We start from the raw sequence: 60948 nt of genomic DNA on the forward strand, positions 1-60948 counted from the left end.
ACCTCCCTCAGCTCAGGAGAACCAAAGAATTAAGAGATTTCACAAATTGGTCTTGAAGTAGTTTATTTCATAGCAATGGAAAACTGAAATGGGGGCAAGGGTGGAAGCAGGACACCAGTGAGCCAGCTGTTGGGGTCATTTAGGTCCGAGATAACAGAGGCCTTGACCAGACTGGTAGAAGTGAGGATAGTAAGTAGTCAGATTCAGGGTACACTTTATCAATGTAACTTTTAGCCAGGACTGAGGGAAACGTCAGTAGAAAATAAGCAGCTCCTTGCCTGACTCTCCTAACTCCAGACCACTCCTTAGAAACAACTGTTTAAAACTCTAAGTTCTCTCTTTGATAGTGACTGCCATTTTGCACCAATTGCTTGTACTGGTTTGGTGGTGGTGGTGAGGATTAAGAAACAAAACAAAGGGGTGCCTGGGTGGCTCAGTTGGTTAAGCATCTGACTCTTAGTTTTGGCTCAGGTCATGGTCTCATGGGTTGTGGGATTGAACCCTGCATTGGGACTCTGTGCTCAGTGGGGAGTCTGCTCAAAGATTCTCCCTCTGCCCCTCCCCTATTCTCTCTTTCTCTCTCTCTCTAAAATAAATAAATAAATCTTAAAAAAATAAAAGAAGGGGCAGCTGGGTGGCTCAGTCGGTTAAGCAGCAGACTCTTGATTTCAGCTTAGGTATGGTCTCGGGGTCCTGGGATCAAGTCCTGTGTCAGGCTCTATGCTTAGTGGGGAGTCTGCTTGAGGATTCTCTCCCTCTCCCTCTGCCTCTCCCCACCCCACCCCTGTCAAATAAATAAATAAATCTTTTTTAAAAATCTCAAAGACAGGCCACCTGGGTGGCTCAGTCAGTTAAACGTCTGCCTTTGGCTCAGGTCATGATCCCAGGGTCTTGGGATCGAGCCCTGCATCGGGGCTGAGTGGGGACTCAGCGAGGAGCCTGCTTCTCCATCTCCCCCTGTCTGCTGCTCTCCCTACTTGTGCTCTCTTTCTGTCAAATAAATAAAGTTTAAAAAAAAAATCTCAAAGACATAAAGACAAAGGAAATGATTAATAGATGTGACCATAAAAAAAAAAACTATATCCTGAAAGACACCATAACCAAAAGATAAGGCATAATGAAGAGAAAACATTTGTAAAATATTAAAATCTCATACCCTAAACATATAGTAACATATAAACAATTATAAAAATACAAAATAAATATATAAAATAAATAATAAACAATTATAAAGAAAATGACAATCTAATAGGTGACACAATTAAGCCACTCTAAGAATTTCACATTACATTGCTTTGTCTTGATACCTCACTTTTAGGTATCTTCTCATGTGGCCTCATCCTCCAGTAGATGTGCCCCACCTTCACAACATGCTGTGAGTTCCATAGTGGTCTCTGATCCAGAAGGTCAAGGGAGATACTTCAAGGCTTCTTAAAAGCCTTGGCGGTGGAACTCACACAGTATCACTTCTGCCATGTTCTGTTGGTTAGAACAAGTCACGCGGCCAGCCCAGACTGAAGGGGATGAAGAAATAGACTCCTGTCACTGGGAGGAACAGCGAAGTCACATCACAAAGGGGAATGGTAGAAGGGAGTTGTGATTCACTGGGGACCATTACTTTAATACTCTACCACGTGATATCCAAAAATGTCTTTCATCTACCCTCACAATTGAGTGATAGTTTAGTTGAGAATATGATTGTAGATTTCTAGTTATTTTCCCTAAGAATGAAGGCATTGCTGCATTGTCTTCTAGTTTCCAGTGTTGTTGAGAAGGGTGACGCCATTTTGATTTATTTCTTTATATGCGATTGCTTTTATTCCTCTGAAATCTTCCAGAATCTTCTGCTTATCTGTGGTATGATGAAATTTCATAATACGGCCTTGTGTGGGTCTTCTTTTTTTTTCTTTTCTTTATCTTCTGCTGTTTTGCACTTACTATCTTGGGCATTTAGAAGGTCACTTTAATCTGGAAATATGTTCTTTAGTTTGAAAGTTTTTCATGTATTATTTTTTTGATAGCTAAATTTTCTACAAATACGTTTTCTCACAAAACATATTAAAAGAGTGGCATTAGGGTGCCTGAGTGACTCAGTTAAGTGTCCAACTCTTGATTTCAGCTCAGGTCATGATCTCAGGGTTGTGAGATTGAGTCCTATGTCGGGCTCCGCGCTGAGCGTGGAGCCTACTTAAGATTCTCTCTCCCCTTCTGCCCCCTCCACCATGCTCACACTCTTCTCTCTCTCTCTGAAAAAATAAAAAAGAGTGTCATTATTTTACATTTTTTTGCAAATCTCTTTAATGCCTGGCTTAATAGAAGACAGCTGAATTCTCACATCTACTTCTGTATTCCATCTGTTGCAATATGTTGTTTTGGTTGCAGTATATGAAGAAATTCTGACTAGGCACATTTTAAAAGGAGCTTGTGTCTGAACAGATAGATAATACAGAAACCAATATAACTAGAAACCTGGCAACCATCTATTTACCTTAGGACTTTGTTAAATGGGAAATATTCATTCGTCTTTTTAAAAAGAATATATCCAAACTTGCACTGGTAGAAAACAAAACTGGCTTTGTTTTTCTGTATAAAAACCACTTAGCACTTCATTTTTGAGTCTGAGTGCAGAATTTTGTGAGGACAGCAGTCAGAGAAATCACGTATCCACTTTGTACATGTAACTAGACAGGAGAGAATCTACAAGGTCAGGTCACCCTGTAGCTAGTGTGTCACTTGCCATCACAAAGTGAATCAGCCACCCAGAGTACCAAATTTCTTCTACTGTGGATATGAGTGCATGGGTTGGACAGAAAACAGAACCTGAGGATGTGGATAAGAGTGTTTGGTGAGGTATGCAATTCATCACAAGCCACCAGGAATTCAACATGGAGGGATGGCGTTAGTTACGCGTCACTGCGATCTGATAGTTATGCTTGCATAAAATGAAAAGCATGTCCATACTCCTGTTACTGATGCAGAGGACACAGCAATATAAGACCAAAGCTGCAAACCCCTAAAACTCCCTGCTAAGAGAATGACTGCTTTTGAATACTTTGGTCTGAACCTGTGGTTAGTAAGTATATTGACAGAGCAGATCAATGCAGGTAAATCCAGAAGAAACCTTCTTTTTATTCTGAAATTGTATCCTACCCATGCCTTGAAGTAAGTACTAAGTGAGGCATCAAGGTTTTTCTCCCTTGGATCACAGAGAAGGAGCTCTGAGAGCAGAACGTGGCTGTGGCAGGAGTTACTGTGGTCCATTGGCTCTTGGAACTTGCCAGGTAAGAGCAGAGAATGGCGACAGTCCAAACAGAAGCATACACAAAAATATAATGGAATCCTACTTAGCAGTGAAAAAGAATGAACTGCTGATACATTGTTGATACAGATGAATCCCACAGATACACTGAACAAAAGAAGGCAGACTTCTATCAAAAAGTACGTTCTGGGGGCCCCTGGGTGGCTCAATCAGTTAAGCATCTGCCTTCGGCTCCGGTCATAGTCCCAGGGTCCTGGGATTGAGCCCCACATTGGGCTCCCTACTCAGAGGGAAGCCCGCTTCTCCCTCTCCTCTCCGCTTGTACTCTCTTGCTATGTCGCTCGCTCTCAAATAAATAAATAAAATATCTTAAAAAGATAATATATTCTATGTGATTTTATCTGAAACTCTAGAAAAGGCAAGTCTAATCCATGGTGGCATAGGTCAGCACTGGTCTGAGGCCTGGGATGGGGGAGGGGAATTGCTTGGGAAGGGGCACAAGGGAAACTTTTGGGGAGATGGGAATGTTCTATATTTTGACTGTGGTTACATGGGTATATACCTTTGTTGAAACTCATGGAAATGTACACTTTAAGTGGATATGTTTTATTGCATGTAAATTATACCTCAAAAAGTTGACTTTAAAAAAAATACATGGGGCTTCCACTTCCAGACAAGATGAATAAGTGGATTCCACCCTATTCCTTCCACTTACTACAACTAAAAACTTGACAAAAATATCTAAAGCAACTATCAGACTCCTGATGGTGGAAAAAAGGTGAACTGGCTAGACAACCTGGGTCTCAAGGGATGACATAGCTGGGAGTCTTCATAGGCTTTACTACTTACTAGATCCCAGCCTGGGCACCAGAGAAGGCCAAACCCAAAACTATCACCAAAGCACAAAGTCCCAATGAAAGCCCACCTTCTGGGGTCAAAGGGCTGGGAGGGACAGCAATGAAAGATAGACCTTTTGACAATGCTTGCTCTTCTCCGGGCAAACACCATGAAATAAGCCACAGCCGTCCCTCTGCAGAAGACTTTGGGGAGACTGTGGTGGGGAGCTTGTCCACCATCCCTGCTATGCACTACCGTGTGGGTAATCCTCTCTCTCCTTACCAGTGACAACTGTGATGTTGAGCTCTGTCAGCCCCACTCTGCACAAATGATCAGTGAGAATCCTCCTCCCTCTCCCAACCTCATGGGAGTGTTGTGACAGCAGGGTGGAGCCCTGCTGCTCTCCTTGCACTGTGCTAAGCAAAGGTAACAAAAGAGACAGCACCCACCCTCTCACAGCTGGAATGTGTGGGGAGAGTTACAGAGAAGAGGGAGCTGCAAAAAGAGATTGTTTCAATTTGTGTATGAAGTCCAGGGCACCCCCACCCCCAAGTGACCTATGTGTGAAACCCACCGGAATTAACAGAGTGAAAGCTTTGAGAAATGAACCATGATGTGGACTACTGTACTGTTTCAGATTGGCCTCTGGGCAGCGCACAGCAGGACAGACCAAAATAGTACTGGCGTAAAAACTAAGCTGACATTCAAGCTCACAGACCCCAAAAGTGAGCCATGATGTTCATTCTGAACTTGAACAGGTTGAATACATACTAACATAGTTTTTAAAAGGAACCAGTGACTCGTAATATAATACCCCAAAAGTCCAGGATAAAATCAAATCTTATGTGTCATACTAAAAGCCAGAAGAAGGCTGAACTGGAATGAGAAAGGGCAATCAACAGATGGCTAACATCTGGTGCCCGGCTGGCTCAGTCAGGACAGTGAGTGACTCTTGATCTTAGGGCCATGAATTCGAGCCCCACATTGGGCATAGAGCTTACCTTAATTTAAAAAAACAAAAAAACCGATGCTAACATCAAGATGGGACAGATGTTGGGATTATCTGACAAGGATTTTAAAGTAGCTATCCCCAAAAAAGGAGAAGAAAGAAAGGAAGAAAGAGAAAAGCTTCAGTGGGCAACCATGAATAGTCCTGAAACAGAAAAAGAGAAGATTTCAGCAAAGAAAATATAAAGAAAAGCCAGATGGAAATTCTAAATCTGAAAAATACAGTAACAACAAACTTAACTGGGTGGTCACTATGGCCCATCGGAGATGACAGAAGAAAGCAGTGACCTTGAAGATAGACCACTAAAAATTCTACAACTTGAACAAAGAAACAACAAAAGAACAAAATGAACAGAACTTCAGGGGACTATGGGAAAGTACCAAAATACATGTATGTCACTGGAATACCACAAGAAGCAGAGAAGGAGTGCAGTGCAGAAAATATACTTAAATAATAGCTGAAAGCTTCCCAAATTTGGCAAAAGACATAAACCTACAGATTAAAGAAGCTGCGAGAACCCCAAACCAAGAAATCATAAAAATCCTAAGACAGTATACACTAACAGCCAAATTCATAGAGACAGAGAGTAGAATAGTGGTTTCCAAGAGTGAGGGATGAAAGAAACCTGGAGGTATTTGGTCAAATGTTAATAAACTTTCAGTTAGAAGTTGAATAAGTTTTGGGGATCTAACATACAGCAAGGTGACTATAGTTAACAATACTGTATTATGTACCTGGAAGTTGCTAAGAGAGTAGATCTTAAATGTTCTCACCAGAAAAAAAAAAAAGAAGAAATAGTAATCATGCAAAATGATGGAGGTGTTAACTAACCCTATTGTGGTCATCACTTTGCAATATATAAGTATGTCAGATCATCACATTGTACACCCTAAGGTTACACAGTGTTATATGTTATATCTCAATAAAGCTGGAAAAAATAAAAAGTGAAAAAATAATGAAAAAAACCTAGAACAATGTCTAGGAACTGTGGGCATGGGCTGCTGGGGTTGGTGAAGGATCTCAAGATGGGTGGGAGAAACTTGCTCTAAAAGCCATTGACTGGGTAGCTTTTGGGGAGATCATACCCCCAAACCAGATGGCCATTGCTAACTTCTGAAATTCTGGAATGAGACCCTTACCTCCAGGTTGGCTACTGTCCCTGAGAAGCAACCTGCTACTGACTGGGCTTACTACAAGGCCAATGTGGCAAAGGCTGTCTTGGTAGATAACTTTGAGAAGAAGTTTAATGCCCTGAAGTTTTCTGCCAGAGGATAAATATACTGTTCAGGTGGATGGTGAAGGAAAGGAAGATGTGAAAAGTTGTGCTGAGTTTTTGTCTCTCTCAAAGGCCAGGATTGAGGAAAATGAAAAAGAGCTAGAGAAGATGAAGAATGTAATTCCATGTGATCAGATGACCATTGAGGACCTGATGCAGTCTTCCCAGAAACCAAGTTAGACAAGAAGAAGTATCCCTATTGGCCTCACAAGCCAACCGAATATTTATAAACTTGAGTTGGGGAGAAAGTTCTGGCCCTCCTATCGTAAACGCTAGAAGTTAAAAATAATTATATAGGGACGCCTGGGTGGCTCAGTCAGTTAAGTGACTGCCTTCGGCTCTGGTATGATCCCGGGGTCCTGAGATTGAGCCCCCACGTCAGGCTCCCTACTCAGCGGGGAGCTCACTTCTCCTTCTCCCTCTGCCACTCTCTCTGCTTGTGCTCCCTTTCTCTCAAATAAATAAAATCTTTATAAAGATAATATATAGTAAAAAAAAAAGTGTAAAGTACACAAAACAGAAAAACTAGAAGGAGAAGACAGAGAAAGCAGAAGTAGTGGTAATGGCAGTTTTCTAAAATCAATGATCGACACCAGACCACAAATTCAGGAAGCTCAGAAAATACCAAGCAGAGTAAATACCAAAAATCTACACCTAAGCGTATCATATTCAAATTATAGGAAAACCAGTGTCTGGTTGGCTCAGAAGAGCATGCAACTCTCGATCTCAGTGTTGCCAGTTGGAGCTCCATGTTGCGTGTAGAGATTACTTAAAAAAGTAAATAAACTTAAAAAAAAAGAAAGAAAAGTCAAATTGCAGGAAAACAAAGGGAAAATCTTGAAAGAAGCCAAAGGGGAACAAAATGCACCTTACCTATTGAGGAACAAGGATGAGAACTACATGAGACTTCTCCTTAGAAACCATGCAAGCAAGAACAGAGTGAAATATTTCAAGTGTTGAAAGAAAAACACCAGCTGAGAACTCTGTATCCAGCAAAATTATCATTCAAAAGTGTAGGAGTAATAGTCTTAGACGAACAAAACTGAAGGAATTTGTGGCCAGTAAACCTGGCTTGCAAGAGATATTAAAAGTTCTTCAGGGGCGCCTGGGTGGCTCAGTCGTTACGCATCTGCCTTCGGATCAGGGCGTGATCCCGGGTTCCTGGGATCGAGCCCCACGTCAGGCTCCTCCGCTGGGAGCCTGCTTCTTCCTCTCCCACTCCCCTACTTGTGTTCCCTCTCTCACTGGCTCCCTGTCAAATAAATAAAATCTTCAAAAAAAATTTATAAAAAAAAAAAAGTTCTTCAGAGAGAAGTAAAATGATAATAGGTTGGAAACTCAGATCTATATAAATGAAGGTAAAATAAAATTGTTGTTTGGGGGTGCCTGGCTGGCTCAGTCAATAGAGCATGCGACTCTTGATCTCCAGGTCCTGAGTTTAAGCCGCATGTTGGGCATGGAGCCTAATTTAAAAAAAAAAAAAAATCTTTGGTATTTGTATACTTACCTAATCTTATAGATAACTCTTTGTTCAAAGTAATGATAGCAACAACGAACTGGGTGATTATAGCATATGGGTAAGTGAAGGGAGTGGCAGCAATGTTTTAAGGGATGTGGGGGGGAGGAATTGGAGCTACTCTGTTATAAGACACCTGCACTACCCAGGAAGTGGTGTAGTGTTATTTGAAGTGTACTTACATGCAGATAATCAAATCATTATGTTACATACCTGAAACTAATATGTCAATTATACATCCAATTTTTAAAAAGTGGACTTATATTAGTTGTAAACATACATCGCACACTTTAGGGAAACCACTAACGATTTTCTTAAAGAAGTAATTGATATGCTAAAAGGAGAGAAACTGGAAACATATAAAATGAAAACTTGAGAAGTCAGAGGGCAAGTTTTAAAAAATCAAAGAACAAAGAAAAAGTGGAATGAATACAAAACAGTTACAGACATAGAAATTAAATTAATCCAAATATATCAATAATTACTTCAAATGTGAATGGTCTAAATACAGCAATTAAAGGATCAATTGAAATCCCTCGTCACGGTGGATAAAAACAAGACTCAATGACATGTCCACAAGAAGCCCACTTTAACTGTAAAGACACAGATACAAAGTGAAGGGCTGGAGAAGGATATTCCATCGCTAACGTTAATCAGAGTAAAGCTGGGGTAGCTATATTGATTTCAGACAAAGCCGACTTCAGATCGAGGAAAATTATCAGGGGTAAAGAGGGGCATTACATAATAATGAAGGATGAAAATGAAAAATCCTTCATTTGTATGCACTTAACAGCAGACTGACAAAATATGCAAGGCAAAGACTGCTAGAACTGCAAGGAGAAATAGATGAATTAACTGTTACCAACACCCCTCAATCAGTGATTCACACATCCAGCAGGCAGAAAATCAGTAAGGATCTGTAGTTGAACTGAATAGCACCAAAGATCCTTAGATCTAATGGACATTTATGGAATACTTGACAGCAGCAGAATAGACATTCTTAGAAAGCTCATGTGGAACATTCATCAAAATAGACCATATTCTGGGCCATAAAACCCACCAGAACAAATTTGAAAGAATAGAAATCAAACAAGGTTTGCTGTTAGACCACAGTGGAAATCAGTAACAGAAAGATAGCTGGAAAATCTCAACATATTTGGAGATTAAGTAACTTCTAAATAATGCATGGATCAAAGGAGTCTCAAGAAATGTAGAAATATCCAGAGTTAAATGAAAATACAACTTATCAGGGGCGCCTGGGTAGCGCAGTCGTTAAAGCGTCTGCCTTCGGCTCAGGGCGTGATCCCGGCATTCCGGGATCGAGTCCCACATCGGGCTCCTTCGCTATGAGCCTGCTTCTTCCTCTCCCACTCCCCCTGCTGTGTTCCCTCTCTCGCTGGCTGTCTCTCTATCACATAAATAAATAAAATCTTAAAAAAAAAAAAAAGAAAATACAACTTATCAAAATGTATGAAAAGCCATGGTTAGAGGGAAATTTATTGCATTAAATATATATATCAGAAAAGAAGATATGAAATCAGTTATCTAAGCTTCCACCTTAAGAAACTAGAAGTGTCCATTGATGACTAAAGAAGATGTGGTGTATATATACAATAGACTATTACCCAGTGATCAAAAAGAATGAAATCTTGCCATTTGCAACAACATGGGTGGAACTAGAACGTATTATGCTAAGCAAAATAAGAATGAGTCAGAGAAAGACAAATATCATATGATTTCACTCATAAGTGGAGCTTAAGAAACAAAACAGATGAACATAAGGGAAGTGAAGGAAAAATAAAATAGGATAAAAACAGAGGGGGAGGCAAACCAAAAGAGGCTCTTAACTTTAGAGAACAAACTGAGAGTTGCTGGAGAGGAGGTGGGCGGGGGATGGTCTACATGGGGGTTGGGTGTTAGGAGGGCATTTGTTGTGATGAACACTGGGTGTTATATGTAAGTGATGAATCACTAAATTCTACTCCTGAAACCAGTACTATACTATATGTTAACTAACTTGAATTTAAATAAAAAATAACATAGAGAAGGAAGAGCAATTTAAGCAGAAGAAAAAAAGTAATAAAAAATTAAATCAGAAATCAGTGAAATTGAAAAGAGATCAATAAAGATCAACAAAACTGAAACTAGTTCCTTAGAGGGGAAAACCATTAAAATTCATAAGCCTCCCAAGCTAACCAAAAAAAAAAAAAAAAAGAAAGAAACACAAATTACAAATATCGAACATGAAGGAGGGGTCACTGAAAGGATAATAAAGGAATATTATGAACAGCTTTATGCCCATAAATTTGTTAACTTAGATGAAGTGAGCCAATTCCTTGAAAGACACAAACCACTAAAACTCACAAAAGGAGAAATAGATAATTTGAATAGGCTGATATTTATTAGAGAAATAGAAACCAGGTGAAGACATTCATAAGAAAGGAATATTACAGACCAATATCTTTCATGAATGTAGATGCAAAAATACTCAAAAAATATTAGCAAATCAAATCCAACAATGTTTAAAAAGACTTATACACCATGACCAAATGAGACTTATTCTAGGTATGGAAATCTGATTCAGCATTCAAAAGCCAATTAATGTAATCCATCACATTAACAGGCTGAAGGAGAAAAATCATGATCATATCAGTAGACGCAGAAAAAGCACTTGACAAAATCCAACACCCATTCATGATAATAACTCTGAACAACTTAGGAATAATAGGCAACATTCTCAAACTTATTGATAAAGGGTGTTTACCATAATATGGTTAGCATCATACTTAATGGAGAGACACTGGATAATTTCCCCCTTAAATTAGAAACATGCGAAGATATCCCCTCTCACCACTCCTATTCAACGTTGGACTGGAAGTCCTAGCTAATGCGATAAGAAAAGGAAAGATATATATATGGTAGGGAGAGAGATAAATTAAGCTGTCTTTGTGCATAGAGGACGTGGCTGTCTATGGATAAGATCCCAAAGACTTGACCAAAAAAGCTCTTGGAACTAATAAGTGATTATAGGAAGCTCACGGGATACAAAGTTGGTATGTAAAAATCAATTGCTTCCCACTGCTAGCAATGAATAGTTGGAAACCCAATACCATTTACATTAGCAGCAAGAAATAATGAAATATGGAGGCATAATAGGCACAGGCTTTATATGAAGAAAATTATAAAACTCCAATGAAGGGAATCAAAGAAGATATAAATAAATGGAGAGAGAGTTCATGTGTGTGGATAGGAAGACTAAATATTTTTAAGATGTCAATTCTCCCTAATTCCATCTATAAATTCAACATAATCCCAATCAAACCCCAGCAAATTTTTTAAATATTAACCAGCTGACTTTATATACGAAAAGGCAAAGGGACCAGAATGGCCAACACAATACTGAAGAAGAGTGAAGTCTGAGGATTCACACTACCTGACTTTAAGACTTACCATAGACCTACAGTAATTGAGACAGTGTGACGTTGGTGAAAAGAATACACAGGTTGATCAGTGGAACAGAACAAAGAGCCCACAAATAGGCCCACACAAATGTAGTCAACTGATCTTTGACAGAAGAGCAAAGGCAGTTCAATGGAGAAAGCATAATCTTTTCAACAAATGGTGCTAGAACAATTGGGCATCCCTGTACAAAGCAGTGAAGCTAGATTCAGCCCTTACACGTGTTACAAAAGTGAACTCAAAGTGGATCTTAGACTTAAATGTAAAACGTAAAACCGTAAAACTTGTAGAAGCTAACATAAGAGCAAATCTGAGTGACCTTGGTTTTGGCAATGAATTTTTTAATTTAACACTAAGAGCACAACCCATAGAAGAAAAAGGATCCCATTGGACTTTATTAAAAGTAAAAACTTCAGCTTTGTGAAAAAATGCTACATTGAAAATTTAAGCCACTTCTCCAGACTGAGGATATTTGCAAAACATATCAGGTAAAGGACTGGTACCACCAAATATACAGAGTATTTAAAAATCAACAATAAGGAAACAAACAACCTAATTCGAAAGTGAGCAAAAGATCTGAACAGACACCTCACCAAAAAAAACCCCAAACCGGTTGCAAATAAGCATATCAAAGATGCTCAACATCATATGTCATTAGGGGATGACAAATTAAAATGAGATGTCACTTCATACTTTTTGAATGGCTAATATCCACAAAACTGATAATACCAAACGTGGCGAAGATAAAAAGCAACAGAAATTCTCATTCATTGCTGATGGGAATGCAAAATAGTACAGCCACCTTGGAGGACAATTTTCTTACAAAAGTAAACATTCTTACCACACAATCCAGCAATTGTGCTCCCACCTACCCAATTACATTGAAAAGTTATGTCTAGGGGCGCCTGGGTGGCTCGGGTGGTTAAGCGTCCATCTTTTGGTTTTGGCTCAGGTCATGATCTCAGGGTCGTGAGATCGAGTCCCATGTCAGGCTCTGCGCTCAGTGCACAATCTGCTTGGGAATCCCTCTCTCCCTCTCCCTCTGCTCCTCCCTCCACGCACTTGCACGTGCTCTCTCTCAAATAATAAATAATAAATAAAATCTTAAAAAAAGAAAAGTTGCATCTATTTGAAAGTTTATAGTAGCTTTATTCATAATCTCCAACACCTGGAAACAACCAAAATGTTCTTCAATCGGTGAGTGGGTAAACAAACTTCGTTATATCCGGACAATGGAGTATTATTCAGCCATGAAAAGAAATAAGCTGAGCCACAGAAAGACGTGGAGGATCCCTCAATGCCAGGTGAGCTTGGGGACACAGTTATGTAGGTCACCGGAGGGCTGAAAATGGAGGTACTGAAGCCTCAGAAACCAGGGAATTCGAGCTTGGTAAACATTCCTTTTGAGGACCTGCTTACATGGTTATGAATGTTCTCCCGGACTGTGATGAAACCCGAGTATAAAAGGCTTGGTGGCATCGTAAGAACCCAGCCTCTTTCTCTGCTCTGGAAGGAGCTACCTACTCAGAGAAAGTAGCAACACTACAGAGAAGCCGAAGGACAGGGAGAAGCTGGGCCACCACCTGCCGCGTCTGCTCTTGCCGTGGCCACCTTGCTGCCATGAGATCGACCCTTGGCCACATCGATGTGGAATCAGGGTGTACGTTTGAGTGTGCACTCTTCCAGGCAGTCTGGTGTTCCCACGGCCCTGCAGCAGGTCAGGGAGCCATCAGATGAAAAGTGGGAAGGGAGCAGAGGTTCCAGGTAGGGAATGAGGCTGCTTTCTAACCAAGCCCTGCTGTAGCACAGCCCACCAGAAAGGAGACGGCTGAGCGACAGGATTGAGAGATGGCACTTAGGGCCCCAGCCTGGGGCGGTGGGGGCTCTGCCGCAGCTGGACACAGGGGAGGCATTTCTTACAGGCTGGAAACGGGGTGGCCACGGTGGGAACCATAAGGTAACTCCAATGACAGAGGTCACTGGGAGTTGGGGGCTGGCAGAACACTGGAGCTCAGCCCCCTTCACGTGAGGGGCCGCTCCGGTGCAGTCCTGGCCTGAGGGTAGCGGGTAGGGAGGCAGCTGGGGCAGGAGAGCTAACAGTGGGGGAGGGGGACCTGGCCCAGCACTAGCTTAGGTCTGACTCCTAAAGAGGTGCCCAGGGTTAGAGCCAGGCGTGCATTTGTCCCATACTTCCGTCCCTGGGCCTGACATCTCGATCGTCCGGGCTGAGGGAAGCTGGGGGAGGATGTCCCATACCATCCGAAGCCCAGAGAGGGGGTGACTTCCCTAAGACACACAGCAGGTTATAACTGAGTTAGGCCTAGGACTCAGAAGCCATGGCTCCCTGTTCCGGGCTGCCTCCCTCCCTCCCTCCCTCCTTCACCCCTTCCTGGGGATGCCCAGTGGTTAAATCGTGTTATGATCACAAAACAACACTTACCACGAGAGAAGCACAATGGAGGCCTGAGGGGGGAGCAGAGGGAGGTCTGCCCTGTGCAAGCAGCGAGAGCAGCATCGTCTGCACCGAGTTTAAAAGCAATAATGAAACCTCTACAAGTCGGTCTCCTTTTTATTATCACTCTGCACTGGCAGTTCTTACCAAAGCTGGTGAGAAAATGACTCCTCCCCATCAAAATCTTTCATTAGTCCACGTTCTAAACAATCACTGTGGTTACCGTTAGGTTTAATATGAGACTAGCCCAGTGGAAGACGATGTTCACTATGGTAAACACTGGGTTCCGCATGGAAGTTAGTCCAGAAAAACCTCATTGTATGCTTGGCTCCCAGCACGGCCAGACCCCACTACAGGCATTGGCTTCACGTTTGGTAACTGTTCAGAATGGTTAAACTCAACTTCGGCCACCGGTGCTCCATCCAGTGCTCCCCAGGCCCTGCATTTAACAGCAGGTGCGGGACAGGCAGCTCCCGCTATGTGACCGCGAGAGCCAGAAGCCGGGCTCAAGGAGCCTCACACTGGCCTGTGCACATCACACACTCTGAGCCTCCTGGGTCCACTCTCTGCAAGTGTGTCTTAATGTGCTCTTTTCCTTTTAATAATAATAATAATAATAATAATAATAATAATGTGACTTAAAAGTATTAATTCATTACTGTTTTCCTATTTTCAAAAGTATAATTTTGTATTATTTGTTTAGTTAATTAGCTTTCACTGCCACAAATATATGTGTGTGTGTGTGTGTGTGTGTGTAGTTCAATAAAACTTGCACTATCGGCTTTTCTTTTCCTGTCCATTATCCTTATTATTTATTTTATTTCGATTATTAACGTTAGTAGTTATGCTGCATAGAGGAGGGGAGGGAGGGAAAGGCTGCTGCATGCGGGCTCCGTGCCGGTTTGTGCTCAGCCCCGACCTCCCCTGAAACTTGATGCTGACCGCATGAGATAGGCTTTTGTAGCCCATTTTACAGGTGAGGACACTAAGCCTCAGCGACAGGGAAAATGAACCCAGGATTACACAGTTAATAAGTGGCAGAAGGAGGATTCAAATCCAAGATCAGTCTGACTCCAAAGCGCATGTTTGAAATGCCAGTGAAAATGTTAAGACCCTGCAAGGAGCAAGACACGGGGACGTGGGCTGTGGCGGTCAGGGAGAGCTTCTTGGAGGAGGGGGTGCTGGGATAGATGCCTACAGGGGAGGGTATTGAAGCATGAGGATATGTGAGGAGTCAGGGAATGGGGAGTTCCAGCCTGAGCTCTGTCACTCCCTGGCTGTATGGCCTTGGACAAGTCCCATCTCTCCCGAGGCCTTGGTGTTTTCTCTCTCTGGAGTTTTCTTTTTTTTTTTTTTTAAAGATTTTATTTATTTATTTGACAGAGATAGAGACAGCCAGCGAGAGAGGGAACACAAGCAGGGGGAGTGGGAGAGGAAGAAGCAGGCTCATAGCAGAGGAGCCTGATGTGGGGCTCGATCCCAGAACGCCAGGATCACGCCCTGAGCCGAAGGCAGGCGCCCCTCTCTGGAGTTTTCAAAGACCCAGGGTTCCACATATCAGATGAAGACAGTGAGCTCGGCTGGTGAGTGAGTCTGACTTTTCTCTGCTCCGTGTCTAAGAACTGGACTGCTCCAGCCTGCACCCTTGGAGGTCCACGTGGCATTATGGTTAAGAACATAAGACCTGGGTACTGGACACGCCTGGCTTTGAGTCCCAGATCCACCATCTCCTTCCCCGATGAGTGACCTGGAACACGTCCCTTCTTGTCTCTGATCTCAGGATCCTAAACCACAAAGTAGGATCATCCCATTGACCTCCAAGGGGGGTTGTGAGAATTAAAACAGCAATAACGGATACGTATTGGGCAATCCTTATATGCCAACGCTGTTCTAAGAGTATTACACACTAATTTTTTCATGAAATCTTCCCAACGCCCCTGTGAAGCTCTTATTTTCATTTACAGGCGGGGCAACACAGAAACAGAGTGGTGATGTTCCTTGCCCAAGGTCGTAACCCCGTTCTGCGTGGGTTGGTGCCTGTCCCGCAGGAAATGGTAACACCATCAGAACTAGTTCTGACGCACGGGCCCCACGCTGGCATCTTAACATTTCTGGAATGAGGGTGTGCCCCACGGTCGACGTCCAAGAAACATGCCAGTCAGCGGGCGGAGGGTGATTACGTGTCTTCATGTCTGCCCTCTGGTTGCTCAGGTGGCTGCAGTCGAGCCTGGTGGAATTCTACCTGACCGGATCCCTAATTATCACTTCGCAAGACTTCTAAAATGACGCCACATGGAAACGTAAGTGTCCAGAAGGCTGTCGCCAGCCAGGCAATGCAATTAGAAGTAAAAATTGCCAAATCCATCCAAAGAAAATTTAGACTCTAAATGTGAAGAATTTTGATCAAATAACCGAAGGGGACAATTTTAGAAATAAAAACATACTATTCTCAGTCTTTTAACGGCATACCTGATATGCTGCTTTTTTCATCAAAAAAGCTGTTATTTAAATGGATATAATATTTTCCTTTAAAAGATTATCTTACTGTTGATGGTGCCGTAGAATCAAGTAAATCCAACAAACCAGTCCCGATTCTTCTGGTTGTAAGCAACGGGGAGCCCGCTTCAAACTGGCTGTAAGGGACAAAGGCGTGTGTTGGCTCCGGGACCTGAAAATCCCAGGGCGGCTGGCTTCAGGCACAGCTGGACTGGATGGACTGAGCCGGACCTCTCCACCTCCACCCCCCCTTCTCTGCCACAGCTCCACTCCCAACGGAGGCAGGATGGCTGCCGGCAATTCCAGCCACCAGCCCAAGTTCTACGCTTCCAGACTTCTCAGCATTTGGGACAGATCCTGAGCCTGACTGCCGTCGACTGGAATCGGGTCGCATGACTACGCCGGACAGCTCAGGGACCAGAACGCAGGCATTTCCCTGTCTGGTCACCCTCCTCCCCATGGCCTCAGGGATGGAGTCCGTTCCGCTCACCGCCCTGGCTGAGGTGGAGCAGGGAGGCTTCCCCCAAGGAAACAGGGGAAGTGGATGCCGGGTGACCCCCAAGTAGCAGCTGTACTTGGAAGACTCTAATTGCTGGCAATAGGAAGCTTCAGAGAGCTGACTTCCACCGGGTCACCCCCCTGACAGCTCAGGGGATCTCAGAAGGAAAAGCACCTCTGATGGACCACCTGTCAGGCAGAAGAGTCCTTGGAGGGCCCTGGTGTGGCAGGACTGGGAAGCTAGAGGCCCAGAGAGGGGGAGTGACTGGGTCAAGGCTATAAAACAGCCCGCAGGTGGGAATGAAACCAGAACACCAATCTCCCAAACCTGGGTTCTCCATCCAGAGCTCCAGCCGGCCTGTGAGGGCCAAAGCGGGCCCTGGAAGGGGGCCTCTAGCTGGTTTGTTACTCTCAAATGAGAAGTCTCTCTGCTTCTCCTGGACTTTCTCCCAGCAGCCTTAGTGTAGTGGCTTGGACAAGTCTCCCCACACCCGCTCTCTCGCCCCCACGGCCCTGCGGTCTCCCAGTCTCTCAGGTGGAAGGGAGACAGGTGAGAAGTGCCCTCGAGTCCCACGGGCATTTCCAGTCATCTATGGCCTCCATCTAAGGCCTTGATCTTACATAAAACGCAGTAAGCGCACCCCCAGGTTTGTCCCTCTACCAGCTCCTGCTGCCCCCCATCCTTTCTGAAGATTTTGGATCCACCAACCGCCCAGCCATGCTGGGCCTTTCCGGGTTTTCCGTGGCCCTGGGCTCCAGATCTTCATTGGACCCGATTCTAAGAAGTGTCTCCGCATCTCAGCATCTCGTGTTCAAAGCAGGAAATCTGCAGAGCAGGAACCTGGCAGCCAGGCTGTCCCAGATCTTCTCTGTGGGAGGGGCTTGGGTGCCGCAATCTGATTGGATGCAGGAGGGGGCCTGTCTTTCAGCTTTGAGGGCATAATCACATTTTATCTACAAGGTGCGATTTGGTGGGGAGAAGGGCCTCTGATCAAGATGAGGAGGGGTTTAAGCACCCGTCGTCCACCCCACTGTCATCATCAATTTAAATTAGAGGAAGCCTACCTTAACTCAATGACAGGGCGGCCGTGGTGGGAATGCAGGCCCCTTAGCTGGTGGGGAAGACGGGGTGGGGCGGGGGGCACGGACAAGGTCTTCCCAGCATGGCAGGACTTGACAACCGTGGGATGTATTCATGACTTAGAAAGCTGCCAATGATATAAGTGAAAAGGAAAAAATATGAGAAAGTATATACAGCACGAGTGTGTGTGTGTGGGGGGGGGCTAACTACGGTCGTTAAGAGCTTAGGATCTGGAGCCAGACTGCCTAGGATCAAATCTCGCTTTCACGTCTTCCTTACCTTGTGCGTATTACTTAAACTCTAGGCCTCCATTGCTTCATCTGTAAAATAGGACTAAATAATAGGGTGAGGCGAAGATCCCAGGAGATAAGCCACGGAAGGCGGTGAGGCAGGCCCCGGCAGACAGTAAGGGTCCAAACGGTGGCAGCCGTTAATCTCGTTGGTCCCCCGCGCAGGGGCCTCCTTCCCACGGTGGCGGTGGAGGGGCAGGCTGCGACCTGCCTCCGGAACCGGGCTCCCCGCCGCTGTCGGCTGCCCATTGTTGCGCCTTCCTGCTCTGGCCCGCCTGGGAATCCGCCGGGGCAGCGCCGGCCCGGGCGGGGAGGGCATCCAGGCCGCAGGCGCCCTCCCCCACCGTTCTGGGAGCCCCGCCAGGCCCCTCCCGCCGCGAGGGCCCGCCAGGGGACGCGAGCACTGGACTGCGAGTCCTGGGACCTCGGTCTTACTCGGCGCAGTGTCCTCTCTGGCAACAGGAGAGCCCGCGGAGAAGCCCACCCCCTGGGGCCGCGTACGGGTTAAGTGAGATCACGGGCGCATCAGGCCGAGCTCCCCACCTTGAGCACGTCTGTCCTCAGTTCCTGTCTTGCGCCGGTGGGCTTTCAGAATGCTGCTCGCCGCCGCCGGGGTCCAAGGGGGACCGATGCATCCGCTAGCGTCTGGGCCTGGGTGAATGTCTCAGATCATGCCGCCTCTGCTACCCGACTCAACCTTTCCCCAGTACAAGGCAAAAAGTGGGTGAAAGGGCTGGGCAGCTTTCCCAGGCTGGAAGCAGCCAGAGCCAGGATCTAGAGTGCTTGCCTCCTGGCTCTGCTGCTGAATTGCCGTGTGACCTCGAGCCAGGCCTTCCTCCTCCAAGCCCCAGCCTCCCTCCTCTAATGGCCGGGAAGGCAGGTGCAGCCCCTCGCCCTGGCTGCGCCGCTGACTGGCTGGGGTACCATGGAAGGTGTTCGATCCCCTGGGCTCAGTTTATCTTGTCTGCAAAACTGTTATGCCCACATAGATTCAGCAGATAACACCTGGTCTCAGGAGGCCTCTTTCTTGTCTTTCTGCCACCCTCTGCCCCATTTCTCTGCTCAGAAGGGGAAGCATGCCACCGGGGCTGGCTATTTGAGTCTTCCAAGGAGGAAATTCAGCCTCAGCGTTGTCCCTCTGCGCTGGGCAGGACCGGCTTTTGATATGGGTTATTCCCACCTCCACCCTGGGAAGGAGAGGGGCCTCTGAGGCCGCAGCTACACTTTGAGTGCCCCTGGTGCAGGAGTGAGACTCCTGTCAACAGAGGGAGTTTACTCAAGATTTAAGGAGTGGAAAGGAATTGGGGCTTACAAAACCTAGCCCTATTCTTACAGTACCTTCTCGCGGCCTTCCCGTTCCCAGGGCTTCCTCTGGTGGTACTCCACCTGGTAACCTCTGTCCCACTGCCTTCCTTGCCCTGTGCCCCTCTCTTTTTGTCGCCGGTCTTGTGGACTGCCACAGGAAACCCCAAATCTTCTCTGTTGCACAGAATAATTGATCTGTTCCCAGTTTTGGTGGGGCCGGGGGGACTTGGATACCCCCATAATCTCCATCAACTGCTTCCAAGCCATCTCAAATAAAGTCAGTCCCAAAGAAATCTTAGCAATATATTGTGCTTTTGTAAGCACCCCCCCACACACAGCTGCCTCCCCCAAGCCTCTCTCAGGCAAGCTCCTGCACTCAAATTTGCCCACTCAAATTCATCGAGGGGCTTAGTACGTCAAGCGGTCTTCCACCAAAAAGTACTGCCTTCCAGGGAAAGCTGCCGGGAGTATAAAGGCATGTTTCCCTGCATAATCGTCACCAAAATTCTGCTGGCTGGGAAATGCTCTTCCCATTTCACAGAAGTGGAATGCAAGCCTCCTGGCTGGGATTGGAAGGTACGAGTGTCTGGCCTCACAGCCCCCGGCTCTGGGATGTCCCGTCTTGCCTTCTCTCCAGCTCCTCTCGCCCTAGGTAGGGCTGGGCTGAGGACAGCACCCCAGGGTGCCGCTGCTCCCCCCGCCCGTGCTCAGGGGATCACAGCTGCCTGGCAGCCTCCCCGAACATAGGCCTGGGGTCCTTGTTTGTGTCAGTCTCTGTATTCTGTCCCACCCTCTGCCCTCCAGACATGCGTGTGGCGGGAGGACACTTCTCTGTCCCTTTGAGATTGGGTGGGGTCATGTGACCAGCCACGGCCATGGATGTGTGCAAAGTGACATCAGTCACCTCATGCTGGAGCACTATTACCAGGTGGAGACCCTCTCCCCCTGCTGTGAGGTGGTGGCTGCTCCGTGGCCCTGGGTCCTGGAGCGAGAAGTGGTGGGGAGCCCCCCAGCCCTGCATGGACGCGCCACCTGCATGAGAAATAACGAAGTTATGTCAGAGCCACCAGCATTGGGGGTCGCTTGTTATCGCAGCATGACCCACCCTCCCTTGACTAGCAAAGCCGGGGTGCAAGTGAGAGATGGCGTGGACGTTCTGTCTCTGAGGACCCGTTTCGTGTTCTTTCATGAGACGGTCAGTCCAGTGCAGCCACAGAAGAGCTTTGGTTTAAGGAATCTCTACACCCAGGGTGGGGCTCGAAGTCACCACCCCGAGATCAAAGAGTCGCATGGTCTACTGATTGAGCCGGCCAGGTGCCCAGAGGAGAGTTTCTTATACTCAAGGGTCTTAGAGACCCTCTCCTCGTGGAAAAACACTGGGGTAGTCGGGAGATAGAAGATGGGGGGTGGGTGATTGGGCCCCATGGCCTTCATTGGGGTTTCCGTGGGAAAGGCGAGACAGGGCAAGGTGAGCAGTTCAGGATTGGCTAGTTTGAATGACTTCAGTGGGCTCTGGGCTCTGCGGGTGGTCTCTAGTTGCCTGATAGCTGGCCCTGGGATGATTAAGGAGAGGACTATTGCTTCCTGGGGCTCATGGGGCCTGATAGAGGAAGTCTGGCCCCGGATCTAGAATACCAAATGCCCAAACCAGCTATATGTGGAGCCTCGGGGATGCTGGGTTGGCCCTTTGTTGGATCTTAGCACATTTGACCTGAGTGGCCGAGACTGCTGGTTGCCCACCCCATATCCACGTTCCCCTGGTTCCATCCTAACAGAACTCCAATATTACCTGGCAGTGTGCCCAGCCAACAGACTGCATTTCCCAGATCCCCATGCAGCTGTGTGGCTATGCAATTAAATCCTCGCCACCTAAGTAGATGGGCTTCTTGTAGGAGGCCGACTCAGCTGGAGGTATGGTTTTTGTTCCCCTCCCTCCTTCCTGTAGCTGTCATGTCCGCTGACAGCCATCTCGGGGGGGCGTAGGGAGTACACAGTGAGTGTGAAAACTGTGAAGAGTGGGAAGATGTCACATACAATGAATGCCTCATAAACTATCCTGTAATAAGTGGACTCTCCACAAGGATGCGCCATGGGTCTCATGTGGTTTTGTGCCCAGCCAGAGAAGCCCTGCAGTATCAGCTAAGTTGCAGGGACCCTGAAAGAGGGTGTCTCTGGGTAGGTTGAGGGGACCGGGATGTTTTCTCCAGCCACGAAGGAGAGCAACTAGACAAGTGGGGAAACGGGGCTCTGAACATACATTCTAGAGCTTTCTTCACCTTCATTCTGCCCCAGTCCCACCGGAACCCATATACCCCCACCCTACAGCCTTCCCCAGGGCTACCTCTCTGCCAGGCAAATGTAATTCGAGGGAGGGGTTTTCTCACCTGGCTTTCCATGCAGCCAGGATGCGGGGCAGAGAATGAGAGAAGCCCAGTGGGGAGAGACCCCTGACTGCACTGTGAGCCAGACAGGCACCCCAACCACACTCAGTTTTCCCATCTATAAAATGGGGCAATAATACTGGCCCTACTCCCCTCTCGGGGTGCAGAGGGACTATCCTCGTCTGAGCTAGGAGGCATGCAGGAGGCAGGGAAGAGGTGAGCTTGCAGTCGGCTTTGTGGGCTAGTCTCCGTCCCCGGAAGCACAAAGCAATAATGTAGGTCGTGGCGATCAGGAGCCCTGGCTCACGTGTCTGGTGGACCTGGACTCAATAGTGCAGCCCCCACTCACATGAGCCTGAGATTTCTCATCTGTAAACTGTAGATAGGGACTGAAGCTGAAGGATGTGAACCACTTAATGCTGTGCCCTCAAGAACCACTGGGTCTTCCCTGCCCCCTGGTCTGTGTGGACCTCTGCCATTTTTTTTGGCTTCCCTGTGTTCAAACCCCTTTCCCACGTCAGGTGAACACCCCCACCTAATGATGCTTCCAATAGAGGAGCCCCAGTGTACCAGCATGCTTTGCAGTGCAGTGAGGCTCTCCCAGTCACAGCCCCCTGCACAGACCTTTGAAGGAATCCATCACCCAAGGAGGCGGGGCCCCCCAGACCCATTCTGGTGGTGCCTACATCCAGTTTCAGGAGTCATCTGGGACAGAGGTCTACAGGGACTGACCAAGTCTGGGTGTCAGCGGGACAGGCTGCCATGTCAGTGTCCCACGCAGGGGCTGAAGCCAGGAGAACTCCCAGCTGGGTTCTCTGACTCGTAAAGCCCGTTGGCTCCCCAGGGGTGTTCAGTAAGTTCCTTTCCTGCTTACGTAACCCACAGCCGGTTTGTGTTGACTGCAACCACAAACCCCAGATGATTCCCCTCCCCAGTGGGAATGCTGACTCTCCCTTTAAGGCTGTCCTCTGAACTGCTGACCTTCCCCTACCCCAAGTTGCTTGTGTATTTAGTTGCTTTTTCTGTGCCTTTGGCTGAGAAGCCTGGCTGCAGTGACCAGCTTTTGCCAGGAAATTATAGAATTAGACCCAGGCCCAGATGCAGGGTGGTGCATTTATGGGAGTACACACTTGCGAGGGGAAAGCAAGCAGGTTCTGGGTTCAAATCCCTGTCCTAGGACTTACCGCATGTGCGACCTCGGGCCCACAGCATCCCTCTGGGCCTCAGTTTCCTTTTCTATTACAACACTCCAGCAGTTCTTTTTTGATCTATTTGGGGGTTTAAAGGAGATCAGGGATGGGAAGCCCCATGCCGTGTATCCCATACCCAGCATATTTTTGGCATGAGATTGAGAAGAAACTGGGTCAGGAAGAAGGAACAAAGCAGCAGTGCTCACGTGGTTTGTCAGAAATCGCCTGAAACGTACGTGAAATGCAGACCCCAGGCCCCACTCCCAGAGTTGGATGAGGGGGCCCCTGGGATCTGTATTTTTTTAATATTTTATTTTTAAAGTAATCTTTATGCCCAACGTGGGGCTCAAACTCACGACCCCAAGATTAAGAGTTGCCCCCTCACCAACTGAGTCAGCCGAGTGACCCTCTGATCTGTATTTTTAACACGCATCCCCACTAGAGGTCTGTGCTGCGATGGCTGGGGCCACTGCTCTCGGAACAATGTAGGATCCAATGGGGGGCAGAGTAGAGATGGTGAGGGCCCAGATGGCTGGGCCGACACAGTAGTGGGGTATGGGGTCCCTGACATTAGCTTCACGCTTACTAGAAGCTTCTACAGTAACAGTCCAACATGGATTTATGTTCCGGAAAGGATGCAGCTAATTTCTGTAAGTTTGGTCTTTGATCACATTTACAAAGATAATGGATACATTTTTTCTCACTTGGATAAAGCAGTAATCCAATAACGTGGATATTGTAAGTCCAAATTTCGTTAGCACTTCCCATGAGCCAGGCATTATGCAAGTACTTTTGTCTGTGCTAATTAATACAACGGGAAATTATTCTCCCCATCTCTCAGGTGGGACACTGAGGCCCAGGGAGGTAAAGTCACTTGCACGAGGCCACATGGCCCAAGGAGGGATTTGAAGGCAGGCAGGCTGGGATTCCACAGCCCATACGAAAAGCTGTGCCCCTTCAACATCTCACGTTGGGGTATCATGAGGGGGTTAGGGGGTGGGGCCTCAGGCAGGTGTTCGGCTTCCAGGAACAGGGCTGAAGTGTTGGGCGGGACTAAGTGGGGAGTGGGGGATGTCAGGCCCCTGGACCTCTGACTCACAAGGGCCGCTGTACCACCTGGAATATCTCTGACTCAGCTGCTCAGGGATGGGAATGACTCTGAGCCCAGGCAGCTTTGTTCAGCTCACGGCCAAGGCCTGGCCTTACCACTCAGGCTGGGTGGCCTTGGGCAAGGTTCTTTGCTCTCTAAACCTGGGGGCCGCTGGGAAGAATATGAAATCCGGTCATGCCCTGCGCCCAGCAGTCCTCATACAGTGAGTGGTATGGATGCAGCCGCGGCACCTCTCCCGGCGGGCGCTGCAGCCCCCGAGTCCATGCCGAGTACGAGCACACAGCTGGTGCTTCTCTCTGCCTGGCACCCACTCCCAGAAAGAGCACTTGTGTTTTCACTGGAACCAGATGACTTGTGTTTCTGCAACTTGCGGCCAGACTGACTCCATGAGGACGTCAGACACTGGCATTTGCTGCGTGTGAGCTGTGCCCGCGGCTCTGCCCATGCTCCATTCGCCCTCACTCGCATCGAAGCAGGTACCGCTACTCCCATCTGGAGACGGGCAGACCGAAGCTCAGAGAGGAGTACAACGCGTGCTACGTCACAGCCCTGGGCCTTGGACCTGATGCCCCAGAACAGCCCATCTTTTACTTCTTTTTTAAAGATTTTATTTATTTGACAGAGCACACGGAAACAAGAGGAGGGGGGAGGCAGAAGCAGGTTCGCCGCTAGCAGGGAGCCCCACACAGGGCTTGAACCTAGGACCTTGGGATCATGACCCTGGCCGAAGGCAGATGCTTAACTGCCTGAGCCCAGGCGCCCCGGGCAGCCCATCTTTTTTTTTTTTAATTGATTTTTTATTATATTATGTTAGTCACCATACAGTACATCCCCGGTTTCCGATTAAAGTTCGATGACTCATTAGTTGCGTATAACACCCAGTGCACCATGCAGTACGTGCCCTCCTTACTACCCATCACCGGCCTATCCCATTCCCCCACCCCCTCCCCTCTGAGGCCCTCAGTTTGTTTCTCATAGTCCATAGTCTCTCGTGTTTCATTCCCCCTTCTGATTACCCCCCTTCTTTATCCCTTTCTTCCCCTACTGATCATTCTAGTTCTTATGTTCCATAGATGAGAGAAATCATATGATAATTGTCTTTCTCTGCTTGACTTATTTCACTTAGCATTATCTCCTCCAGTGCCGTCCATGTTGCAGCAAATGTTGAGAATTCGTTCTTTCTGATAGCTGAGTAATATTCCATTGTATATATGGACCACAGCTTCTTAATCCAGTCATCTGTTGAAGGGCATCTCGGTTCCTTCCACGATTTAGCTATTGTGAACAATCGAGCAGCCCATCTTTTAAGTAAGAGTAAGCCACTGTGTTTGTAACTGGACCACTTTGCCAGAGGGGGCATTCATTCATTCATTCATTCATTCATTTAGCAAACACTTACGAGAGCCTACTCTGGGCCAAGCACGGTGCTAGGCCCTAGGGACAAGGACCCCGCAGCCAATTCTCTGCCCTCAGGGACTGCCCATTCCAGATGGCACAGAGATGTCCCCCCCACGGGCCAAATCCAGGTGGCAGCAGCTGTCGGCAACATTATTGTGAGAGGATCCCGAGCCATCTGTGGGCTCAGCACGAAGGTGGTAGTGGCTGGTGACTCAGGGCCACCGGGGCGCTCCTAGGGAGTTTCTCAGCGTGCGTACACTGCCTAGTGGATACCTGTCTTAGACTTCTGGGGATTGTTCAAAGGAACATGGAACGCAGCAGAAATATAACCCGGTCATAGCACAAGTTCCAATTTCTATTTTGAAAACAGCCGCTCTTGTTCTAATAACTGGGCCCTGTCCTCACGGAGCTCTGGGTCTAACTGGCAGCCTGACCTACACAGGACAGTCCGATCCGGAGGTCAGAGGCTGGGGAAGCCAGATGGGTGGGGATGACCAGGGGCCTTCCTGGAAGAGGAACTCAGGGGTCTGGTGGGGTAAGGGAGGCATTCCTGAAATAGCAGGCAGGCACGGAGATGGAAGTGTGACGTGGGTGGGAGGTGAGGGTAGAGACTCCGCCTGGAAGGGCAGTAATGGGGGAGGCCCCGGAAGCCCCGTGTCAGGCCTGGGAGCTTAGTCCTGACCCTTCCATAGGAAGCCACTGAACACTCTTGAGTGGGGGCACACCCACAAAAGACCCTCCTGGGTGGCGGGGATGTGGGAGGAAAAGTGAGAGAGGGGAGGTGCTAGACACCACGGAATGGAAAGACGCCCCTGCACGTGGGTGTCTGCTGACGTGCCCTGTGACCACAGGCAAGTCCCTCACCCTTCTGGCCCGTTTCCTTCTCCACCTCCCCTCAAAGGCCCTTTCAGACCATGAGTGAGTGAACTAAGGTGTGTGTGATTGTGTATGTGTGTGTGGGGGGGGATCACGTGGTTCTGTTAGCATCACTATTTTCTACTTGTCTTAGGCCTTGAAGGGGCCATTGAGATGAGGCCCTTAAAGCCCAATCAGTGGCCACAGCCTTCCTTGCTGCTGTTCCCGTCAGGGTCCGTGGGTAGGACTCCCGGCTGTGAGCTCCTCGGAGGCTGGCAGTGTCTCCTCTGGGGGGCTGCACACCGGCCGGGCCCCGGGGCAGGACGGGATGCCCAAGGCTAGCGCAACTCTGTCCGGGCTCGTCATGGGGACTGTGACGTGGACCTGCCCGGCCGGTGAGCAGTCCCGATACTCACCCCGCCCTGGGTGGGGGCCCCGCGTCACTGCTCATGGGGCTGCCCGGCACACAGGTCCCCAGTCCCTCCCCAGGCATGGAGTGTGACAGGCACCTCTGTCCAACCAAACCCACCAGGACCTAAACTAAATCCCCCCTTTTTCTGTTTACTTTTATTTGATTATTTTGGGGGATAGGTAATACATTCAAATTCTCCAAAATTGAAGAGGTACCAAAAAGTGTACTATAACCAAATCCCCTCCCGGCCTGGTACGCAGCCCCTTCGTTCCTCTTCCTGGAGACAACCCATCTAAACTCCTTTTTAAAAATTTGCTCCCCCCCTTAGAAAAACTGTAAGCACTCAAAGCAAAAACTTCAAACCCAACCCAACCCCCACCACCTTGGAACACACATCCAGACTTTCAACATTTTATTTATTTATTTTTTGAGAGGGGGAGCGGCCGAGGGAGAGAGAATCTTAAGGAGGCTCCACACCCAGTGCGGAGCCCAACGCGGGGCTTGATCTCATGACCCTGAGATGACAACCTGAGCCGAAATCAAGTCGGACACTTAGCCGACTGAGCCACCCAGGCGCCCCCAGACTTCCAGCACTTTAATCTGTGTCCTCCCAGGCCGTTTGCAACACACATCCACTTTTCGAAAAATGAAAACCAAACAGATCAGAATCACAATACTGATTTTTCAATATCTTGCCAATGTCTCGGGAACCTTTCCTTGTGGTTTTTCCTTAAATGACATCAATAGCTTTGTGATCGTCCACGAACATGGATTTGTTTAACCAGACCCCAGCGATGGGCATTTGGGATTTCTAGATTTCCCTATTATGGGCAACGTGGTGATGGGCTCTGGGACCTCAATGACTACTTGTGTACTGTAATAAATTACTAGAAGGGAAATGCTGGGTTCACAAGTTCTGGCCATTTTTTAAGGGCCTGGATGGCCCTCAAACTGTCTTCACATTCAGCAGGACTGGATGGCCAATCCAAATTTGATTTCCTCAAAGTCAAGAAGTCTTGGTTCCTACTTCTCTCGCCAGCTGCCGCTGTGTACCCCTAACCCCACTTCCACCTCTTGACTAAGGCCCGAAACCTCTTCTGGACCCGGTGACTTGCTTTGTTTATACTCACAGGGCATTTACCTACGTCCATTGGGGTGAGTCAGCTGACTGGGGGGCGGGCACCACCCTTCCCAGAGCAGGAACCTGGCTGGGACAAGGGCCACCTGCTTCCAGGGAGGGGAACAGACTCTCGGCAGTGGCTGGCAAAGCGCGCTCGGCAGCACCTGGCCTGCAGGTAAGAGCTGGGGCCCGTGTGGATCGGGACTGAGGTCAGTGAGGCTTGCTCTCACCCTGTCTGTTGGGTCCTGACCTTCTGGAACCTACCGGGCAGTTTTCTTTCAAGGTGCCTCCCTCTGGAGGCATAGTGTGAACGGGGGTCTTCTTCTCGGACCCCTGCCCTGGGTCAGGTTTGAGGGCTGAGTGATCTTGACCCAGACGACGTGAGGGCTGCAGGCTCCTTGTGACCTCCTGTGACGGGGCTCAGGAGATGCGGCCCCCACCCTGCTCCTGGAAGAGGGCCTTTGGAAGGCCGGGCAGAGTGGATTTCCACAGGGAACAGAGAGTATATGCCTCAGTTTCTGTTACTTATGTCTCCGCCTGAAGCTGTTTCTACCAACTACCCGAAGCAGGCGAGGAAAAATCTGCTGGGGAACAGGGCCAATGGCTCGACCTCTCCCATAACTGGTTTCCTCATGTGGACACTGGAAACATCCCCACACAGTCGGGAGCACTGAACAAGCTAATGGGACTAAGGGGGACAGTCTGTGCCCCGCACACAGCAGAGCCTTGGAAAATAGAGCTTCGGACGAGGCTGCTGTGCGCTGGGAAGACGCCGCACTGGCTCGTTACATAGGGCGGCCCAAACTAACCAGAACAATCGTTTTTGTTTTTAAATAGTTTTTTGTTGTTTTGCATTTTCGAATTCCAAACTAATAACAATTCTCACACCACCATCACTGCTCCCCAGGGCTCCCTGTATCCACCCTTGCCCCTCTGGTCTGTTCTCCCAAAGTCAGCCAAAGGGGGGCACGTGAAAATGTGAGTTGGACCATGTCCACTCTGCTGCTCCACGTTCTCCAGTGGCTCCCACCTCCGCAGAGTAAATGCCAGATCCTGGCCACGGCCCCTGGGGACCTGCCCGCTCACATCCCCTCCTAGCTCCTCACCACTGCTCCCCCAGTCTCACCGGCCAGATGGTCTCTAAACAAGAGGCACCCCCACCTCGGGGCCGCTGCAATGGCCATGCCCTCAGCCTTGATGCTCTTCCCTACCCCTGTAGGCTTTTACACAAGTCACCCGTCACTCCAGTCCCACAGTGAGGCCCTTATGGACCTCTCGACACTCTACCCTCCATCCTGCTTTATCTCTCTCCCCATGACTGCCTACCACCTAACACACTTCTCTATCCAGCTAGAAACACTCAAGGACAGATATTCCTCTTGCTCACTGCCTCAGTACCTAGAACAGCACAGGGACTTAGGGGCTCAGTAAACGTCCTGAGTGAACAGCTAGCGACGACTGCATGCCCTGTATGTGCTAGGTACTGTGCTGAGCGTGTTCCATACATATCTTCTCTTTTTAAGGATCTTTAAGTCTTCCCCATAATTCTGTGATGCAAGTAGTCACCCCTATCACAAAGGAAGAAATGGCACTCAAAAGGCACTTGTCATGCTTGCTCTCACAGATCAGAGGCAACAGTCTGAACCCAGTCCTGCCTCCCTCCCAGGTCTCGCTCCTGCTTTGCCTCTCAGGGGCCTGCACTTGGGAGCACCTGCACTCCCCGAAGACGTTCAGAGCTTTTCTCCAGCGGGCAGGACGGCCCTGATAGGAGGAGGGGGTACATGCTGGTGGCCTAGCAACAGCCTCTTCCTTTCTAACTCACCACATTCCTGGGCTAATCTGGCCTTCCAGGAGCTATTCCTCTGACACTCTAACCCACGCTTCCCTCCCGCACACACTGTCTTCTGCAGGATGCAGATGAGCTGTCCACAGGAACAAGTAGGAGTCCCATAGTTGCAGCTCTTTGGAACAAGGTGTTCCAAAGGAGTGTTCTCATTCCAAAAGCCAAAGATGGGAGCTGACGACCCCTTTCAGCCCTGATCTCCAAGGACCTGATTGCTGGATTGTTGTGGGTGGTATTACTGCTTATATCAGAAAGTACAGAAGTTCAGGGATGGAAATTCTGTAAAGTGCAGGGGAAAGGAAAATTCCTTTGAGAGATGGGTTATTTTCCTTTCACAGGAGCCAATTAATTGCAGGAAGCCAGCACTGAGCTGAGGCAACTCTTCCATTGTCAGACTGTAGGAAGCAGCCTTTTAATCTACTTCATTAGGGCAATGGTTTTTGTTGTTGTGGTTTTTCCCCTTTCTAGGCCCAGAGGTTCTCCTCAAAGGACTTTTTTAGGGCTTTCTCTTCCCTGTGTCTTGATTTCCCATTCCTTTAAGAAAGAGTAACTGGACGCCTGCCTTGCGCCGGGCACTGGGCTCAGCACTGGGGAGGGAGACGGGCAAACAAAAACCACACAGAGGAAATCCAATCCTAGGGAATGTAGACGACCTTGCTCACAAGAGGTGCTTAATAAACATTAGCGGAATGAATGATGAATGGGTGAATATGAGGTTCTGGGTCTAGAGAAGGGAGGGCTGCCTAATTCTGTGAGTGTGTGTGGGTGTGGGATTTGGGGGAAAGCTTAGAACTGAAAAAACAGGAGCTCACCAGATGGACAAGGGGGAGGGAGAAGGCCTGAATGGCATTCAAGACAGAAGGACAGGCACCTGAAAAGGCAGGGAGGCATGAACTAGGAGTGTGAGTTCTAGTGTCAGGAGGCAGTCTGAAATGAATGAAATGCAGGGTGAGTGTGGAACAGTGAGGAGGTGGGATTGCAGATGGTACCAGGAGTCAGGTCATGGAGATCTGAATGCCAAGTTGAAGTTTAGAGATTTATTCTGAGGGCAAGTGCTGCCCAGGGCTTCAAGAGAAGGAGCTGAGGTTGACTCCCAATTTCTGGCTCAGACCAGGGGGTGGACTTGGTAGGGTAGCGATAGAGGGGCAGCAATGTTAGGAAAAAAGGGGCTCAGTTTGAATAACCTGCAGGAGGTAGTAAAGATCTGGAAGGCAGCTGGACTCTTGGGTCTGGGCCTCCCTATCCCTGGAGCAGCACACTCCACACCCGCTCTCTTGAACCCTCCTTCCTTTCTACAGAAGGCTTTCCTGGTTGCCCTAGCCTTTTGTCCTGTACCCCGTAAGCCAAACTGCCTGAATCCTTATTTCAAGGAGCAGTGGGTCCGATTCTGCTGTGGGAAGTGAATGCGCGGCCAAGCACAAAACCCCTACTCTGAGTAGTGGGCCTCAATCACTCAGCTCTCTCCGGTGGGATCCCAGGGTGAATCTGGGTAGAGTGGGGGCGGGGCACTTGCAGCTAAGCACCGGGTCAGAAGTCCAGGCCAGACAAAAAAACCTGGTGGGAGGTCAGTGATGTCACAACGGGTAGGAAATACTCGGGAACTGAAAGCGCTTCGGAAGCCTTAGCGGGCGAGGGGGCTTCTATTCCAGCAAAAGCAGCGAGGAGCGCAGGCGCGTCTATACGCTCCTTCCCTCCCACAGCTGCCTTAGAAACAAAATCTTAGCCAGCAGGGAGCGGATGACCGGCACCTACCCTCCTCTGGAATCCGTAAATGGTTCTCTGGGATCAGCGGCGGGGGGGGGAACATTCGCCCCTTTAAAGCTCGATTTGCTCCGCGCGGCCTCCAGTCCGGTAAAGAAGGGACAAGGGGCCCGATCGAGTCTTCCCGTCCCTTACGCTGCTGCTTTACCTGATTTTTTTTTGTGTGTGTGTGTGTGTGGGTGCCGGCGCCAGCCATGGGCACCTGGAGAAAGCGAGACGCCGGGTGGATTCTAGTGACCCAGCCAGCTACCTACCCGCCCGGCGAGGAGGCCGCCATTTTTCACCCTACTACCGCGGCGCAACCTGGGAGCCATCCTTAGCTGCGCGCAGGCCTGGGTGGGTGGGACGCCTGCGTTCTAAACGCCACAGCGCGCCCTAGCGGCCTGGCGGGGACTCTGCGCAGGTGCGGTAGCCCAGAGCAACCGGGAGACGTCGCTTCCGGCCGGGTTCGCAGCGGAGGGTGCGTCAGAGTGGGAGTAGTTTAGAGACCTTTGAGCGGTGCGACGAATGGGGAAACTGAGACCTGGGATGAAGAACAGGCCCTTAACGACCCGTGGGGCTTTCTCCCGCCCCCCATGCGTGGACTTTGTGCCTGGTTGCGCAAAGCGAGGAAATTGAGACTGATGGAGGAGGCGGGCTCGTCCCGAACGGTGGTTCCCGGCAGGTGAACCAGCATGATGCCCTGTCGTTATCGTAAAGGCGAAACACGGGCAATGAAAGTAATTTATAGTAGAAGAATATGCCCTTCACTTTGCAAAAGCTGAAACTGGATTGCAGCAGATCGTGTCTGTCCCTAACTCGAAATGAGTAAGTTTGGATTTAGGAGAAGACAGTTCTCAACTGAATTTTGCCGCAGTTTGTATTTGACGTCTCGAATCAAAGGCTGGGTATTTGTGTACAGGTGTGGGATTAGTATGACAGTCGCAGTGCTGTCAGACACATGGGCGTGTTCTGGTGACTCACCTGTGATGAGAAGGATTGGCCCTGATTTTCCAAAATGGTGAACAAAACAAAGTATAACCAACCTTGATTAACCTGGTATATGCATGTCTGGATAACATATTGCATATTAAAACCAGGAAGTACTGTATTTGTATATAAAGCAGGTTACAAGCAGGCTTTATGCCCACGTGAAGGTTTGGGAGGACAGTTTGGTGAACGTTCTACGCGTTCCAAGAGGTCCAGATCTCTGTTGGCTGCTTCGTAAATGTTAGTAATGTCCCCTCAGTCTTGTGACACCCAAAAATGCCCACAGAAATTTCCAGTCTGCTTGTAAACTACTGTTCTATTCAAATGACAATTTTTGTCACTGTGCGTGTTTGCCCTTGTTGTGGTAGGGAGGCGTAGCGTGTGGTGAACGGGACACAGCCCCTGCCCTTGTGAGGTGGGGTCCAGTACGAATAAATACCCAGATGTCAATCATGAAATACGATAAAGAGCTTGACAGTAGAGAGCACAAGTCAGGGTTAGGAACACAAGAAGACCCAACTAACTAGCAGGGGGTCCCACGGCCTGAAAAAGGCAACGCAAGAAATAGCATTTGAGGGGCGCCTGGGTAGCGCAGTCGTTAAGCGTCTGCCTTCGGCTCAGGGCGTGATCCCGGCGTTATGGGATCGAGTCCCACATCGGGCTCCTCCGCTGGGAGCCTGCTTCTTCCTCTCCCACTCCCCCTGCTGTGTTCCCTCTCTCGCTGGCTCTCTCTGTCACATAAATAAATAAAATCTTTAAAAAAAAAATAGCATTTGAGCAAAACCTTCAAAGAGCACCACACAGGGAAGGGTGGTGTGCCAGAAGCAGACGGCCCAGGATGACTAAAACAGGCCCATGGTCCCTGGTGCACAGTGGATACTCACATGCTGTGAGTGGATAGACGGATGATTGAACGAGGCACAGCATATTTGCTGGCTGGGAGCCATTCCCCACTAGATCAGAAATGTTAAAAGGCAGGGGAATACCAGCTTCCTAATTCTTCGCAGAGCCTGAAACTGAGTGGGGACTCACAGAAGGTGGAGGTGCTGAAGGTCCCAGATACAGAGAAAGTGTTGTGGGGTCCTGGCCTGGGAGTGATTTCTTGGAAGGGATCTCTGGTGCTACTCTCCCAGAGGGCAGCCACTAAAAATAGAAGTGCTGTGATGCTTCGTTGTTAGAAAAAGCAGGGCAGGGGTGCCCTCTCACCTTCACATATGCGCTTCATGCATGATCCTGGTAACAGGCCTGTTCTTGGTGGATGGTACCTGCTTGAGGACTGTCCCAAGAGAACAGTCTCCCGGAGTGTGTGCACACTGGGGGAGGCCGCAGGCAAAGGGTCTCTTCCCCCAGCTGGTCTAAAGGAGGTCAGAGCCGGTCTCCCTCTCCCCCTGGCACAATCTCTGTCCTCTTGAGGTGATCATTTCTGCCACCAAGACCAGACTAGGGCAAAGATCTGGAGCTGCCTGCTTCCAGGAGCCAAGCAGGGGATGTAAATTGCTGGCCGGGTACTTTGGGAACCGAGAAAGCACAGGCAGCCCATCTGAGAGGCTGGCTGCAACTCAGCCTGGTCTGGGTGTTGCTGCACATGATTCCTGCTCTTGCATTGCTCAATAGTTTGACTTTTTTTCAATACAAATTAGAAGTGAGGAATTTTTGTTTTCCCACACTTTAAAATGTTGGCACTAATTCAAATTTGAAAAAACAAAACAAAACAAAAACACAAGCCTGAGAGGTGAATGAAATACATTCGGGACCTCTGGTCCTCGTTTCCGTCCTAGGAAGGTGGAAGGACATCAGCACAGGTATACATAATAAAGGGGTGCCTGGGGTGGTCACAGGGAACTGAGCGGGGTATGCCAGGGGTGATGGGACTCCAGCCCTGCCTGGGTCCAGATCCTCTGGGCATCTCCCCTGAGTGACCCACAGGGGCTAAGGTCATCCTCATCCAGCATTGTTCCTTCTCCTTCCTCTGCATCTGCTGCCTTCACCCCCCCCCCCATTCCTTCTAACCTGCCATCAAATTCCTTCTCTCTCACATCCCACCCCTAGTCCCCATGCTGTGTGCAGACCTCCATCATCTTCCCGCCCCTCCCCACGCACTACAACATTCTCCAATGGGTCTTGCCTCCTCTCTTGTTCTCCAGATGGCAGCCAATAGGCCCTTTAGCTTGGGATGTCTTACCCCTGCTTAAAGCCCCCTGCTGGCTCCCGCTGGTCTCAGTATCTACCCACACTCACTACAGTGGCCCACACAAACTTCTCATTCCTCCAGAGACTGGAACTCATGGCTCACAGGCCAGATGCCAACAGATTTTAGTTGACCTTGCAGAGTACTTCATATATTCAAATTTGTGGCCTAAATGCGAAACCCAAGACACTGCATTTAATAAGATCAGAGCTTTCCTTTACAAGGAGAAGAGTGGAAGCCTAGGCTAAGATCAAGGCTGGAAATGGGTGGTATACAGTAGGAGCTCAAATACCCAGAGGTGAAAGGGGTGTGGGAGGGATTCTAAATGCCCCAAGGCCTTTCTCTTATAATTAAGACCCCACCTACTTAACACTGGACTGAGTTCTGTGTAGTTGGGGGAGGACACTGTAGCCACCCCCCCCCAACAAAGGCCAGGTATGCAGCAGGTACTCACTATGAACCTGCTGGATTGAGCTGGGGTCTTGAGTGACCAGATCTTATAAGCCTGTCTGACCTTTGAAACATGGCAGGGAGGGACTTGATCCCTAGTCCTGCTCTTCCTGGCCAGCGTGTCCTGGGTGGTCCCCTGGGTCCAGGGCTTAAAGCCCAGAGTCAGTTGAACAGGTGGGATGGGATTTTGTAAGCATGGAGACGTGGGGGTGATACCTTCCTGCTCTCTTTCTCATCCTGAAAGTCCTGAGTGGCACACATGGGCTGGAGGTAGACATCCATGCTTCCTCTCACCCCTCACCCCTCCCTACCCTCTGTGCCCTGTAGGGCGTTCCACGGAGCAGCCATGTCCACCCTGTACCCGTCTCTGGAGGACCTGAAGATGGACCAAGCCATTCAGGTAAGCCGCTAGGCATGTGTTGGCCTAGGCCCCCTCACGGGGCCTTTGGGATTGCCCCGGGTAGATGAGGGAAGCTTGTCTTGGAAGGTGCTGGCTCTTGGGTCCCTGGGCATGCAGGCCACCACTGCAGGGCCTGCTGGTGGACAGGTGTCCAGAGGCTAAGGCTGCGGAGTTACAGCAGCAATGGAAAAGACCAAACAGCTGCAGACAGGCCTCTTCTGTGCGTCCAGGTGCTTCCTCCATCCCAGTTCAGGTAGCCTCCGCTGTAGACAGGCTTCCAGAGTCACGCCATGGGCACGGCCTTTGGGCTGCTCATCCCCAGAAGCCCCGTCTTCCTTCCATCCACCTGTGGTTGAAGTGGGTTTTGAGAATTCCGGACTTCTCGACTGAGAAGTTCATTAGGAGGAGGGCCTCAGTTCTGGCTCATTCTGGCTGGCTCGGGTGGTAAGCAGTTCATGGCGTTTGGTGGGTTGCAGGCTACGGGGAGAGCCTTCCCCAGAAACATGGACATCTGAAGAGAACACATTTGCACACCCCCAAGGTTCATGGACGCCCCACCTTAGGCCCGCCAGCATAACTAATGCCCTGACCCTCAGCCTCAGGGAGCCCCAGGCTCCAAGGGTTCTGGGGGTCCTGGCCACAGCTGACCAGTGCTCCCCACCTCTCCCCAGGCCCAAGCCAGAGCTGCACCCCGGATGCCCGCCCTGCCAGTCTCCCAGCGTCCAGGTGAGTGAGCCGGCCAGGGTGGGGGTGCCCCTGACTGACAGTGACCTCTTGTGGCCACTTCCAGGCACTGCCTCTTGCCTGCCCCTGTGCTGTGGGCTTCCAGAACATTTTATCCCCACCAGAACCTTTTGAACCCCGAGAAAACTCTGGCTTAGTGAGAGCACTAACTCCCCTGATTTGGGGCTACCTTCTGTGGCTGAGTGAGGAGACCAAGGTGTCTGTGTTGGCCCTTCGAGTTGTTGGTGGCAGTCTGGATTCGGGTCCTGTGACAGCTAACTGGACCTCAGGGCCGTTCTTTCCCTCCTTGCTGGGCAGTTTCCTGGGAACTGCCCTGGGGTCAGACGCTTGCCTCCTGCAGCCCCTGCAGCCCCCCAGCCTGTGCATTTCCCAGGAACCAGGGCCTCGTGACCAGCAGCAGGCCTGTGTTTGGTGTCAGGTGTCTGGCTGGCTGGTGCCAAACGAAGTCGGTTGAGTTGAACACCCAAGCAGTCCATGAGGGACTCTGTGTCCCAGCCTGCTCCTGGGGAGACCCTGCCCCTCAGCCCTTCTGAGGGGAGAACCCACATCACCAGCGAGTGTTCCCTTGCGTTCTCGGGAGTAACATCCCCAGGCCCTGTTTCCTAATACAAATGAGTGACCACATAGGAGCCAGGCAGGTGTGGCCAACCTCACCCCCCTGAGTAACACCTCTCCTCTTCCTTCCGTTCCCTTCCCGTCAGTTTTGTACCCAAGTCTGGCAGAACTGGAAAATTATATGGGTCTTTCCCTCTCCAGCCAAGAAGTCCAGCAGAACCTGCTTCAGATTCCAGAAGGTGCTAGTGTAGGTATTTGTCTCTTGCGTGCTATGGGCACAGCATGTGCCAACTCTCCCTCCCTCTTGGTCTTGCCATTCGAACAGACTGGAAGCTCCTCATGCCCAGCATGCCTGGGCTCTGTTTCTTGAAGGCACTTTTCATTTTGAGCCATCGTTAAAAGTGCTGTGGGGTTTCCTGCAGACTTGGGGGTTGGAGGGCCACCACCTGCCCTTTGACCTTTGGCTTCAGGCTGCTGGATGAGAAGGGAAGGCAGTAAACCCAGTCTGAGCCTGGAGGCTTCTAATGAAGGAGCTGCCTGTGCCTTGAGAGCTGTTGCTTGGACAGCAGAGCCGAGACAGGGAGCAGCTTGTCACCCAGCTCTGGTCCCCAGATGAAGGGACAATGCTTGCTTGATTCCTGCTCTCCAAGGTTTGGGGGAGCAAGAGAAATTGTGACATAGAAATGTTCCCTCCTGAAAATACGTTCATTTAGAGACCCAGTCCCCACTCAGACCCCCTGCCAGTGGGTTCCAGCATCCCCGCAGGCCACTGGTCAGTGGGCTGGTCTGCTATCCTGTCCCCGCGTGGGTGAAAACTGGTGGCAGAGCCCAGCTGCTGGTCTTGCCGAGGCTGCAGGGGGGTGAGTCTGACAGGAGAAAGTCGGCCAGGATGGGGGCGCGTGGGGCCCTGGGGTGTTGCTCCACGGTGACCCCCCCCCATAGTCATGCCGTGAAATACAGACGGGAAGCCGAGAAACTCGTGTGGTATATACCTCGCTTGTGAGCCTTTGACTGACTTCCTCTTTGTTCCAGTAATGAGGACATGAGTGCATTTCACCTAAATATTGATAAAAATATGACAGATGAATTCATTTTTATAAGTAAAAAAATTTAATGTTTAACGTTTTATTTTTAAATAATCACAGATTCATGGGTCACTAAGATAGTACAGAGAAGCGTACGGAAGATTGTACCCTCCACCCGGTTTTCGCAGTTGTTTTGTGGGAAGGGGCTGCATAACCGTAGGGTAAGGAAAGCAGGCATTTTACGTCGGTCCAGTGAGTGTCTAGTTCTGGGTCACTTTGTCACCTGCATAGATAGACCCACGGAGGTACCAGTGCAACCAAGGCACAGACGGTTTCGTCACCACAAAGGTCTCCCTCGGGCTGGCCCTTCGTGATCATGCCCGACTTCTCCCCCTGCCCTTCCCCAACCCCCTGGCCACCACTAGTCTGTTTTCTGCCTCGATGATTTTGTTTCAGAATGGTACCTAGATGGAATCATATAGTGTTTACGGATTGGCTTTTTCCACTCAGCATAATGCCCTTGAAATTTTTCCAGGTTGTTCACTGTATTAATTGCTCATCCATTTTATTTATTTATTTGTTAATTTTTATTTCAGTTTACTTTAATTCCAGTATAGTTACCTACGGTGTTCTGTTAGTTGCAGGTGTACAACATAGTGACTCGGCACTTCCATACATCACCTGGTGCTCATTGCAACAGGTGTATGTTTAATCCCCATCACTGGTTACCCCCACCTCACACCCCATCCCCTGGTTCATCCCGTTGTGTTGCTGAGTAGTATTCCATGCTATGAACGTACAGTACCGAGGTTTGTTTAACCCATTGGGGGTCGTTTTCGTCGTTTCCAGTTTGGGGCTATTACAAACTAAGTTATTATGGCTATTTGTGTACAGTTTTTTTTTATACCAACGTAAGTTTTCATTTCTCTGGAATAAATGTCCAGGAGTGCAGTTGCTAGGTTGTATGATAAATGCATGTTCAAATTTTTAAAAGAAACTGCCAAACTATTTTAAGAGTGGCTCTACCATTTTACTCTCCTCGCGGTAACATGTGCCGCTCCAGTTTCTCCACCCTCACTAACGTTAGCCGTTCTGTTAGGTGTGTAGTGATGTCTCTTCACGGTCTCCGTTTGCATTTCCCTATTGCCATGGCTAGTGCTGTCCAACGTCTTGTCACGTGCTGTTTACCAGCTGTAAATTCTTTTCAGTAAAATGCTCTTCAGATGTTTTGTTCATTTTCTCAGTGGATAGTTTGTTTTTTTAAGCCAAGTTTTGAGAGTTCTTTATTCTAGAGTCTTTTGTCAGATAGGTTGTAAAAACTTTCTTCCAAGTGTGGCTTCTCTTTTCACCTTTCTAAAAGGACCTTTGGTAGAGTACAAGTTTTTAATTTTGATGAGGTTCAATTTATGGATCTTTTTCTTTTGCGGATCAGGCTTTGCTGGCCTGTCTGAAGACATTTACACCAAGCCCTAGATCCTGAAGATTTTCTCCTTTAGTTTCATCTATAAATACATTATAGTTCTATGTTTTACATATTTAAAAAAGATTTTAATTATTTATTTGAGAGAGAGAGAGAGAAAACAAACAGGGGATGGATCAGAGGGGAGGGAGATAATTTCCAGCCGTGAGCACAGAGCCCATCATGGGGCTCGATCCCAGGACCCTGACATCATGACCTGAGCCAAAACCAAGAGTCAAATGCCTAACTTACGGAGCCACGCAGGCTCCCCATGTTTTACATTTAAATTTATGAGGAAATTTGAGTTAATTTTTGTATAAGGTATGAAGCTTAGGTCAAGGTTCATATCTTTGTCTGTGGATGCTCAACTGCTCCCAGGCCCTTTGTTGAAAAGACTATTTCTGGTCCCTCGAACTGCTCTGGCACCTCTGTTAAAAAGCACTTGGCCCTACTTGTGTGAGGCTATTTTTGGAGTCTTTGTCCTGTGTCGTTGATCCATGTGTCTGTCTCTCCACAGTTATCAAACTGTAGCTGAATAATAAGTCTGGGAATTTGGTGGAGTGATTCCTCCTGCTTTACTCTTTTTGTCAAAATAGCTTTAGCTATTCACTTCCTTTGTCTTTTCACGTAAAGTTTAGATTAACCTTGCCTGCGTCTACAGAACGCCTTGTAAAGGTTTCGATAGAAACTGCATTAAATCTTCACATCAATTTGGGGACAATTGACAGCTTTACTACGTTCTTCTAATCCATGAATGGAAAATACCTTTCCATTTATTTAGATCTTCTGTGATATATTTTATCAGTCATTTTTTTGTTTTGTTTTCAGTATATAATTTCTACATATGGTTCGTTAGATCTCCTGCTTTTTTTGACTGATTATAGTTGGTAGTATACTTTTAATTTCATGTTCCATGTGCATTCTGTTAGTGTATAAAAAATACAGTTGATTTTTGTGTGTTGATCTTGTATCCTGTGACCTTGCTGAACTCACTTATTAGTTTTAGGAGTTTATTTGTAGATTCCTGGGAATTTCCTAGTAGATCGTCATATCATTTGCAAATATTTCTTTTCTAATCTGTATGCCTTTTATTTCCTTTTCTTGCCTTATCGCTCTGGCTAGTTTTTCCAGTATCATATTTAATAGTAGTGGTGAGAGTGGCATCCTGACTTGTTCTGGGCTTTAGGGGGAAAGCATTCACTTTTATACTTTTTGCTTACATTTTTTTCAAGACAAAAATCAAATTGAGTCCTTTTTTCCCCTAGTTGCTCCCTTATTGCTGTGAATTCTTTTTATTTTTAGTTGGACTTCAAAGGGGTCTTCTCCTGATACCAGCGTGCCTTGCAAAATGAGGGTCCCTTTTCTGTATACCCATCCTCTGTCTCTCCTCATTTTCCTGGCTGTTTTTCAGGGGCGTAGACTTTGATGCCCCCTAGTGGCTTCATGGAGCCACGTCCCCTAGCAGCCCCCGCAGAGAAGAGCGTGGTCTGGGGATGGGATAGGGCCCAGGGACCACTGCATCTTTCTTTTCTCATCCTTATGAGGCCCCAGAGACCAGCTGACCCCACCCTGGTGTCTGCAGGTGGCGGGCTCTGGCTCCTTGCCGCGCCAGTTGGTGGCACCACTGTCTGGGAACAGCCTTGGCGCGCGGCGTGCGGAGATTAAGCCCGGGGTGCACGAGATCCACCTGTGCAAGGATGAGTATGGCAAGACGGGGCTGCGGCTAAAGGCCATTGACCAGGTAGGGCTGGGGGCTGTGCAGGAGAGTAGGGGGCATCCCCCACACGCATCGCCCACCACCTGGGAGGGGGCAGTGCGGGCCTTGTCCGCAGTAAGGAAGGTGCAGAGCAGGCAGGGGAGCCGAGGCCTACCCAACCTCAAGCCCAGGCTCTTCCTCTCAATCTCCCCCCACCAAGGCCTCAGGGCTGGTGCTGGGTTCCAACAGCCGGGACCCTCCACCTACCCCTCCTGGGCTCCTACCACTCAGACCTCGCTTCCTCCCCCCTCCATCAGAGGGGTCTGGCTTGCAGGCAGCTGTCTGGAGACAGTGGAAGCCAGGGGTGCTGATGCCATCGTTAAAAGCTAGGCAGTCCAGGGGTTGCGGGTGCAGCCTCCAGCCAGGAGCCTGACCCAACTGCTCCCCGGCTATGTGGCCTGGAGTGCTTCCTCCCCAGGAAAATGGGGTAACCTCTGTCCTGCCCACACAGAGCTGTAGCTCCTAGATGATTGGGAGAACAGCAGCAGGAGGGACGTGGGCTCAGAGTGGGCTTCGGAGCTGACAGCAGGGCCCTGCCTGCTCCAGGGGCTCTTCGTGCAGCTGGTGAAGGCCAACAGCCCTGCGTCTCTCGTGGGGCTGCGCTTCGGGGATCAGATCCTGCAGATCGACGGCCGTGACTGTGCCGGGTGGAACACGAACAGAGCCCACCGGGTGCTGAAGAGGGCATCGGCCGAGAAGATCGTCATGGTTGTTCGGGACAGGTGGGTAGCCAGGCCCCCAGAGCCTCCCTGTCTGCCCAGGCCCGGGTCCCAGGCCCGGCTCACTGTCTCTCCCTGCCAGGCCCTTCCAGCGGACCGTCACCATGCACAAGGACAGCACGGGCCACGTCGGCTTTGTCATCAAGAAGGGGAAGGTCATCTCTGTGGTCAGAGGGAGCTCTGCGGCCCACAACGGGCTCCTCACCAAGCACGCCGTGTGCGAGGTGAACGGGCAGAACGTCATCGGGCTGAAGGTAGGCCGGCGGCTGTGCTCTGGCCCCGGGGCTTCAGGGGCTGAGAGCTTGCTGCGCGGAGGGAAGGTTCATGTCTGCGGCGGGCTGCTGCCCCCTCCGAGCCTCAGGTCCCTCATCCTCCAGTTGCTGTGAGGGTTCCCTGCGGTGAGGGGGGTCGAGCTCTGAGCACGTGCCAAGCCCGTGGTAAGTGCTCAGTAAATATGAGCTCTTGTCACCACCGCACGGAGGCCGGAGGGCGTGCGTCAGGCCAGGGCGCCGGGGAGGGGGCTGCCGGCTGCGTGGACGCCTCCCTCCCCGGCGTCTGTATACTGGCTCACAGTCCGTAAGAGGAGTAGGTTAGAAAATTGCTGTTCAGAAACACACTTCTGACCTCTGTTCGTCTTTTGAGGGGGTGTGTGCTGAGTTTTATCTTTAAAAAGCAAGAAGGAGCAAGGGGTCCAGGGTCTAGTGGACGCTGACCGAGGGGTGGGCGCCTTCAGGGACCAGGCCGTGGAGGATGAGGAGTCATGTGGCTGCTGGTCCCGAACAAGTGAAAGTGACATTTGACCCTGACTCGCTGCCCCCGGAGAGAGGGTCCTCCTCCGGGAGCGTGAGTGAGAGTGAGGCTTCGGTCCCCTCGGGCCACCGGGCTGCAGGGCGCCCCCGGCAGAAACGGCCCAGGCCGTGGCCTCTTACTCCACGCTGGCACAGACCTAAGCCAGTTCCCCAGCCTCTCAAGGGCCAGCGCCAGGCCGTTCCTGTCCGTATCTGCTCCCCGCGCCCGACAGCCTCCCCGCCTTCTTCGGAGGCTTGTTCCGCTGGCTCCTGAGCATGGTGTCCAGGAAGTCCTTCCTGATGTGTGTCTAAGATCCCTCCCGCTGCGGGTCTCCTCCCTCAGGGCTCAGGCACACCACCCAAAGGGAAGACTGTCTCCCTAAAACGTTGACTCCGCGGACACCGATGCTGAGTCGCTGTCTCTCTCGGACACCAGCAAATCCACTCCTTTCAGGGCAGCCCGGCTCTCTGATTGTCACCCTCCCTGAGAGCAGGACAATGTGCTGCAGGTTCTCTCTCCCTCCCCGAGGGCTCGAGGCATTCGACCAATGTGTCCATGATCCTGGCAAACCCTGGTGCTCGGAGGCCCGGGGCGCCCCCTTTTCCTGAATGGCCCCACGGAGCGATGCTTTGTGAGATGGTTTGTCTCCTGAAAGCCCATCTGTTTCTGCCCTGTGGCTGTCACTAGTCCCCTCTAGCATGTCTCCGCCACTTGTCCCCCAACAGCTGAGCGCGTAACCGAGTTAGATGTATGTGAACAGCCGCTCGGCTCTGAGTCAGGGCCGGAAGCCCTTCTGCGGCCATGCTTCGGAGTTTGGTCTCTTTGGCCCCCTTCTTGTAGAGCCTTGTCCTTTCTTGTTCTCCCAGCGGTCTGAATGGCATCTGCAGACCTTCCTCTCTTTACTGGGCAACAAGGTGAGACGAAGAGGGCCCGTGAGGGCTCTGCTCGGCTGGCCGGCCACCAGGAGCCCAGTGGGTGGGGGGTGCACCTGATGGCCCCCACTGCCTGGTCATTTTCCTTGTGCTTTGGGGCCAGAGCCTGAGTTTGACTGACTCCCACGAAGGCCGGTGGGGAGGGGTGTGCTCAGTTTTACCGCAGAGATGCTCGGGTCAAGGGCCTCACATTTTTGCTCAAGCAAGGCTTCACCTGGGTGTCTGCCTGGGACCCTCTCCTGCTGGCAGCAGGGTCCTCTAGCAGGGGCCACGCTGACCCCCCCCCAGAGGTGCCTGCAGAGTCGCCCCTGGCCCCAGGGTGACTGCTCACTGACCTCCTCCCCAGGACAAAGAGGTCACAGAGATTCTGGCCATGGCTGGGAACGTTGTCACCTTGACCATCATCCCCACCGTGATCTACGAGCACATGGTCAGAAAGTAAGGCTGCTCCCCTCCCACCTTTGCCCTCACCTCCCTGCCTCCCTCCCCTCCAGCCTCCTCTGGGCTCGCACAGGGCACAGCCCTCCCTGCCCTCCCTGCCCTGTGGCTGGTGGCTCCCCATGATTTGAAAGTCTTAGACATGCAAATGAAGGCCCCCCTGGGGGAGGCGCCGGCCAGTGGGGAGGGGAACCCGCTGCCAGTTTGGGCGACCGTCCTCGTCCTCCTTGCTGCATCTAGGTTGTCCCCGACCCTGCTCCATCACACCATGGACCGCTCGATCCCAGACATCTGAAGCCGGGGAGGGCCGCCCAGCCGTCCCACCCTCCCCCCTCCTGCAGGAAAGGGCGGAGTCCTCCCAGGACAGTGTGGGAGGCCTGCTGCCTGGGGCGGGGCTGTCCTGAGGGGGCGCCTTCCGGGTGGGGCGGCCACTGCCACCGAGACACACCGGCCTCCTGGGAGCCTCAGACTCCACAGGCAGGGACTCTGTGCCCGTTGAAATGCGGGGCACGTAGGCAGGCCGGCCACACACTTCTTAAAGTTGCAGCTGGGTCCCTTGTAAGATTTTTGCTGCCTCTGCCAGAAAAACAGTTTCACGCTTTGAGAGAACACAACTACGTTCTTCGTGAGAATTTTTTCTTTTCCCTTGGCCGGCTGTGTGTCACAAACCATACGTAGTTACAGTCCCTCACTTCTTTTGAATAAAGATTTGATTTTAAAGAAAAACCTTTCTTCAAAAGTAATTGAAAATTCTGGAATCCTTGGTCCCATGGCAGGCTGGGCCTGTTTTCTCCTAAGCAGTGGTGACACAGGGGCTCTGAGAGCAGGGATTTGACTCTGCCACCATCATGTACTGCCTGCCAGTCTGAGGCAGGGGTGACGGGGGCGGGGGGTGCATGTGGGACTCTGGTGGAGGGACACTGACTTCGGAGCACCCCTGCTCAGCCTGCTTCTGCATCTGGAGAGCAGATGTGAGGTCCGCTTCAGGGGTGCCGGAGGGGACGCGGTACACTTACAGGCCCCAGCAGGGCTGACCCTTGGCAGGGGGCTGGGGGAGGCCCTTTCTGGATCCTAGAGCCTTTGTGTGACCCAGGAGGGGAGTGACCCTCAGCTGCTGGGACAGGCGCGTGGCAGTGCTGACCCAGCATGCAGCTCTCTGGTTCCCTCGACCTCAGAAAGGATCTCGTTCCCCTCAGCCCTTCCCTGTGTGTCCACTGTGCCTCCCAGCTTGGCAGGGATGGTTTGAGCCCCTCTGCATCCCTCCTGGGCGGGGGGGGGGGACACGATAAAAAGAAAACAGGCCGAGGGTCTTGCTGTGTTTTCATGCTTTAATTCAGAGCTGTCTGCTGTGGGCACAACTCTGTCTGAACAGGACAAAGGAGACAAAATGAAGACCCTCCCCACCTCCCCTCTTCCCGTATCCCCTGAATTCTCCAACAAGGGGATGGCTGAACGGGAGAGTATGCTGTGACTTGTTGGTACTGTCCCCCTAGGTCAGAGAAGGGGGTCATGAGATCCCCGGGCTGAGGCCCTCGGTAGACCCTAGCCACGGAACTTCGTCGGTGCCCGCCCCTCCCTGTGCGCTGTCCGGACACCCCGGTGCTAGCGACGCCTGGGAAGGCTGTTCAGTGAAAAGCTAAGTTATCCCCTTGGGAGATGCTCGGAATAAACTCCGCTGGAGGCCAGCTCTCTGTGCAGAGTCCCAGCCCCGGCTCTGACTCCTGCCTGCGCCTGGACCAGAGGAGCCGCAGGGAGACCCAGACCCAGGCCCTCCAACTAAGCAGAAGCCACTTCTGGCCGCTGGGCTCCAAGGGACCAGCAGTTCAGTAGGTGGTTCCTGGGGAAATGTCCTTTAGGATTGAATCCGCTCCAGCCAGAGGCTGGGGGGAGGGGAGGCCCAAGATCGATTTCTGCTCCAGACAGCCGAGGGCAGGAGGGCAAGGCCATAGCCCAGCAGGAGGAGGTATTAAACAAGAGGGAAAAAGCGGAGCTTTGGAGGAGGAGCACTGGGTAGGCGGCGCCCGGGCCCTGGCCTTGCCCTCCCCCCATGCTCTGTGCCCCGCAGCGCCGGCCTGGGAAGCCCGAGCCAGCAGGCCGCTGTGCCCCCACTGCTCGGAGCTGCCCTCGCGGCGCTGCCCTTTGCATAGATGCGGACACTGGGCGCACACGCGCGCACACGAAGGGCCGGGCCAGGGCTGCCGGCCAGCGTGCTCCCAGGGTCCATCCCAGGGCCGGGCGCAGAGCCGCCGCCTCCACTGACACGAGGAAGAAAAGCCTGTCGAAGGCCCCAAGAGAGAAGGCTCTCAACACTGTGGGCAAGGGCCTGGCAACCCAGAGCAGCGGCCCCACTCACCTTGGGCGCGGCCCTTCACCAGGGCCTCCGCCGGCTACGGCCCCAACCTTGTCCACCAAGACACAAGACACGACAGGAAGGCCACAGACAGCGAAACACAGACAGGAGCAGAGGGGCTACATGGCTCGACTGAATTCCAGTGTGAAAAATATATAGATTTCGTGTTGTCAAATATAGTCATACGTTTATTTTCTCGGCAAAGCTTGGACTATTTCTAAGGAGACGCAACGCAGCTTGGTGAGCACGGTGCAGGAGGCTGGCTCCAGGCCCGGCTTGGCTTTGGATTGGGTGTGTCCACTGCCCCTCCATGTCACGACCCCAGCGTCCGTGGGGCAGCCCCGGGCAGGCCCCAGGAGTTCGGGTGTGGTTCGGCTGGGGTGGGGGTGCTCCACAAAGGATGGCTGGTCTGAGGCCCCAACCGGTGGGGGGAGCTTTGGAGGCACAAAGCGTGTGGCAGAGGGGGCCGTCGCCCCCATGGCTGAGCTGGCTGCCCACTCCCAGTGCATGCAGGTGCCTCCCCCTTGAGTGGAGGGCGCGGAGGGGAAAGGCGGAGCCCCTAAGTCAGGCAGCGGCTGTCTGTTGGAGCAGCGGGGGGTGGGCGAGCAACCTTGGCAGAGAACGAGAGTGGCCCTGGGGCCAGGGGGATGAGTAAGACACAGGGTCCCACCAACCCGCCCAGAGGTGGGGCCTAACCTCTGAAGAGTGGGAGGGGCCACCAGACGGGTGTAAGCCCCACAAGGGAGAAGGAGTGGGTTTACTTTGTCAAATAATAGTGGTGGTTAAAGGTCAGCAGCTTTGCTGGGGGACCAGATGTGGTCCCGGGGAAGGAGGGGGGACAGTGAAGCTCCCCTGCCTGGGAGACGACCCTGGGCCCCCTGCTTTGGCCTGGACGAACATCATGGCTTCAATATCCCATCTTGCCATCCATCCTGCTGGGATTCTCTCCAGAGGCAGATAGGTCTAAGTTTCGGAGCCCTCACCCTACAATGCAAGCAGCCCCTCAGTGGAATGTTGGGGTGCATGAGAGCCAAGCCCCAAAGTGAACATAGTGCAAAGCAGAAGTTAGGCCCGAGGCCCCCCAGAGAAAGTTGGGGTGAGCTCCAGGGGCGTCATGACCTCTGGCCTCTCAACCCGCGGAGGATGGCCGAGCCTAGCCCCATGCCTTCCAGACAGCACGCCCTCGTCTCAGAAAGCTGGAGGAGCCCCCCCTGAGCTGCCAGCCCCTGCCTCCTCCTCTCATGCTGTGCTGCCGGAGGCTCCAGCTGGGAGCTGGGAGCTGGGGCTCGGGCAAGCGTTCCAGCCCCAGCACTAGCCCGTCTGGCTCAGCTCTCACAGGAAGAAGGGTCTGACACAGCCTGAAGCGCCGAGAGGGAAACGGAGTCTGGGGAAGGTCGAGGACGAACAGACACAGAAGCCCCGCTGCGCTCTTGCCCATCTCTGTCTCGCCTCCGGCCCGAGCCTACGGCCTGACTACACTTCCGAATCCCAAAGCAAGGAGCAGCTGGAAGATGCTGGAACTTCAGCCGGGCCCCGGGGGTTGCAGACCCTGCTCAGAGTCCCGGGCCGGTGGCCTGTACTCTGGGCGGCAGCTGCCTCCACACGAGGAGATAATACTGGTCCAGAAGGCTGGACTGAGGGCAGGAGGGCGGCTGGAGAGGAGGCGTGGGTGGGCAGGCAACGGGACGGGACACGGGCGTGCGGGGAGGGAGGCTCGCCTGGGCGCCTCAGGCCCGGCCTCCCCACATTAACACGCCCGAGGCTTTCTGGGCAGCGGCGGCCCCGTGCGAAGGTCCAGATGGGCAGGGCCAGGTTGGGGGACCTCCCCACCTCCTCTCTCTGCAGTGTGTCCTTTCGGTGTGCCCCCCTGCCTCTGGTCTCTCTTCCCTTGTCTCCTGTCACAGTTTCGGGGTGCCTTCCCCCAACCCCGGCTCCCAGCCCCCTGACACTGTTCTCGTCTGGAAAAAGCCACTCCCACGCCCGAAACTAAAATAGGATGAGGCCCCCGGGGAAGGAGCGGGAGGGAGAGCGGCACCCTACAATCAGTGGTCGGGCTGCGGGCGCTGTGGGCCGGCGCGCCGCTCACAGCTGGGAGCTGCCGGCTGCCTGGCCGGGGCTCAGCGAGCGGCAGCTGATGCGGCGGATGGAGTGCAAGGCCACCGTGCAGCAGCCCCGCAGCAGGGAGCTGATGTTGTAAATGGGCTGGCCCTGGCGGCGCTGCGAGCGGCAGAGCCAGGCCACCGTGGGCACGGCCGGCACCACCACGGCCAGCAGATCCACGATGTAGTGGCGGCTCCAGTAGCTCTTGGGCTCCTTCTCGGCGGCGGCCGCCTCCTCCTCCTCTTCCAGGGGGCACACCACGCTCACCGACGGCCCGGGGCTGGGGTTGGCGCCGGGCCGCTGTGGGCTCGGCCCTCGGGTGATGGGCTCCGGGGCCTCCGGCTCGTCACCCACCGTCACCACCACGGCAGAGTCGGGGTCTTTGGGCCCCGGGGGCTGGGGATCCAGCTCCGGGCCCCTGTCCCCCGACTCGGGGAGCGCCCCGCAGACCTGGGCCTGGGTCACTTTCTCCAGGATGGCGTCCAGGTCTGGCTGGTACTGCGCGAAGTCCGTCTGGATGGCGCGCTCCTGCAGGCAGCTGGCCTGCACGCCGGCCTCCAGGCCGCACAGCAGCTTCTCGTAGGTGTTGCTGGCGGGGAAGCGGGGGCCCAGGCCGAAGCTGTTGTGCAGCGAGCCCTCCTCGGGGCCGCAGTCCACCCCTGATGACAGCAGGCTGCTGGCCTCCAGCGCGTCCGTCCGGCTCAGCGTGTCCTCGGTCACCGCGAAGCCGCTGTCCGCCCCGTCGTCGGCCGAGGCCCCGGGGGGGTCGCCGGGGGGCCGGTCGCCACACACGGCGGGGTCGCTCAGCTTGGTGTAGGTGGAGCTGCGGGTGAGGGAGCGCGCCGGGGACCCGCCAGCTGATTCGCCGGCGCCGTCGTCCTTGGCCGCGCCGTTCTGGGCCACCTCCATGTTGTGCAGCAGCGTCTCCAGCTTCTTGTTCTGGATGTTGATGTCCACGAAGTACTTCTGCAGCCCCTTGTCCTTATCGATCAGGTTGTTCTTGACCGTGTCAATGACCTGCTTGAGCTGCTTGATCTCCTTGCGTGCCTCCTTCAGGGCCAGCTGGGCCTCCACGCGGTGGCACTCCTCCTCGATCCAGTCCTCCTGCATGCGCGACAGCTGCATCTTCAGATCATCGATCTCGGTGTCCCTGGGAGCAGAGGAGACACACGTGCTCGCTGCCTGGCCTGTCACCACCACCAAGGACGAGCAGGCAAGGGCTGTCACCAAGGACAGAGGGCCTGTGCCTCCTGCCCAGAGCTAGACAGAAAAGGCCCGACTCAGTGCCTCCTTCTCACTCCAGAGGGGGCGAGGGGGCGGCCCAGGGGCCTCCTCCACCCCCGGGGGCGGGGAGTGGGGAGAAACGTGCAGGCCCCTCTGCATCCCCAGCCCTGGAGGCCGAAACACAGACGACTGTCCCGCTTACAACCATTACCTATAGGAGACATGAGACAAGAGACACTCAGCGTATAAATAAATGCCCACTGCTCTAAAAACCAAACACATCCATTTAAAAATCTTAACCTAAGACAAAAAGAACTAAACGTAAAACCTCTGCTCTGTGGGAAGGGATGTGGCCTCCCAGGAAAGCCGGTGCTGAAGACTGTCCACGGGGGTCCCTGGCCAGAGCCCCTGGGGAGAGAGGCAGCGGGTGCCCTGCTTTGCTTGGGGAACTTATTGCCACCATGTGTGTGCGGGGTGCTGGCCTCACACCTCCCCTCAGTGCGGGGGATGAAACGTGGTGGGTGCGACAGAGGACCACGGTGACCGCAGGTGGCTCTCTTTTATCCACACTGGTCATCTCTGCTTTGTATCTACTGTGAAGGGGATGGGCCAAAAGGATGGACAAGAAGGCACAGGTCGCCCCCGAGAGAAGATGCCAGTGCCAGGCAAACTGGACACTGGCATCCCGAGTCACAGACGAATCCGGGGTGCAGGGGAGGCAGGCAAGTTAGAAGAGCCCCCTATCAAGTCTGGCAGAAAAAGCAGCGCAAAGCGGGGCAGGATGCGGTGGAGGCCGCGAGGGTGCAGGAAAGCCACTCCTGAGCCGGCAGTTCCTGGGGGTGGCACACCCACCCCAGCAACATCAGCCCCCCAGCCACGCGGCCCACGCGCCCCACGTTCACGGAAACGCGATCCACGCGGGGCACGACCGTCACTCTGAGGGCGAGGAGCCCAGCAGAGTGACCCTCCCCGATCAGGCACCGTGCACTTTGCAGAGTCGGATGGGATGGTCAGTTCAGGAAATGAGGCCCGGAGGCGTGCTCTGCGATATGTTGAGGGGTCTGGGCTGAGGGGCCATGGTGGCTGGCAAGGTCAGCAAAAGCATTATCTGGAAAGGGGCGGACTTGACCGCCCACCAGCACACAGCCCGGTGATGGCAGCCGGGGAACCGGGGCTGCTCAGAGTGGCCATGACAGATGGACCACCGGCCATGGGGGGCCCTTATTGGGGTTCATTCTAGGGAAACCCGCCACACTGACACCAAGCCCTGGAAGGGACAGTGAGCTTGGAGGAAGGGATTGGGCATGCTCAGTGGGACTGGACCCAGGCCCTCTCTCCTTGCAGCTGGGGGGACTCCAGGCCCAGGAGCGCTGGCTTCCCCACCCAGTCTAGGACATTACATTTGAACTGAGCCTTGAAGGATGAGTTTGCCCAGGAAGCAAGATGGGGGCAAGGCCATCTCAGGAAGTGGGGACACAGCAAACAAAAGCACAGGGTGTAAAAGCTTCTTTACGGAGAAGGGAGGTCGCGGGAGGAGACGGGTGTCACAGTGAACACACAGAGCGCGTGCGGCCGAACTGCCACAGGTCCCTGCAAGACTAACAGGCAGAGAGTGGTCAGGGATCTGAGGGGGAGGCGCGTCCACGCCAGGGCGTCGTGCCCAAACCACGCAGGGCAGACAGTCTGCCCGAGCCGCTGGGCCAGCCCCAGAAAGGACGCGGGGAGACGGGCTGTCTGCTTCCTGAACACGGGAGTGCAAGTGGCCAGGCAGACCCACGGCGTCACTGAGAAGACGAAGGGAAATAAAAATAGAAATCCCAACTCGACGGAGAAGGAGGCCACAGAATGCCACCTGTAACCTCCCGTAGTTCAAAACCACAACAGATCCAAACCGCCTCAGCTGCTTGGCAGAGCTTGGGCCGCAGAAGACGCCCTCATGCATATTATATGCTTCTGTTGCTATGTGATGTCCAGGACAGATGGATCCATAAAGACAGAAAGACGAGTGGTTACCAGGGGCCTGGGCCATGACTGCTCCTGGGAACGGCCTTTCCTTCGGGGGTGATGAGACGGTTCTGGGGCTGGAGAGCGGCGAGCGTTGCACGACTCTGTGCCTATACTAAACATGGCTGAGCGGTATACGTGAGAGAGGGGAGCTGAATGGGATACTGAAAGGAAAGAAGCCATGGTCGTGGAGGCCTGCCCTGGCCCCCAGTGCCCGGGGCAGCTCCAAGGCGGCTTCGTGTTTGAACGGACACCTTTCAGAGAAGAAGATGAAGGTGACGGAGAGTCAGAGGGCGACACTGAAACTTTCAGGGTAAAGATGAAGCCGGTGGCCCAGAAAGGCCGCAGCCGAGAGGGTCAGGATTGGCCCTCCGGTCTGGAGACTGAGAACAGAGGGGACCGTGGGGACTCCTGGGGGACCCCTGGGCTGGAGGGGAGCTTGAGAAAGGTTGCTCGTGATTCCCATCATCTGCAAGCAGAGGAGCAGAAAGGCCTCTGGGCCTGAACTGGTGGGCCAAGAGCCCCCTGGTGACTCCCTGGGCGGAAGCAAAGGGGGGCCGAGGGGTTGTCCCCCCCCCCAGGGAAGTTACTCCAGGAAGAATGCCCTGTGCTCCTGCTCCCCAGGTGGAAAGGAGCCGGGGAATAAGAAATGGCCCAAAGAGGCCGCTAGGCTCAAACGGAGAGAGCACCGCCACAGGGGTGGGGAGGACCAGCGGGCCGGCGGGAGAGCAGCTGAGGGGAGGATGGAGATGGCTGGGGGCTCTAGAAAGGGGCTCCTACGGGGCTTTGCTGGAAGGGAAAGGTGCCGGGAAGGCCTCAGCCTCCTCGCAGAAGTGCCTGGGGCCCTGGGTCCTCTGAGTGTGGGGAGGGCAGCGTGGCTGCAGGGCCGCCCCTGGCCAGCGGCTCACCGGTCCTGCAGCCGGTCCTGGGTGTCCTTCAGTCGGGCCTTCAGGTGCCGGATGCACACCTCCTTCTGCTGCAGGGGGGTCAGGTACTGCTCGGGGGTGGGGGGCTTGACGCCATGGTTGTCGCTGCAGAGCGTGTATTTCATGGAGCGCCTGCAAGGGGACACGTGTCAGCGGGGAGTGGGAAGACATGCCTCACTGTCCTGGTCCCACCACCACCAGATGGCTCCAGGCTAGGCCTCCCCAGTGGCTTGTGTGGGCCTGAGAACACCCAGGCCTTCTGGAAGGCAGGTTTTAGTAAAGCTCTTCTGAGTGAAGACCACAGTGGGGGGCCCGGGGCTCCCCTAGTTAGGGGTGGGACACACGACAGAGCAGGCACACGGCCAGGCACTGTGGGGGGCACCCTACGGATGCTGCCATCTCAGTCCCGGGGGATCCCAGAACGCCGGTGTCCGGTCTCCGAACCCGGAGAACGAGGTGGGGGCCGGAGGCTGGGGCGGGTGCGCCTCCCCTGTGTAATTCTCGCAGGGCTTGTGGGGGGGTACCCCCGTGTAGGAGGACACACCCCCAGAGCTGACAGCGTTTACCGCCCGGCCTGCAGGACCCCGGGGGGGACCGGAGTGCAGACGCGCACGGGCATGGCTGTCTCCAAACACTCTGGTGCCTCCTCCCCGTCCTCACACACACGCGGGCTTGCATGGCCACGCACACACATATCCTTGGCGTGCACGGCTGAATACGACGACCCTGGTCCACGTGTGCCTGCACGCCCACCTCCGGGCGCACACGCCGTGCCCGTGCTTCCCCACCGGCCCGCAGCCGCGGCAGGGGCCCTCGCACAGACTAGCACGGCAGCCCGCACACGGGGTCACACAAACGCAGACGCTTTCCACGTGTGAACACCCACTGGCTCTGGGCACCCACTTGTTCACAGCTGTGCCCCGAGGTGGCAGCAAGCTGGCTCCACGTGCTGCCCAGCCTGGGGTGGCCCAGACGGGTGTGTGTGCATGTGTGTGTGTGCACGCACGTGCACACGTGAGCACACCCTGGCCTCAGCACTGCAAGGTGGAGGAATTCCCACACAGCGCAGGAGGAGGGAGGGCCAGGCCTCACACCTAGAGAAGGACAGCAGCGCCCAGTCCCACCCAGTCCCACCATCCTCCAGCCCAGCCGCCTCCCGCCACAGCTCGCTGCCTGCTGCTTGTTCTGGGAAACCGGCTAGGACCTCGGCCTAACAGCCCAGGCAGGTTCTCACGCAGCCTGGCAGAGGCCCCGTGCCTGTCCAACGCCGCCCCTTCAGGGGACGGGGACCCCGGGGTTCAGGGAGGGGCAAGGACATCCACAGGTCTGAAGAAGACAGGCCCGGGTTTGCTGAAGCGGCCGCGTTGGAGGCCGTTGGGAAGGTTCCGCGGCAGCTTTCTAATGTGTACTGAGGAAGAAGGTTCGTAAAGTCCAGGCCCTGGCGAGAACGTGCGGCTGGAGGGCGGAGAGAAAGGGGATGATTCTCTCCTACTGACTCACCTCGTGCTCCCTGGGTTTAACTCTGGTCATACCACATGCCGGCCTGTTTTCCGCGTGACAAGGGGCAGAGGGGTGGCGTGGGTCGGAGCTGGGGACGCCCTGTCTGTGGGCCGCCGTGCCAGGACTCGGGCTAGAGGGGCGCGGAGCTGCGGTGAGGGCTCCTTCCCGGGCCCCGGGCCAACTCGTTGAACTAGTACAGTTGAGAATTAGAGAAGAAGCTGTTCTCACGCTTCCCATTTGCTTTCGTGAGTGGTTTTTTTCTAATAGAATATTTCACACTCATACGTTTTTAGTCATTAGCTCTATTTTTGTGGAAAATATATATAAATAACTGAGAAGAAGAATATACTATAATCCGTGGCTCTCTGCTGTTCCCGCCTTGGAACACCTGTGTGCACTGAGGCCACAGCCGAGGCCCCACAGCTCGCCCAGAGCCGCCCCTGTCCACGTGGGCAAGAAGACCCTCCCAGGGGGCAGGGCTCAGTCTCAGGGCGGGGACCGTCCCCATGCACTGCAGTCATAACGTGCACTGCAAAATCTGCTCCTAATGAGAAAGCGTTCAAGTTGCCCATCGTATAGTTTCCAAACTGTGAGCACATCATGCCACTCACACCGCCTGCGCTCGGGGTGGGGTCCCGGCCACGAGGCTGGGGCGTGGGCCCTGCACGCGTGCGTCACCCGTCCTGTGTGTTGGGGGAAACAGAACGGCTGCCTTAGCGTGATCTGAACTTCACTTCCCACCAATGATGTCCTCTCCGCTAGAAAGGCAAGACCAGACTTCCCACGAGGGGTTCTGGCCGCGGGAGCCACAGGCCAGCCTTGGTGGCCCGGGGTTGCTCATATGGGACCCAAGTCATCATGACGGCAGCTACCAGTTCGGGCCACCTGCAGACAGCAACTTACTGAAGCCTGTGTGATGTCAGCCCCACTCGACAGATAAGGGAACGGAGGCTCGGGGACGGGAAGTACGAATGCCCAGCCCGTGCTCCCCAGGCTCCGCTGGGGAATCAGGATGGGCTGCCACTCCCTGGTTTTAGAGAACGCTCAGCTTCCCTTCACCTGCCTCCCCTTTCCGGTTCCATTCCGGCTTTCCTGAGCGTACAACACAGCATGTTCCACGTCGTAACACACGCTGCTTCCCGACCAGGTGCCCTCTGCCCCCGCACAGGCCGCCCCTGAGGAGAGCCCGATGGCAGACACCCGAGTGGCCTGCCCCTCTCCATTCTTGCCTTTCCCCCAATTCTGTGTGTGGTGGCAGGGTACCGGAGACAACGTTGGCGCTCCCCGCACCACCTGGCCTGCAGCTGCAGCCAGTCCCATCACCCAGTGCCATCATCCCGCCCGCCGCCAAGGTGTAGACGGAATTCCTGGGCAAGGAGTCCCTTCTCAGAGAACATGAGCTTCATGTCGGGAGGGTGGCCTTTCTACCTTCCTCCTTCCTGGCCCCGATGCTGACCTGATGCCTCGAGGTGTAGGAACCCTGGTAAGGGCGAGGACAAAAGTTTTACCCGAAGGATGGTGGAGCAGGAAGATGGGACGGGTCCCCGACACTTCAGGGAGCTGCCTGCCACTGGGCCCTGGCTCTGAAAGCATCACCCCTGGCTCGTGTGAGCCCCTGTCTTTGGTTGTGGAAGCCAGGCATTACCCTTCCCTCTCTCAGATAGGAACTGAGGCTCTGGGACATGAGCTGCTGGAGGTCACACAGCCAGTGAACGCCAGAGTCAGCCGGGCCCCACCTGACCCCCCAGGGCACGGGGTACAGGTGCATAGCCGACGAGGCTGGCCGGGCACAGGGGAGGGGGTTACCTGGGTGTGGGGCTGCTGTCGCTGCCCTTGCAGGAGCCCGAGTTGCTGCTGCTGCTGAGAGAGGAGGTGCCGTAGGCGTAGGCGTCCCGCACGCTCACAGGGGGAGAGGTGCGCCTGGAGGCAGGAAGAAGAGGCAGGTGCTCGTTCTGGCTGGCGGGCAGCTGCGGACACTGGGCGAACACCGCCAGGCCGCTGCGGCCCAAAGGGCCCCCGCTGCAGGGTCACGGGCCGGGGAGAGAAGCAGAGGGGAGAAGGGGACGCACAGACAGGGGTGACAGAACAGACAGCGCAAGTCAAGATGGAAAACCAGGAGGAGGCCGGTCTTCCTGGCTCCCCAGGACGGGAATGGAGGCTGGGCAGGCCCAAGGGTGGGGTCTCATCTGCCCTTGCCAGGGGTCCCCAACTTCCAGGGTCCCCCAAGCCCACAGGAGGGCCCTGCAGGGACTGGCACAGGGGGCAGGGTAGAAGGGGCAGGCAGGGGAAGGGACAGGGGGAGAGGCACACACAGGTCAAAGGGGGGCCAAGTGAGCCAGAGAAGAAGACGGCACGAGTCCCCTCTGGTCACTGTGAAGCTCAGCAACAATCCCGAGGATAGCAGGGATCCAGTGGGTCCATGCTTCCGAGAACGTTCTATCCACTGTGTCCCTTCACCAGTTCCCGGAGAATGTGCGTGTTAGTTAGCAAACCCATTCTAAAGCTGGGAAAGCTGGGGAAATGACTTGCTCAAGGATACACTGTATGTTGGTGGCAGGGGTGAGGGTGGGGACAGAGACCCTCCCTCCTCCCATCCTCCGAGGCCAAGGGGACACTCACCTGCGGGATCCAGCAGAGGCCCGTCTACTGCCCGGCAGGGACATGGCCATGAGGCTGCGGGTCCGGGTGAGGGGCAGGATGGGTGCTGTCCCCGGGGCTGAGGAGAGAGGGCGCGTTGGGGGTGCTGCGGGGAGGGCCGGACCAGGCCACGTCATCCTCTCGTTGGGGCCGCTGCCTGGCATGGCTCCTTCTCTTACCCTTCAGCCGGACACCCCAGGACTGAGCGAGGGCTGCTAGGCCAGGTGCTAGCCACAGCTGCCTCCGCCAATGAAGTTAGCACACTCCTGGCCCCTGACTTAAAATCTCGATCGTCAGGGCCTCAAGGGCAGCCAGAAATCATAGCTCCAACCCTGTGTTCTCCAGATGATTGAATGTGGAGAGAGAGCTCGAAGGCCTTGCCCAAGGTCACACGGGCATCGGGGCAGGGCTTCCTGACCCCCAGCGCAGCACTGAGTCCTCTACGCTACAAGCCAGGCCCCCCGATCCCTGACTCGGACCCCACCCCGCGCTGGACGATCCTCCCTCCTCGGCGGGGGCTGCAGGCTGGAGGACTCCTGGAGCAGCACCAGGAACCCCAAATTAGGCTGGGCTAGTCTCGACGTCACCTTCCCAGGGCGCCCATCGGCGTGTGGCTTGGGGCTTCCTGTCTATAGGGGAGACAAGACAGACCAACATACCAGCACACGTGTAGAAAGACATATGGATACACACGAATGTGAAAAGGTATGACGTCCCGGCCATTCCAAGACAGGCCGTGCACGTCCCAGGGAGCATGCTTGGGGCCTGCCCATGACGCGGGACATGCAGCCGCGCCCTCCCACGTGCGTGTGGCCCACAGGCATGCCCGCACCCATCATGCACACATGCACGCTAGCTCCGGCATGCAGGACCCCAGAGCACAGGCGCAAAGCAGATGAGGAAGGGGGCACATGGGTACAGAAGCCCTCCTCTGGGGGTGGGGGGTCTTGGTGGGCTGGAATGAGTAGGAAGTGACCAGGCCTGTAAAGACCCGTCCTTGGCACTCTTGACAAGCGGGTAGAGGCTCGGCTCCAAGGGCAGCCCTACGGGGGTTTAAGGAAGGGAGAAGCCCCCTGTTGGGCTAGGTGTTTGGCCGTTGTAGGAAGGAGTCCTGCCCTGGGCATCATCCCAGAGACGGAAGGGCCTGGGCTCTTGGCAGCCACGAGTCCTGTGCCAGCTCCAGAGACCCCTGTTCCCTCTTTCCATGCTCGGAGCAGGGACTGAGGACAGAAGCCTGGGTTCCTGGAGACGTGGCCAAGGACACCGTGCCCTGACCTCCCCCCATGATGCAGAGAAGCATTCACCGAGCCCCACTGCGCGCAGACCCCGGGCCAAGCACATTACGTACAGTGCGCCATTGGCTCCTCCCAAAAACCCTATGAGGAAGTGCTGTGATTAGTCCCCTTACAGATGAGGAATCTGAGCCTCCGAGAGGGAGGGACGCGCCCCAGTCACACCCCAGTGTGTGGCAGGGCCAACAGGGGAACCAGGCCAACACCAGACGCCCAGGCGCTGGTGCTCGAACTCCGGAGTCCCCTGGCGGGCACCACCCCTCCCACGTCGGGGCCTCCGGGGAGCCTGCCCGTCCTGTCCAGTGGCGGGGCTGCCTCCTGAGGGGACAAAGGCACCGCTCAGGTGGCCTGTTTCCTGGCTGTGACACAGAATGGAGCCTGTTCCCCTGGAGGCCCGCACACAGCCGGCATTGTCCGCCTGGAGGTGTCGGGTGCCCGGTGCAGGAGCTGCCGACACCAGGCCTGTGACCGGAGCTCCTCGCCCCAGTGCGGGGAGGTGTCCCACACGTCATGCCCCGGTCACTCAGGCAAGGCCTCCTGGCACAGTAGGGCCAGCCCCTGGAGGAGGAACCATGGGACCACAGTGATCCCCACTTGTCAGGAAGGCCACCAAGGGCTCTGTGCCTCCTGGCATGGCTTGGGGGCCCGGGGAGGGGCGCGATTTGTTATCATTTTGGGCCCGAGGTGGCTGAGCTGCAGGGCCAGACAGACTCGGGCTTCTAGTCCCAGGCAGCCCAGCTTCCCTGGCAGCCTCACCCCTTCCCTTCTTGCTTTTGGGAGAATGCACTGAGGGGGTGGTGCCTCCAGGAAGACTTCCTGGCAGAGGCAGGGCTCAGGTCAGAGGACCAGCTTGGGCCAGAGTTGCTACGGAGCTCGGAGACTCCAGGTGGAGTCCCAGGCCTCTGTCCGGGGAGGCAGGCAACATGCCCGGTTTGCCTTGGAGCCGAGTGTGGCCTCAGTACAATGAGGCCTTTGTCTCAGCTGTCCCTGCTCCCACCTCGCTTGGCAACCCCACACCTCCCTCCTCTTGCGCTCCCTCTTCCTTCCTCCCTGGCCCAGGGGGTGGGAAGGGGACTGTTTGTACCTGGATGGACCCAATGGTCTCCTGGGAGGCCAGAGCCGGCCATTCCTCTGGAACAGAGGGGGAAGTGGCATTTCCCCTTCTGGGACGGGACCTTGCAGGCGGTGGTCCCTCATGGGAGGGCAAAAGCCACCCAGGCCCCAAGGGAGCCACCTCTCCAGGATCCTACTCAGAAGTCTGGGCTGCTCTCTCCCGTCCTCCCTCCCCCTCCGGGCCCCAGAGAGGAGGCAGGTTGCCATGGCATATGTCGCCATGCCGCCATGCCACCTGCCTGCTCCCTTGGAGTCCTGCGGCCCTGAGCCCAGGCCGCCAGAGCCTGCTGCTCGGAAGGGAAGGTGCAAGGGAACCAACCCTTTACCGTGGGGAGCTGGGCTGAGAGTCTCTTATCACCTCAACACCAGCGTAAAGCCAGCCCCTCCCCTTAGCCTCCCTCCACTTCCCCACCCTGCCAGCGGCACCACGACAATGTTGCTGCACGCCCCCTTTGATCCCTCACACACCCAGCAGGTTCCCGAAGGTCTACAGAGGGGGTCCAGGGGACACAGCGGGCTCCAGGGAACAGGAGACAGAAGGATGCAGAAATAGAGTCAAACGGATCTGGGCTCAAATCCCAGCTCTGTCACCCTCCAGCTGCGTGCCTCGGGCAAGCCGTGCTGCTTCTCTGCGTCTCAGCTTCCTCATCTGTGACAGAGGCACCTCGTGGGCTACCGTAGTTGGGTAAGGCGGGCCCAGCGCTCAGCTGGGACCCATGACACAACACCACACATACTCAGAGTGGGAATTGCCAGTGTCCTGGAAGTAGACCATTGCAATACGAGGTGAGCTTCAAAACGGAAACACGTTCAAGGTATCAGGTGGCCTCTCGAGGGTCAGAGAAAGCTTCTCCAAAAAGAAATTTACACTGGGTCTTGAAGGATGAATAGGAGTTCGTCAGGCAGAGAAAGGAAGTGGGAAGGAAGGAGAAGGCTGGGCAAAGGCAGGGAGTAGTTCAACAGCATGGCAGCCGAGGAAACCAGGGCGCCTGGTGAGGTCAGAGGCACAGTGGGGTGAGGCTGCAGGGCAAGGCAGCGCCAGGCCGCACAGAGCCACCTAAGCTAGGATCTTGTCCTTTGGGCAATAGGAAGCCAAGGAAGGGCCTTGGAAGGGGGAGGGACACGATCAGACTTGCAGTTTAAAAAGCCCCTGGGTAGGGGGTCTTTGTGGAATGTGGTTGGGCAGAATACGGGCAGAGAGACCAGGTAGGTTATCGAGACCCCCCAGGTGAGACACGAGAAGAGCCTGGGTCAGGGTGGCAGCGGAAGCAACGGAGGAGAGGCCATGGAACCTCCAGATGCATCGGGGGCCCCCAGTTACGTAAAAATCGGGCACACTCTTGATTCTGGCGTTCAAGACCCGCTCCTCTATACCCCTGCCCCCGTGCTCTCAGCAGCCTGCCGACCCCCAGGAAGGCCCTGTCAGTCAGTCTTGCAGCTCTGCACGGGCTGTCGGTCCAGCGTGCAGCCCACTTCCTGCCCTGCCCTCATGCACGCGCCTTCTGTGAGGCTCTGCCCCGTGTCTTTTCCCCTGGACTTCTCCCATCACTCACGGTCGTGACCGCTCAGCATGCCATGCCTTAGGTCGAATCTCAGGGAACACCTCCCTCTGGGGGAGTTCATAAAAATAAACACAATCAACACACAACTGTTAGTGACACCATGGATCAAGCAGGCACGTCTGGCAGGCCAGGAGTTGGATTAGATGGTCTCTAGGACACTTCCGGATCCAAACTTCTCTGATTCTGGGCTGTTCATGAAATGATGGACTTCCAGTGAATGCATTCTTCTCCTTCCATTACTAGGGCTCCTGGGTTTCAGCTTCCCCT

General features: G+C 53.2%; 2 protein-coding genes, 1 long non-coding RNA gene and 1 pseudogene across 8 annotated transcripts; 2 read left to right on the plus strand and 2 right to left on the minus strand.

Annotated features, from left to right (window-relative positions):
- The first annotated feature begins 4216 nt into the window (after nt 1–4216).
- Nucleotides 4217–6740, plus strand: LOC103674498 (annotated as a pseudogene).
- An 8514-nt stretch (nt 6741–15254) lies between these two features.
- LOC103674369 lies at nt 15255–19754 on the minus strand. Of its 2 annotated transcripts, none has more exons than XR_571612.2 (3): nt 18717–19754; nt 17868–18010; nt 15255–16441 (listed from the first exon to the last, which is right to left on the minus strand). It is a non-coding gene; the product is annotated as an uncharacterized LOC103674369 (long non-coding RNA). The 2 variants fall into 2 exon arrangements; XR_571615.2 differs by lacking the exon at nt 18717–19754 and adding an exon at nt 18163–18461.
- A 7574-nt stretch (nt 19755–27328) lies between these two features.
- SDCBP2 (syndecan binding protein 2) lies at nt 27329–44693 on the plus strand. 5 transcript variants are annotated; one of them, XM_008703268.2, is made up of 10 exons: nt 27329–31562; nt 35484–35556; nt 36228–36282; nt 37002–37102; nt 40922–41080; nt 41642–41817; nt 41897–42068; nt 43470–43517; nt 43882–43973; nt 44214–44693. In XM_008703268.2, exons 2-10 carry the CDS (start codon nt 35503–35505, stop codon nt 44266–44268), a joined length of 912 nt encoding a protein of 303 aa, XP_008701490.2. In that variant the 5' UTR covers nt 27329–31562; nt 35484–35502; the 3' UTR covers nt 44269–44693. The 5 variants fall into 5 exon arrangements, with proteins under 5 accessions (XP_008701490.2, XP_008701491.2, XP_008701488.2 ...); XM_008703269.2 differs by having other exon boundaries at nt 27329–31555; XM_008703266.2 differs by having other exon boundaries at nt 27329–28120.
- A 595-nt stretch (nt 44694–45288) lies between these two features.
- On the minus strand, nt 45289–56878 carry SNPH (syntaphilin). The gene is made up of 4 exons (XM_040638099.1): nt 56697–56878; nt 55884–55997; nt 52560–52709; nt 45289–49573 (listed from the first exon to the last, which is right to left on the minus strand). Exons 1-4 carry the CDS (start codon nt 56876–56878, stop codon nt 48406–48408), a joined length of 1614 nt encoding a protein of 537 aa, XP_040494033.1. The 3' UTR covers nt 45289–48405.
- Nucleotides 56879–60948: the final 4070 nt, after the last annotated feature.

The sequence above is a fragment of the Ursus maritimus genome, unplaced genomic scaffold (assembly GCF_017311325.1).
Source record: "Ursus maritimus isolate PB19 unplaced genomic scaffold, ASM1731132v1 scaffold_22, whole genome shotgun sequence".
In the NCBI taxonomy this organism is placed as follows: Eukaryota; Metazoa; Chordata; class Mammalia; order Carnivora; family Ursidae; genus Ursus; species Ursus maritimus.

What these genes read in the sequence shown, in the direction of transcription:
- SNPH (XM_040638099.1), bottom strand. Translation starts at nt 56,878, where the DNA reads ATGCCAGGCAGCGGCCCCAACGAGAGGATGACGTGGCCTGGTCCGGCC. An exon ending in GACAGCAGCCCCACACCCAG is followed by an intron (nt 52,710 to 55,883) that starts GTAACCCCCTCC and finishes GTCCCCTTGCAG; the next exon opens with GCGCTCCATGAAATACACGC. An exon ending in CAGGACCGGCTGCAGGACCG is followed by an intron (nt 49,574 to 52,559) that starts GTGAGCCGCTGG and finishes CTCTGCTCCCAG; the next exon opens with GGACACCGAGATCGATGATC.
- SDCBP2 (XM_008703264.2), top strand. Translation starts at nt 32,289, where the DNA reads ATGCCCTTCACTTTGCAAAAGCTGAAACTGGATTGCAGCAGATCGTGT. An exon ending in AGATTCCAGAAGGTGCTAGT is followed by an intron (nt 37,103 to 40,921) that starts GTAGGTATTTGT and finishes TGGTGTCTGCAG; the next exon opens with GTGGCGGGCTCTGGCTCCTT. An exon ending in TCTCTTTACTGGGCAACAAG is followed by an intron (nt 43,518 to 43,881) that starts GTGAGACGAAGA and finishes CCTCCTCCCCAG; the next exon opens with GACAAAGAGGTCACAGAGAT.